The sequence below is a fragment of the Lissotriton helveticus genome, chromosome 12 (assembly GCF_964261635.1).
Source record: "Lissotriton helveticus chromosome 12, aLisHel1.1, whole genome shotgun sequence".
NCBI classification, from domain to species: domain Eukaryota; kingdom Metazoa; phylum Chordata; class Amphibia; order Caudata; family Salamandridae; genus Lissotriton; species Lissotriton helveticus.
Window position 1 is genome coordinate 127,934,318 of NC_136073.1, and position 71,718 is coordinate 128,006,035.

A 71,718-nucleotide genomic window follows, 5' to 3' on the forward strand; every position below is an offset into this window, starting at 1 on the left:
TTTTGAGGCTGGCTTTGGAGGGTGGATTTTGAGGGTTGACTTGGAGGGTTGTGTTTGATGGTTGATTTTGATGGTGGTTTTGGAGGGTGAATTTGGGTTTGGAGGAGTTGGAGTGCCGTTCGCTGCTCAAGCCCTTCCTTGTGCTTCCCTGGAGGATTGTGGAGATTCCAGAACTTCGCTGCCTTTCCTGTCTGGCCCCTGATGCTGGCCTGGAACTAGTGACTGACCCACGCTATTACCGGAGAGTAGCGGGTGCAGGGGACTGCAAGGACCAGCATTCCCTGTTGCTGTCAGCTGGTGCCTCTTCCCCTAATCAGCCCGCCTACCCGCCCCTTTTTAAACAAGGATATTCCCGCTCATCGCGGGACGCGAGCGGGACCAGCCCGGGCCAAGGGCGGGCCCGTTGTAGCCCGTTCGAGCCCGAAAGAGACTGGACTGGGCTCACTCCCTTGGTTTTTCGTCTTGTGGAACTTGTTGTATCTAACAATTGTCTAGTAAGTCCTGGTTGTAATAGATCGCTTGTTATGTCTACACGTAGTGGCAGGAATAAAAATGTGGCAGGGGATCCCTCTTAACTGGAACATTAGATAATTTTATAACGAGGGCTAACTCTGTGATAGATCAGGGAATTACATTGATGGAACGCAGGGTCTCACAAGATTTAGCCATGGCAAAAAGATCATCCATAGGCTATTTTGCGAACGCCCGCACACCCGAAAATCCACATACAGGTAATATCATAGAAATCCAGGCACAGGTATATCGTTCCCCCACTCCAATAGATCAGTCTGACATTCAATCAATTACTGACTTAAACTTGACTCAAACAACAGAGGAAAACATAGATGTTATTGGGAGGGAGGACCCAGAGATAGTAAAAATGCAACTACGTGAGAGGAAGGAGGGAGCTAAACCTAAAAGGAAAAGGGTAAATACAACTATAGGGGGAGGAAGAAAAGCAAAAGTAGCTAAGGGCATGAGTAGCATGGTCACACCCCAACAGCAGAAAGATACTGTGGCACTGGATATTCCTCACCCACTGGCCATACAGCCTGAAGGACTAGCACCTGTGGTGAGGTTAGAAACCATGGAAATAGGAGATGAGACCGCTGATACATTGTTGATAGAAATCGGGGCTTTGCTTAAAGCTTCCATCGCCCCGCTGGAAAATAGGCTTAAAAGGATTGAACAACAACTCTCCTGTTTAGAAGTAAACTCTAAGGGTTGGACAGAGGCGATGAAAGGAAAAAAGGTCCCACAATGTGCAACAACAAAAACAACTAATTTGGTGGTACAAAAGTCTAATAATACATCGACTTCTGCCCAAATGATGAATCATACTGTCACTAACTCAGCAGTACCGACTCCCTTGGTCAAATCGCCTGTTGGAGGTAAATCCACAGAAGGGGCTCAAAAAATCGGGAAAAATCCAGATAGTGTACTTAGAGGGGATTTAACGCTTGGTGTACCGCCGAGATAGCATACTGTAAATCTACCTCCCGAAGCAAGCCCCTACGTGGTTATATTAACAGGAGTTAAGAACTCCCGAGGAGGAATCCTTTGCGACTTTGAAAAACAAGGTGTCTCATTGGTTAAATACCAATCGGCCTTTGCCACCCCATATTACTAGCAGAATACTAATGGTGCGCAGAGCTCCTTGGGTGGGTACAACTACTAAAACAATTCAGGGAGACTGCATATTGGTTAGTTTTAACGACACACGCACGGTAGAGCACATATGTAACTGGACTAGCAGGAGCTACCCTAGCGCGTAGTCACCTATAGAAGTTCGACCTTTAGCATACTTTTACACACGTACTATACCCCATTGAGCTATGAGGACGAATGGACAACTGTTACACGGTATAATATGGAGAGGTGTTCACGTAGATAATCGTTTTAGCTGCCTAGAAATGGTGGATTGACATCAGAGCTCCAAAAAGAAACCCATAGGACCCAAAGGTGGTAACTCGAAAGATTACTACCCAAATCCATCAAACAGAGCATGCCCCCTAAACCATAGTACAGAAATGGAATTGGTGAAGGAGAATGCATCATTATTTGATGGAAGTACACGTCAGAGGGGATTTTGCTCACGGAGGGCCCAGTCAAATCCCTTGACTAGCCCAAAATCCGATGTACAAGAATATGGGAGTCTGCCAGATCTTAGGGAAACTGAAACGCTTAGAGTAGCTACTTCCCCAGTCTTAAATAAGCAAGCTGCCTTCACTAAGTTGAAGGATGATAATGACTCCATTATTTTTCTGTCTTGGAACATAGCGGGTTTATCGAGTAAATTAAAGGTACTAGGGAGTGTGCCCTATATAGAACAATTTACTATTATCTGTTTCCAAGAATGCTGGGACAGGGAGGAGACTCATTTAAATGGCTTTCGTACCTTCTTTTCACCTGCCAAGCGTTCAAAGAGGGGCAGAAATGCGGGGGGCTTATGTACTTATATAGCTAATACCGCAAACATCATGGATAAAAAGAGCCTCTTAGGATCAGACTATTACCAAATATTGGTTTTATCCCTGGGTGGAAAACAAATCATCATTTTGATTAATTTGTATAATAATATCCCTAGAGAGGATATAAATAAGACACTGGTGGATCTTGCACAAAGCGTGCAACAATTAATCGAAAACTCACAGGAGGACGTTTGTGTAGTCCTGTTGGGGGATCTAAATTGCCATCTATGCACCCAAAGTAACCAAGGTGTTTGTGGGATACCAAATCTGAAAGGTGATCCCTGCACTCACTTTGAGCATTCAAGTGCTCTGAGTGCTTTTAATTCCCTGATCCACTTATTGGATTTGGGGTTTGGAAACGAACTATGTAGCCCGCAGGTCCCCTTTTTACCAACTTTTATTGGTAGGGGTTGCACCATCGTGATTGACTTTGCCTTGATTTCAATTAGTCACTCTGGTTATGTACTAGGTTGCTACACAGGAGAGTCTGCATTGAGTGATCATTATCCCATTTGTCTTTCTATGGCTTCCGCCCAGAACAGTAATAAGTCTGGCAATGTTGCGGAAACCCTCTACAAATAGGGCATAGCACTAGCTAGGCAGAATGGGTACAATATAAAGTGGAACAAAGTTGAGCCTATGAAGTTCATGGCATCTCTATTAAAAGAAAAACATGATGAGATTATGATTTGCCTCTCAGAGAATACTGGTAGCGTTCAAATAGTGGCTGCCTTCCAGAAGATTTCTGGAGCAATTCACAAGGCACTAACTAAACCACCTAAAAGGGCCCTAAAAAAGAGGAGGAGGGATGGTTTGATATAGCCTGCAGCAAAGCCCACGCAGCCTTAAAATCTACCCTTAAGAAAGACCCAAAAAATGTCGCTGAAATTAGACAGGCTAGTGCAAGGTATTATACCGCAATTAAAATCAGGAAAACTGAACTAAAACAGGAGGCTTGGAGGTCACTACATCAAGCATGCATCTTGAGGGACACGGTAGGTTTTTGGAAGGCGGTGAATGCCCCATTCTTTATTGAAAGAAATACAGACACCATGGAAGTGACCATTGATGAAGCTACATGGGTAAACCATTTTACAGCTCTATATAAGAAAGATGAGAGAGTTGAATTTATCTATAATGAACTTCAGGAGAGGGAAGGGGTCAGAGTATAAAGTCTGTTCCCCTTGAGCATCAATTTCACCTTATCTGAAATTGAGCTGGCTATAGCGAAAAGTGCTGCAGGAAAAGTGGCTGGCCCAGATGGGGTGCCCGTAGATATTTATAAACATGTCACAGATCTATGGGCACCACTCTTGACAAATGTCCTCAATAGTAGTAACAATATAGGCTTTATTGATACGTGGCAAGAGGCGGTAATGGTCCCAATTTTCAAAAAGGGGGATCGAAACGATCCAAAGTGCTATCGCCCAATTTCCCTTTTAGACTCTCTTATGAAAGTGGCAGGACGAGTGGTTTTGAATAGGCTGCAAGCATGGGCAGAAGAGGCAGAAATCCTCTCCAAATTTCAGTATGGTTTTAAGGCGGGCTTAGGAATCGTCGAGCAAGGTTTAAATTTGGCCATTCTTGCAGGGAAATACGTAGTTGCAAAAAAGGGTAACCTGTTTTTGTCATTCGTCGACTTGAGTTCGGCCTTTGACTGCCTGAGTCATGAGATTTTATGGGACACATTGGCGCAACTTGGCATTGAAACTACCTTGTTGAATTATATTAAAGAACTATATAGGGGAGCAGGGGCCAAAGTACGCTTCGGGAACAGGGGCAAATGCACATCTGTCTTTCCCATAAGGAAAGGAGTGCGGCAAGGTTGCATTCTTGCACCCTTTTTATTTAATTTGTATATTAACAGTGTGGTTACCCAACTATTAATGGCTAAAACGGATTTCCCCCAAAGTAAAGGTGGTCCAGTTCCACTTCTATTATACGCCGATGACGCGGTAATCATGTCAAGAACAAAGGTGGGTCTCCAGAGGGCACTTTCCACCTTTTCTGATTATATGGGAGAGAGAGGACTAAACATAAATATTGCTAAAACTTTTAATATGTGTTGTACATCTAAGAGAAATGTTTTATGCAACACTTTTTCAGAAAAGTCTAAGATAGAGTCAACAGACACATTTTCCTATTTAGGAATAGTTTTTAATAAAAAGGGAACATGGGTGTCGGCAGCCGAAGCGAGGAAACTAGCGTTTTCTCGCGCTATCAGAGATATAAAGAATTTTGCTAATAAATTGGGAACCCGCCCTGTACATATTCTCATCGACATCTATAAGTCGAAATGTGTGTCCACCGTAACCTATGGTGCAGGGATATGGGGGATTACTAACACTAGAGATATCCAAATCTGCGAAAATGCATTTCTCCGATTTTTGTTGGCACTCCCAGCTTCAGCATCAAGTTACGTATGTCATAAAGAACTCGGTTTGACTTATGTGTCCGATCTAATCAAAATAAGCCCGGTATTACTTTGGCACAAAGTCTGGAATTCGGAAGAAACTGGTCTTAACAGAGAGATCATACAGGACTGTTTGGAGCTTCAGGAGGGGCAACAAATTAAATGGTTTTTCTATGTAAAGTCTTTTTTAGAAGAGCACGGACACCCTGAATACTTTTCTTTGCCAAGTACTCTAAGCTCTATTTCTAGAAAAAGTTGAAAGAACTATGCTTGGAACTATTAGAGTTAAAACGGTGGCAGATGGAAAGGACAAAGGGGTCCGTAATACAGAATCAATTAATGTTACACGGGAGTAGTTTACAAAAATATCTAATTCTGGTACAGAGCAGCTTTTTAGGTCGAGCGACCTATCTCAATGTGCATGCGCATTGAGCGGGAGTGAGATATATAGGGGCTTATCGAGAGTTTACCTAACTGGCGATTCCACTGGCGATTTGATGCTGTGCCCGTGCGCTTTTAGGTCAATGCGCAAGCGCATTGACCTAAAATGCGCGTGCACATCATGAAATCGCCAGTCAATCACCAGCAGCACTCCTCCCACACCTTTGAAGTGAAGCTTAGCTTCACTTCAAAGGCCCCTGCTGCTTCACACCCTCATGCCGCTCTCCCCGCTCCGCCCCCTCCCCAGTCCGCCGTGTCGCATTTCTCCTCCCCCCTCCCCACAGCAATGTTAATCAGTTTGTCACTGGAAGTGCTTGTTTATTTCTGTCGCCGAACTAACTATTTGCTACATCAGGGGACAATTCCATCACACCAGTAGTCTTTTCCATTCCACCCCCGCTCTCGGTATGGCCCTCCCCCGGAACTCTCACAAACACTTTCTGGTTGTTTCCACTTTAAACATTTTATATTTTGCCACTCGCTTTCAAAACTCCATGTCTGATTTCGAGCACAACCCACCAAGAATGGACACGAGACAGCGGAAACCAAAGCTGCAGAGCAGCCGGTGGAAGGTGTGGATATCGAGATGACGCTCCTAGCGACCGACTACACCAGCGCCAGCAGGCTCATGAAGACACAGGGGTTCTTTTCCTTTAATGAACGGAATGTTAAGTGGACTTTTTATTAAATTTCCTTGGGTGCTTGTGAGGGTCCGGGTGGTAGGTTATATTGCTCTAGGTATGGGTTATTTGCTTTGTTTATACTGACTTTTAAACTTTGGGCCAATCGTCATTGCATTTTGAAAGGCAGTCATGTCATTGGTGGTGCTCTTTCAGGAGGCTGACGTGCAGCGTGCACAGAGGCTATCATGTTGGGGTTGTGGAAAACATTTTCGCAAGCAAAAAAAACCCTGCCTTGTCGGAAACTATTTGTTCATTATCTACGTTCCTATCTTTAAAAAAAACTGATAAGGTGGATTTAAACGCATACTGGTACTGTTTACATTTATTAGGGAAAAATCAGCTAATAGGTTTGCATTCTTTTACAAAATTGTTGGAAACGTGTTCTATTTCTCTTAAAAACAGCAGGAACAATGGCTTTAGCTTTAGCTTCACATTACTCGTAAGACACTCCTGAGGCAAAGTAGCCGGGAGCACTCTGATTTTTTAAATTGTGATTGATACTGTGTTTTTACTCTGTACCTTGCACTTTAAAGCCTATTTGCACAAACTCCTTGGTCTCTTCCTGGTCGGCGCAGGGAAGCAGATTGCTTGCTTTCCCCGCCCTGACCCGAGTCTCGCCGCCATTCCCTGCGTGAGGGACACGCCCTCATCGGGTGGCCACGCCCCCCCCTCCCAGGTCGCTATAACTACGCGCTGACTGCAAGCGCCGCTCCCACATTACTCGTAAGACACTCCTGAGGCAAAGTAGCCGGGAGCACTCTGATTTTTTAAATTGTGATTGATACTGTGTTTTTACTCTGTACCTTGCACTTTAAAGCCTATTTGCACAAACTCCTTGGTCTCTTCCTGGTCGGCGCAGGGAAGCAGATTGCTTGCTTTCCCCGCCCTGACCCGAGTCTCGCCGCCATTCCCTGCGTGAGGGACACGCCCTCATCGGGTGGCCACGCCCCCCCCTCCCAGGTCGCTATAACTACGCGCTGACTGCAAGCGCCGCTCCCACATTACTCGTAAGACACTCCTGAGGCAAAGTAGCCGGGAGCACTCTGATTTTTTAAATTGTGATTGATACTGTGTTTTTACTCTGTACCTTGCACTTTAAAGCCTATTTGCACAAACTCCTTGGTCTCTTCCTGGTCGGCGCAGGGAAGCAGATTGCTTGCTTTACCCGCCCTGACCCGAGTCTCGCCGCCATTCCCTGCGTGAGGGACACGCCCTCATCGGGTGGCCACGCTCCCCCCTCCCAGGTCGCTATAACTACGCGCTGACTGGAAGCGCCGCTCCCACATTACTCGTAAGACACTCCTGAGGCAAAGTAGCCGGGAGCACTCTGATTTTTTAAATTGTGATTGATACTGTGTTTTTACTCTGTACCTTGCACTTTAAAGCCTATTTGCACAAAGTCCTTGGTCTCTTCCTGGTCGGCGCAGGGAAGCAGATTGCTTGCTTTCCCCGCCCTGACCCGAGTCTCGCCACCATTCCCTGCGTGAGGGACACGCCCTCATCGGGTGGCCACGCCCCCCCCTCCCAGGTCGCTATAACTACGCGCTGACTGCAAGCGCCGCTCCCACATTACTCGTAAGACACTCCTGAGGCAAAGTAGCCGGGAGCACTCTGATTTTTTAAATTGTGATTGATACTGTGTTTTTACTCTGTACCTTGCACTTTAAAGCCTATTTGCACAAACTCCTTGGTCTCTTCCTGGTCGGCGCAGGGAAGCAGATTGCTTGCTTTCCCCGCCCTGACCCGAGTCTCGCCGCCATTCCCTGCGTGAGGGACACGCCCTCATCGGGTGGCCACGCCCCCCTCTCCCACTCCTCACTTCATCCTATAAAACATGAGCACCAGCCGGAAGCGCAGCGGACGGGCGCAGCGGGCGCGCCGTCAGCGCGCCGAAGGCGCGCCAAAGGCAAGCCCGTCTGGGCCCGTCCGGGCCCAGACGGCCGTAGGCCTAGCCACTATGCCCGATCTGCTAAGGCGCATCTCATACTCCAGAGACTCACTGCTTGCCTGGAACCCGGAAAAACATCCCCAGTGCAAATACATCCACAAGGAGGACACCCCCTATGCAGGATGTAGCCTCTGCAATAAATCTGAGGAATCGGAACGCCACCTAGGACTACGGCTTGGCCTTCTGAATTGCAGATCCTTAGTAAAGCATGCCCACGAAATTAACATCCTCGTCCAAGATTCGCTGCTAGATCTTCTGTTTCTGACGGAAACCTGGCTGACCCCGCACAGTGACTTTGATGTTGCCATTGCTATCCCCCCCGGTTTCCAAATATGCTTCCTAAATAGGCCAATCGGTAGAGGCGGGGGCCTAGCTATAATCTACAAAGATCACCTCAAATGTAGAATCGAGACCGGAACTGCTAAAAACTGCGAGAACTGCCACTTCTCAATTCAGATCACGCCATCCACTTCCCTTTCGGGACTGCTCGTGTATCGTCCTCCAGGCCCTCTAGGCGAATTCACTAGTACACTGATGGACCACATCCTACTTAAGACTATCTCGGTCTCTAACTTTCTCCTCTTAGGGGATTTTAATATGCACTTTCTGGATCCTATGGACAATACCGCAGCAAACTTGCTCGCGGATCTTACCACAGCTGACCTCCTTCTGCAAAACCCCAAAGCAACCCATGAGAAAGGTCAACTCCTAGACCCTATCTTTTCCAACATTGGGAACCTGTATGCCCAGGACCCCACCCCCCTGCCTTGGACAGACCATATGCTGATTCCTATGCACTGGTCACTCGACACGACACCAGCGCCCAAACAAAAAACAAGGGTACAAGCCAGACGATGGCACAAGTTAGCACCAGAAGAATGGGAGGCCAAACTACGCGATACCATCACCCCCTTGTCCACGGACCCAAACAGCGCAGACAGAGAATTCAAGAATTGGCTACTCCGACCCCTAGATAACTCCATTCCACTGACCAGTACGCTAAAACACGTGAAAAGAATCGGCCACTCCCCTTGGTACACACCTGCCCTTACAGCCCTTAAAAAACAATGTAAAAAGACAGAACGCTCGTGGAGGAAAAACAAGTCAACAGAAGAGAAAAGCGCCTACTACCGCTCCATGAAAGCCTACAAACTAGCTTTACATGACGCCAAAAGGACTTATTATGAGGAAAAGATAAAAACTTCCGCCTGCTCATCCAAGGAGACTTTCTCCATTCTCAAAGAACTCCTCCACGTCCCGGAACCCCCACAGAAACCCATGGACCCCAATGAAGCCGAGGAAAAATGCGTCAAGCTGGCCACTTTCTTTGACGACAAAATAAAAAAAATTCTCATTTCCCTCCCACCTCCTAACTCTGACTCCTTGGCGAGAGCCAAAGAGCAGATACCCCCTCGACGACAAACCCTCCCTGGAGTCACTTGGCCCAGTCTCAGAAGAAGAAGTGAGAGTCATACTTACCTCAACTAAGAGCGGTGCCCCTAGCGACCCAGTTCCCATACGTTTCGCTAAAAACATCACGCATACTATAGTGCCCCAACTGACAGCCCTGATCAATATCTCACTGGAACAGGGAGAGGTTCCATCTAACTGGAAGGAAGCTGTCGTCAAAGCGCTGCTCAAAAAACCGTCGCTTGACCCCACAGACCTCTCCAACTATAGACCTATCTCACTTCTACCTTGGATAGGTAAAGTCGCCGAAAAGTTGGTAAATAAAAAGCTGTCACACTACCTCGAGTCAAACCATCTTCTCAACGACTCGCAGACAGGCTTTAGACCAGGTCAGGGCACGGACACCGCCCTCCTCGTGGCAGTAGAAAGAACCAGGGAAATCATCGATACAGGAGGATCAGTGGCAGTGGTCCTCCTAGACCTCAGTGCGGCCTTTGACACGGTCAGTCACCAGGTCCTAATCCACCGTCTTGGGACTGTTGGGGTTAAAGGCAGAGCTCAGAAGTGGCTTGCGTCCTTTCTCTCCCACCGCTCCTACCAAGTTTGGGAAGGCGAAAGCCGCTCCCCCTCCATCCCCCTCCAGTGTGGCGTGCCTCAGGGCTCCTCCCTGAGCCCCACGTTGTTTAACGTTTACATGGCCCCACTGGAGGGACTCGTCTCACCCTTTGGAGTCACTATCGTCAGCTACGCCGACGATACACAACTGGTGGTGACACTCTCCCACCCCAAGTTTGAGCCCTCCAATCTCCACGACTGCCTTACCAACGTATATCAGTGGATGAGTGACTCTGCTTTGAAGCTAAATGGCTCCAAAACAGAGATCCTGCTCCTTGGACAAAAAACCCCGAACCTCCCATCCCACATCTGGCCCGCCTGCATGGGCGAACCCCCCACTCCCAAGAAGGAGGTCAAAAGTCTTGGAGTGTGGCTGGAGACCGACCTCACCTTCAGGACCCAGGCTAGGAAGACGGCCGGCACCTGCTACGGTTTACTTAAATCTTGCAGGAAGGTAATTCCACTTCTACCTTTTCAGTCGCGTCTCATGCTGATCCAGGGCTTAATTCTATCTAGGCTGGATTACAGCAATGCTATCTACCTGGGCGCCCCAGAATCCACCCTTCAAACTCTTCAGAAGGTTCAAAATGCCGCCGCCCGACTCCTCACAAACACCCCGGCCAGATCATCTGCCAAGCCTGCGCTCAGGAAGCTGCACTGGCTCCCGATTAGGGAAAGGGTCATTTTCAAGGCCCTCTGCCTTGCTCACAAGACTCTTCATAACACCGGCCCTCCTATACTAAACAACTGGATCACCCCCTATAGACCCACCAGAGCGCTTCGCTCAGAGCACGGAAACCTTATCACGATCCCTAAAGTGAAAAAGGCCCGCACAGGTGGCCGCCGCTTCTCAGTTAACACTGGAAATAAGTGGAATGCACTCCCTCTGAGCCTTAGGACAGAACCTAACCTCCTCCGGTTCAGGAAAGCCCTCAAAACTCTTCTCTTCCCCTAAAACTGTCACTTTCCCGGACTACACCCCCTCGTGAGTAATATGGTTTTAGCGCTGGGATACCCACTGGGTGACTACGCGCTCTACAAATCCCTAAATAAATAATAAATAAATAAAAACAGATTAACATTGGTTGTGCTAAATGCTCCACACATCCTCTTTAATCACTGGTTTAAATATTTTTCGAGTACAAAAAGCTTATTCTTTTGGCACATCATAAACACACTTTATGTTTTTGCGCAGCATGGTTGGCTACTCTACTATACTGTATTTAGTTAGCACTTTTGGGCATCAGTGCTGCCATTTCAAATTTTGCAAAACATGATGTTTATTTACAATGAGTAACCCAGGGTGTTGGGAACAAGTTGCCTTTTTTGAATTTTCCAATCAGATCTTCTTTACGGAGAAAATGTTTTAATAAAATAAATAAAAATACAACAATTTTGTGCCATTACCTCATTTTAAACATGCAGTTAAAGTATTTAGAAGACGTTATTTGCATTGCATACTATGAATTTAGTTTAGGCTTTTAAGCTATGGCGGAAAAATCATCAGTGATTTTGGCCACATAATTACGCTCTACTACACACCACATACATACACTCCATGCCATGTAGCAACACTCCACATAAAAACACTCAGCGCCACACTGTTCCATGCCACACTATTCTACTCCGCACAAATACATTCAACACCACATAATTCCACTCCACAACACAATTCCACTACACACCACATATATCCAATTCACAACACATAATTCAACTTCATACCACAAATTTCAACAGCACACCACATAATTAAATTTCACTACATACCACTCCACAATACAAAATACCATTCCACATAATTACACTCCATGACACACAGTCCCACTCCACATAATTCCAGTACACTTAATATCACATAATTACTACCACACAATTCCACAGTACACCATGCCACATAATTGCACTACACAAAGCAACTCCACGCCACACAATTACATAACTACCATATTCAATCCAACCCACATAATTCCACTACATACCACATAGGTAAAAGACTTTGCAAAATACAATGCCAATAGCTGTAAGTCAAACACATGCGAGACCTATTGCATTTCTAATGCTTGTTTAGAATGCCGTTAACACGCTTTAGAGGGGACAGTTTCTTTAGAGTGGTAACGTTCCCAAAAACTAACTCATGGTCAAAAGACTTACCACCGTGCCCATGTGATGATATCTCAAAACAATCTACAATTCATTGTGTGTTGTTCTGTAAATTTTACTCCTTTGCACGAAATAAATATCTAATCCTCTTGTTGAAAAAGAGGGGACTTAGACAGTGCAGACCGGCCCTTCTGAAACTCCAGATGCTGGAAGACGAAATGACCATGTATTTTGTGTCAAATATTTTGAAAAATGTGATTAGATGCAGGAAATCTATGAACTGACCCTCAATTTAAACAACATTTACTTACCTGCTAACACCGTTATGTACCTTCGCATGGCAATTTGTCGTGGAACTGACTGTAATGTGTTTTTATTCTCTTTTGTATTTGCTTTTATGATTTTTAACATGTAAAATCGAATAAAGCTATCTTTGACTTGAGTTGGAGTGTGTAGTAGGGGTTGAAGGGTGTATTTGGTCTAGAAGGGTGGGTTTGGGTTTGGAGGGTGGACTTGGCGGGTGGACTTGGACTTGGAGGGTGGAGTTTGAGTGTGGTTTTCTTTTTTGAGGCTGGAGTTGGATAGTGGATTTGGAGGGTGGAGGGTGGAGTTGGTGTTGGAGGGTGGATTTGGAGGGTGGAGTTGGTGGGTGGAGTGCTGAGTGTTGCTGTGGTGGTGCTGAGTGGTTTTGTGGTGGTGCTGAGTTGTGCTGTGGTGGTGCTGACTGATGCTGTGTTGGTGCGTGGTGGTGCTGAGTGATGCTGTGGTGGGGCTGAGTGATGCAGGGGTGGCGCTGAGTGGTGCTGTGGTGGCGCTGAGTGATGCTGTGGTGGTGCTGAGTGGTGCTGTGGTGGTGCTGAGTGGTGCTGTGGTGGTCCTGAGTGAGGCTGTGGTGGTGCTGAGTGGTGCTGTGGTGGTGCTGAGTGATGCTGTTGTGCTGAGTGAAGCTGTGTTGGTCATGAGTGATGCAGTGGTGGTGCTGTGGTGGTGCTGGGTGATGTTGAGTGATGCTGGGCTTGTGCTGAGTGGTGCTGTGGTGGTGCTGAGCGATAATGTGGTGGTGCTGAGTGATAATGTGGTGGTGCTGAGTGGTGCTGTGGTGGTGCTGAGTGATGCTCTGGTGGTGCTGAGTGATAATGTGGTGGTGCTGATTGATAATGTGGTGGTACTGAGTGATGCTGAGGTAGCGCTGAGTGATGATGTGGTGATGCTGAGTGGTGCTGTGGTGCTGAGTGGTGCGGTGGTGGTGCTGAGTGATAATGTGGTGGTGCTGATTGATAATGTGGTGGTGCTGATTGATAATGTGGTGGTGCTGAGTGATGCTGAGGTAGCGCTGAGTGATGATGTGGTGATGCTGAGTGGTGCTGTGGTGGTGCTGAGTGGTGCTGTGGTGTTTCTGAGTGATAATGTGGTGGTGCTGAGTGATAATGTGGTGGGTGGTGCTGTGGTGGTGCTGAGTGATGCTGGGGTTGCGCTGAGTGATGCAGGGGTTGCGCTGAGTGATGCAGGGGTTGCGCTGAGTGATGCAGGGGTTGCGCTGAGTGATGCAGGGGTTGCGCTGAGTGATGCAGGGGTTGCGCCGAGTGATGCAGGGGTTGCGCCGAGTGATGCAGGGGTTGCGCCGAGTGATGCAGGGGTTGCGCTGAGTGATGCAGGGGTTGCGCTGAGTGATGCAGGGGTTGAGCTCAGTGATGCAGGAGTTGCGCTGAGTGATGCAAGGGTTGCGCTGAGTGATGCAGGGGTTGCGCTGAGTGATGCTGGGGTTGCGCTGAGTGATGCAGGGGTTGCGCGGAGTGATGCAGGGGTTGCGCTGAGTGATGCAGGGGTTGCGCGGAGTGATGCTGGGGTTGCGCGGAGTGATGCAGGGGTTGCGCTGAGTGATGCAGGGGTTGCGCTGAGTGATGCAGGGGTTGCGCTGAGTGATGCAGGGGTTGCGCTGAGGGATGCAGGGGTTGCGCGCGAGTCTAACAGGGGCAGAAGGGCACAAAAACGAGTCTAACAGGGGCAGAAGGGCACAAAAAACGAGTCTTACGGGCAGAAAAAAATAAGGGAAAAACTAACAGAGGGCGAAGGGCACAAAAAACGAGTCTAACGGGGGCAGAAGGGCACAAAAAAACGAGTCTAACAGGGGCAGAAGGGCACAAAAAACGAGTCTAACGGGCAGAAAGCACAAAAAAGCGAGTGTAACAGAGGGCAGAAGGGCACAAAAAAAACGCGCCACGAGCTGAAATTAAATAAACGCGTCCGCGAAATGAAAAAAAACGGCCGGGAAATGTATGTCATGATGCAGTAGCCATTTTTTTTTATCTTGGACCATTAAATTAAGCAATATAAAACATATAACTGCTCCTTCAAAAGAGAGGAGAAAAATGCAACGAGAGTATGGAAAGAGTTTAGCGGTTGAAGGGCCTGGGAGAAAAAAAAATGTCATTGAGCGATGGGCGCAGTAGGGAGAAAAATGCAGGAGGTATGTGTGGAGTGTTTAAATAAACGTGAAAAACGGAAAAGAAAACAATTTTTTAATCTCCTGTGCCTTCTAAAAGGCAATGTGTTCCTGTGTGAAGGTGCTCTTGTGTAATTGTAACTGGAACACACAACCACTTGGGGCATGAGTACGAGTTGCGCTGCATTTACCACACCCTGTAAATAACATAAAAGAAAATCCAAGACTGGTGTTCTACCAACATGGCGTCAGGTGACAGTCCTAGATAGTTATGAACGTGGAACCAGCAGCATCAGCCTTCACAAGGCCCTGCTGTCCTGCACGTGCTCTGCTAGTTTGTAGTACTTGGCACGTGGGAAGTAGATAAGGGCAGCATTCATGCAACCATAGTGAGGAGGGAGCTGCTCCCAAGCACAGTATCTCAAACTGCACACCTAACTTAGATTGACAGTTGATGTATTTAAACTTTATTGTTTAGTTAATTAAAACCATAACAATTTGATGTATGTCGCACAACAGATATAAAAATGTATAAGATTATCATTAAAAATAAGTGATAAAAAGGCTTATGGTAAAAACGGAAAGTAAAACTAAGTAATTTTCCTACAAGTCATTGACAATTTAAAATCTTCATGTTGCTTTATGCATTTTTCGAATGCCAGCAGGAACTTCACCAGCTTGCAATGTTTTCGAGGAGCGGTTATGTCCAGGCTTCCAATAATGGCGGATCTGCTTGTTCGTAGTCTCATGATCCGAAAACTTTCCTTTAAAAAGTATGACCGTTCCTTGGACAGCTTCTTACAATGACAGATTATGTGTATTAGATCTTCTTTATGGCTACCACACAGTCTACATGTAACGGCAGCATGCTGTTTCCAGACAGGATCATCGGCTAGTGTCGGAAAATCGCCAAATCTCAGAGACATCAGCTTTCTCTTAATAGCAATAGAGTAGGTTGTTTCCAAGTACAGTGCTGGTGTCAATGTCTTATAGCCATTTATCACAGCCCATGAGTGCGAGCGATGGGAGAAAATTTCTTTGTCTAAAACTAATGAGTGGAGTTTGGCCACTTTATTTAGGGTCTGTTTTAGTACAGCAAATGACAGATTTTTATCCCATAAGGTTTTTGAGCAGGTTGTATCCAAAGCATGCATGAGGAATTGATTTTCTATGGATTTTTTTTGAGATTCGAGCTCTTGCCATAGGTAGGTGTTAAGATTTTTATTACATGCTTTTTGCTTGATCTGATACCACACCTTAATGTAGGAGTATAATCTGCCCGGTGTTTCGTTTTTTAATCCAAACTCAAGTCGCATTTGCGCTGGTGATGTACTGTGTGGTAATCGTAATACCTTTTTGTAAATTTTAGTTGTCAGGCAGTTTAGTAAGTCCGCATCTTTTCCATGCATTGCCACACTTGCATAAGTCAGGGTTGGGAGGACTTTGTTTGCCATCACGGTTAATAAGGGTTTAAGTGATGGCCCTTCCAATTTTTTTGACAAAGTACTTAGTCCAAATAATAGGGCACCAGCTCTTTGAGTCAGATATTTCTTCTGTTCTTTAAAATTAAGTTTATCGTCTATAAAGAAACCCAGGTATTTATATGCTGAGACTTTCTCTAGCGGTTTTCCCTTTAACCTAATATCAAGATGCGATCCACGGCGGTTGGTAATCAACATGGCTTTGGTTTTTGAGATGTTTAATGACAGCTTGTTTGCCAACAGGAAAGCCGAGAGTTCCGTTACTAATCTGGTTAGTCCCACCTTTGTTAGGCTCAGAAGTACTATATCATCTGCGTAAGCCAGAAGGGTGAGCTGTAAAACACCTAATTTCGGTGGATGGGCATTGCAATGGTTCAGTTTCCCGGAAAGATCTGAAATGAAGAGGTTGAATAAGTGTGGAGCAAGAACACACCCCTGTTTGAGGCCAATCGTTGTGGGAACTTTTCTCGACAGTCGTGTTCCATCGCCTATTTTTACTTGCGACCAAGTATCCGAATAAAATAGCAGCAAACCCCTTAGAATATTCTCCGGTATTGCCCACGTTCTCAGTTTCGCCCACAATAAGTTACGATCTACACTGTCAAAGGCCGCCTGAAGATCAATAAAACACATATTCAGGTCCTGTTTACTACTCATGCACTTCTCCGCAATCATAGTGATGGATAGGATGTTTGCAGTTGTACCAATCCCCTTCCTGAACCCCGTTTGATTAATGGGGATCAGGGCTTTTTCGCCTGACCAGGAGACCAAATTGTTTAATAGTAAGGATGCTAAATATTTTGCCTCGACGTCCTGCAAAGCTATCAGACGATAGTTGTTTGCTAATGATCTTTCTCCTCCTTTATAGATTGGCATGAATATTGATCCTTGCCAACTTTCAGGTACTTTATTCAAATTTTGCACATCTGAGAACAGTTCCGCCAGGCAAGGTCCCCAAAATTCAGGGGCATATTTGTACGCCGCTTGTGGGATGCCATTCGGGCCTGGCGCCCCATTTGTTTTTCCTTTTTTGATTATTTTAATTATTTCTTCTGCCGTATATGGATTATTTTGAGGGTCTGTACCCGGTATGTTGCAATGTACGCTGGTCCACGTTTTACTCCAAGGTTCTTCTACGGGGCACGTTTTATTTTGACTTTTTGTGCATGGGTCACTACTTTGAGTTATTGTCGAGGTGTCTGTAAATTTTGATGCGAGAAACGCTGCCCACTCCGATTCCTGCACATTAGAACTTAGGACGTTACAGGGTCTGGTAAACTGATTTATTGTTTGCCAAAATAAATTAGTATTCTGTAGTTTTGAGCTGTAAATTAATTTTGACCAGAAGCTATCGTTTGTTGACCTTTTAAATTCCCGGATCATATTTTTATATTCTTTTCTTTGTGTACGGAAGCTGGCCCATTGGGATGTACCATGGTCTGCCGACCGTAACTTCCTTTGAGATTTTCGAAGTAGTCTTCGCAGGTCTTGTGGCTCTTTCGTGTGTTTTTTCTGTGATCCGTCAGTGCTGGATTTCATGACAGGCAGCTTCATCTTTTGTTTCAATTTTGACAGAAAGAGAGACCATCCTTGGATAGCATTCGTTGAGGAACTCCCTATCTCGGTCAGTGTGTCCTTCATTGTAGAGAACCACTCATGTTCATTTGTGTTGGACCAATTTATCCGTTTCAAATTGACAGAACTTAACTGGCCTTCTAATATGTATGACGGTTGCAGTCTTTCCTTAGCGAGGTTAAAAATGATATGTTGTAGTGCATGGTCACTCAACAGGGTTAACTCAATTTGAAAACTAATCACAAGGGGGATTAATGAAAGACCAACCATTGTAAAGTCCAACGTGGATTGAGAATGAGGACCATAGTATGTTTTACTAGGTGGTTGGTCCTCGGCAAACCTCCCGTTCAGTACACGCAATCCGAGAAACTCTAGTTCAGTCACTAATTGGATTGCTAGTCGGTCTTTCCGTGTACCAACACCTCCTTGAATCTGTTCAGGAACACCCCAGTAGGTATTATCAGTTAATAATCATCTTCCGGTGTTAGGATCAAGTTGGAATTAAAGTCACCCATGATTATTATGTTAGATAGTGGATCAGTAGACCGTAGGTCCGTAATGACTTTGCACAATATCGCATTCTTTACTTTTTTTTCCTTGATTTTTGGTTGCGTATGGTAGTTAACCAGGATTGTTGGTTTGCTATTGTCATTGTTTTGATCTGTTAATTTGATTAGCTGAATACTGGGATCTGGTGATTGTAATTGTACTGAGTTCATTTTTAGGGATGAGGATACGTATACTGAAAGGCCACCAATGACACGGCCATAGATCTTACATTTTTCCGCTGCCACGCCATGATGTACAAACCCAGCTAGTGCAATTTCTTCTCGTAGCCAGGTTTCCTGTAGTGCAGTTATATCACAACTGCGCCATTCATCCAATGGAAGACCTCCTTCTATCAATCGTTTCGCATCAGCAATATTCCAGGATACCATATGTATGATCTTATTAATATCTTGTTTCTGTTTACCTATGAGCGGTCAGACCTTCCGTTTTTCATTTAACATACCGGGGAGCCATTTCCAGTTATCCATTGTATTATGTGACTCCTTATTCCCCCGTTTTGGTTCTTCACATACTGGCGTAGGTTCACTTCTACCCTTTGCATTAAATAGAATGGAATATACTGTTTTTTTTTTATTTGTATGTGCATCGTCAATTTTCCCAGTGCGTTGAACTCCACACAACCTCTTCAATGGTGGCGGGTAGCAGGGAGAAATTTGATGAGATATTTGAATGCCCCACCATTGAAAGATATCCACTTTCCCCATAATTGCTTCTGCTATTTCTATTGATCTCCAGGTTGTCAAAGTATGTTCACCTGATGTATCATTAGGGCTATTAAGAAATTCAACCAGCTCAAGATCTGCTGTGTTCATTTCTTTTAGGTCATCAAATTCTGCCAATAGCTTCAGAATGTTGCTCCTGTTTAGTATATCGTGTGCCCCCTGTGATTTATACTCTGGTGACCAAATTATTTTGTGCAGCTCTATACCGGCTTTATAATTGAGTGGCCTTGTCGGAATAACAGATTCCGTATTTTCCTGCGCAACCTCTGGATTCTTTACACAGAATTTTAATGTTCTCTGCGTCAAGGAGCTTAAATCCTCAATCAGCCCTTGGCGTTCACGGTGAGGTGAGTCCTCTCTTATTGTACTCCCCCGATCTGTTATTGATTGTATCGAAGGAGCGGGAATTACCTTTTGACCTTCATCACTACCTACTGACATTTGTGCAAGGCTAATTAAACAGTCTGGGGCAGTATTTGTAGCTGTTGGTTGATCATCTACCTGTGGTATTGATGGTATTGATTCCACTAAACTGCTGCTAAATTGCAAGTGCTCCTTCTTATCATCCTTATCCGAGCCGGAGTCAATGACTTCAATGGGCTTGATCTTGTACATTGCTTCTAGCTGCATGCTCTGATCACCGATTAATTTGCAATTTCTATCTGGATTTGGAGTGGGCAAATGATTTATGCCAACATTCTCGGTTTGCTGCATTTTTACAACTTGCGTAGAATTGGAAGGTGTGTCGGATTTCTGGAGGTTTTTAAGAGCATTTTTAAACACTGATTTACCTCCTGTGAACGTTTCATCACTTGCGAATGTATCTGAGTGACTTCCGGAGTTGCCAGTGGTTTTTGGTGGACCTTGGTTCAGATTAGAAAAAATTGGATAAACTCTGTTAACCTTGTTTGGAACAACCTCACTTTTCTTATTTCGGGCTTTCCTCTCTTTTTTCCTTTGTCTCTTGGTTAATATTAGCTTTGTGGTCTCATTATTTCTAGAGTCATTCACAGCTGTTATCTCGGTTACTTCACTTATATTGATCTTGACCGGGGCGATATTTGCCTCATTGGTGCATAACGCTTTTGAAGTATTTTCATCATCCTGTAAAATTGCCTCGGGTTTAGCACCAGTTGCACCGTCCCGCATCTGATCTACGTTAATCAATCTTTGATTTAGAGTTAGAATCTGGTCTAGGATGACAGGAAGGGTACTCAATTTGTCCAAAACAGGGCCACAGGAGCAGGATGATTGTAACTGATAAGTATGGGCTTGTGCTCTTGTTATAATGCTATTTAAATGGTCCAACTTTGTATTAATCCCAGCAATGTTGGACGCAATAATGCTGATTAGGTCGATTTGAATGTCCAACTTGTCAGATTGCATTGTCATAGTTGTTACGGACGTTTGCAAGACTTTTAGGAGAGGACCAACCAAATTCACGAAGGCCTTATCCATTTGAGATTTAGTCATGGGGTCCTCTTTTGGTGGATCTTTATTGTTTGTATTACCTGGTGGTGAAGAAGCCGGCCTGGGACCCATTGATCTCTGTAGGTGTTCCATGAGGCCCTCACAGGCCAGGTACTTGTCCTCCTTGACACTATCAATTTTACCTACCCCCTCTAGCTCCCCTTTACCTGGGGAGAACCCAACCGGCTGATCCTTCCAGTCACTTTTATCTGGAAATGGACTTGTGTTGAGACTAGGGCAGGCCAACTCTTCAGGGGCGATTCCATCGAACCCTCGCTGTAAACTTCCCCAGTATCTGTAGGCTCTGTTAAACCCGGAAAAGCTGGGCATAGTCTAATTGTTGTTAACAATCCTGGTGACTGCAGATTTGAAGATGTCGTTGGTTTGACCACTGTGATATTATGTACTAATGCTGCAGTTATAACTTCATTGTTTTTCCCCCACACGCCTGTTGATTTTTCAATGTTTCCTAAACTCTCCATCTGGTCAATGTGTTTACGGGGCTCACGTGTATCACTTGATTGATTACTATGAGTCACAAGGACAGGTATCAGTGGTGGTATTGAAAAGGCATCGTTTGGCATGGCCGCTCCGTGTTCCCCAGGGCGAGACTCGGTTGTGGGCTCAATTGGTGTTAATAAACCCGGGACTCCTTCCGTAGATGAGAACACAACAGCCCCCGGGTCTTTCAAAAATTGGAATCGAGTGCATGACGAGTTTTTGTTTTGGATTGACTTTTCAAAGAGAGAAGCAATTGGTGAGATCAGTGGATTTTGTTTTGGACTGTTTGCTTTATTTACATTCAGTTTTTCCAATCTTTTCCCTTTGAGGGTGCCTCGTGAGGCTGGGATCTTATCCCCTGGTGCCTTCCTCACTTTACCATACCTCATGGTGAAACCTGGAGGTACTAGGACTTGAATTGACTTTGAGTTAATCTTTATCTTTGTCGTTGTCTTTGTCTTTGGTTTTGACTTTGTCTTTGTTATATCCTAGTCCTTGGTTTAAGTCTTGGTCCAGACAATATAATGGTTTAAACGTACCCCTTGCAGAACCCTGCAGGGTGTTCACTCAACCTCGATAGTACAAAGCTGTGCAGACTGCACGCCCTCCCAAGCCTGTCTGCACCCTCCGTTCTCAGCCGTGTAACCACTTCCTACACGAGCACGACACACAGGAAACTGGTGCAGCTGCCGTCAGGGAGGCAACGTTACGCTGATTGCGCATTTGCAATTGCCTGTTTTGCGGTGTTAGGCAGGGTTAGACAGGGGCAATGGGGTTGGTCTGTCCCTGTCCCAGTCAGGTATATATTTTCGCAGAAATCACTGCATTGTCAGCCCACCTTAATATGACCTTTTCGGAACAGCGCCTTGTCGAAGAAGCTCGGAAAGCTCTGAAAACATGCGGCTTATAGTTTTGTGATGTAATATAATGTTTATAATGTTTATATTAGGCAGGACTACAATTGATTTTTTTTGGGCTTACCAATCCAGTCACTGCCAGGTGATGATCACCCTCCTCCAGCTTACCCCTTGCCGCTTGTGCAGAAACCAGTTGACCACAGCATCAGCATCAGCGTTCCTATCTTGGCTTAGCTTGGCTAGGCTTGGCTCGGCTCGGCTCGGCTTGGTTTGGCTTGTCAATCCCACAACTCCACGATTTAGGGCTGAAGCTGCCGGGCTCACATGGCCTCCCAGATCGCCCAGAACACGCAATTGCAAATTCCTGATGCCTGATGCTTGATGAAAATGTCAGATGTCAAAATGTCAAAATGAGTTTTTAAAACCAGTGGCAGAGAAGGCAGAGAATGGCAGCTAGGATGGGTTCCCTGCTCAATGGTCTCAACGGTCACGGCGCTCTTAGTGCTTAGTGCTGTCACTAGACGTTTTTCGGCCGCTTTTTGTGAGATGAAACTTTCTTTTTCCCAATGCGCCGAGGGCACCACTGGCAGGCGCCACTGGCAGCCAGTAATCTGCTATCGGCCGTCTACTGCCAGCTCGTTGAGGCTACAGTCCACAGTCCACAGTCCTCAGCCCGCAGCCTACAGCAGGCCTTCAGATGAAGCGGGCCTGCCGACTTCCCAACCTCGGGGCGGTATCGGAGCAGTTTGGCAAAGTCCAGTAATGGCCGCGCTGCTCCCACCGCTGCGGAGATTGTGTTGGAGAAGTTTCTCAAAGTGCCACCGGTATCCTGCCAACCCGCGCGTATATCGGCTCGTAGTTCGACCACAGCCACAGAGCACTGCCACAGAGCAGATCAGCAGAGCAGAGCAGCAACAGGGCAGCAGCAGCAGCCCGGGCGTCCAGCTCCGGCAGAATGGCGTTTTAGTCAGCAGCGTGTCTCCCTCAGCTCTCTAGCGCACTCTAGTGTTTGTTAGAGTGTCCTGGCCCAGCGATTGACAGTTAATTCCATGCCATTGGGACCACAAGTACAGAGTTCTCATATAACCAACCATGCATTCTGGGAGTTGTAGTCCAGCAATGTCTAAAATGAAACAATTGGGCAACAGCTCTAGGTGTCATCCTAAATGCAGAACTGTACCCCGGAGCTGGACTAGCAGCTCCTCGGACTAGTAGAGAATTAGGGGGTGGGGTGAGTAGTCCCAGGCAGAAGTGTGAGGCGCTCTCTTACCTTACTGGCCCATCACCAGAGGCCTGGATACTGGGCTGTATCCGGTGGAGGTGGACTGAGCGGTGCCTGCAGCTCTTAGCAGGGGGATCCCTAGTACTCTGCACTCTGTGGCTTATCTGGTCCCACCTCTCCCTCCTGTGCCCCCACATCCCACAGGATGAGGGTGGGCTGCCGGGTGATTTCGCGCTCTGGATGCATCTGCGCTTGCCGCTGCGGTCCCTCTGTGTGTCTCTCTCTGCTAATGCGCAGGGAGCTACTGGCATGGGAGGGTCAGACGATGCCTATGCGGCTCGGAGTGTGTGAGAGGGAAAGGGTGTACTGACATCACGCAGAACAGCTTCCCCTAAATGTACGCAGCTATCAAAGGCTGCAAATTCATAATGTAGCATTATGTTTTTGTTTTTTTGCGTTACGTGTTTTGTAAAAACTTTGGTAAAACTTTGCCTTCTAATAAAGTTCAAAGGGATTTGATTTTTTTTAAACATAAATGCGTAAAGAGGGCCTAGGAGAGGGAGGGGTTCTGGGGCGGGGGCGACAACAGAGGGATATGAGAAAATAGGCTTTTGTTTTGCACTGTAAAGTATATAGTAATGGTCATAATTTCAGTCACGATAGTGCATTAAAATAACGTAGTAAATAAACAGACGCAGGAATTCTGAGTCACTTCAAACCAACCTCAACCCCCACCTTCCACCGTGTCAGACAACTAGCAGCAGCGCGCGAGCACGCTGACCCCCAAGCTGCGACGTTACTTCAGGATAAACAGAGCCTGCACGCTCCTTAAATTAGCATTGGGCAGATGTGTTCCAGGGTTGATATTAAAATGGGCTAAAGTCCGAGTCCTACTACTGTGCAGGGATTTCAGCAGACAGTTAGAGTTTAATGGGTGGGGTGGGGGTGGGGGCTACACGCTGAATAGCAAAAGTCCTCTTCCTCTGGCAACGGGTAGAAATTAAAGCAGACAACCAGGCCGCCCCTGAAAGCTTAACATTTTCAAAGAAAGAAGCCTGGTTTGCGATGTATCCATGTAGTACGCTAAAACGATGGATTGTAGAAATACTCACGGTACATTTATTCACCTCAAATATAGATGGTGGGCGCTATCCTTTGTCAAAAAACTCCATGAACATTATGCTGACAAATGGGTTTTTGAGCACCAATTTAGATAAAGTCTCCCTTGTGTCTGAGTGCATTTGACTTAGTGTTACTTTCCTTACCACCCTCACGAGTAGCAAAACGCGTTTCACGTCATGCTCATTAGCCTAAGCAAGCTTAATAGCAGAACTGCGCAACATGTGTGAGTTCTCACAGCATTCAATCAGGCCGAAATACTCGTCGCATTAGGCAGATGCAATTCTACATACACCGTTAGGTAGTTAAACGGATGTTGCACAAGAACTACCGGGTTAATCCTTAAAAAAAACTAGAGAAAGATGAGGAAATAAAAGGGAGGCAGAGAGGCATAAAAGAGAGAAAGCAAAAGAGAGACAGAGACTAAGAAAAACAGAGCCAGGTCGCTACACAGCAGGGGCGGAGCGGATCCCTTTGAAGTGAAGCTGCTGGCGGCACCACGCTGGGGAAGCAACAGATGTCTGGCTTTGATGTGGTGATGCGAGGCAGACAGGCGGATAGAAGCGCGTGCACGGGACACGTGCACTTCTGGAAATCCGCATTTTTGAGAGCTTAGTTTAGCTCTTAGTTTAGCTCCAATAGTCTCGTCCTATTCATTTCTTGCGGAATGGAATAGGACGAGCCCTAAAAAAGCCACGCTGGTGCATGCTTTACTTAGAAGACGAGGTGGCCGAGTGGTTAAGGCGATGGACTGCTAATTCATTGTGCTCTGCACGCGTGGGTTCGAATCCCACCCTCGTCGGATATTTTTCTACACAGTGTTTAAATCCAGAGCTGCCTCTTTCCACATTCTCTCGCTGCTCGACACGGAATACAAGTTCCTTGAAAGTGCAATGGCAAACAACTTGCAATGTCCTGTGATTCTAGCCAAATCACGTACTCTGTGCAAAAAAAAAATACTTTGAGAAATGCAATCTCTCATGTAAAGGTGCTCCAAAGGCCTTGGGTCGAGCCTGCGCTACATATTTTTTGCAGTCTTTTCTATAGTTCGCGCTATATATTAAAAAAAACTGCAAATAAACTGCATATATTGCGAATCGCAAAGTCAGCCTGAAGTGTTTGGACCGCTTTGCATGAAAACCAGTAGTTACATTACACGTGACACATTCATTTTTAGTCACGAGAAGATAAAGTGATTTGCTCAGAAACACAGTATATTAGTAAACGCCGAGACTCGAACCTGCTTCCCTGTTCTGTAGCAAATGAATCCAATAACTTCATTTTTTCTCCCTCCTCCATTCATTGTCCTACCGGCGACCAGCTCTTCACCCTTCTTCCTAAAAATGTTTTACTCATTGTGTACTTACTTATTGTCAATCTTATTTTTACCTTGCTTTGTAATTATACACTTCACTATCGGCCTTAGCCGGTGCCAATTCCATACATGGCCTCGAGATGTCGCTGTGCAGCACCCGGTATGTGAAGTCCTGAAAGCCCATGCCTTAGGAACGCCTTTGACCTGCACACACTAGACAGCTCCAGGTAACACCAGCTGTGAATCAGACAGCGATTATACATCAAACTCACCGTTTAGGGGTCACTGCTCATACTGTCACCATATGCTAAATAAATGCAATCAGGAGGTGTCACCCAGCTTCTATATTTTGCGGATAATTTGCTTTCTCTTTGTACAAATCACAGTGAATGAATGAGTGAATTCTTTTTTTTTGCATTAACATATGACCGCGTGAAATTTGACTTTCGTTTTCGTTTGTGCGGTAAGGGTCGTCTTAAATGTAACTTGGATATATAAAGAAAACACGTTTACATATGAAGTTCAAGTAGGGTAAAATGACAACCGTCCCTGGGTGGGCTTGAACCACCAACCTTTCGGTTAACAGCCGAACGCGCTAACCGATTGCGCCACAGAGACTGACAGTACCGAATCCTCCGATCCCTTTATGTAAATAAGGCCTGCAATCTGCGGCATAGTATTTTTTGTGGATGTATGAATTGTAATCATTAACTTGATTATCTCACCTACACCACAAACGCTATAGGATGAATGTATATGACTTAGTCTTCATTTTCAGCACTGGGAGTTATTCGGTGGGGAGGTTGTAAAGGTGTTTTTCAGTAGATTATGGGGGGCATTTGGGATTTAAGTGAGTTATTGTTAACCTGTGTTACTTGCCAGTAAAGCCCCAGCACAGTTTGTTTGTTGGCTTTGTCATTGCAGGTTTCAATTCGAGTGGCAATTGGATTTCAATGAATTTTATGAAGGTGACTCAACCTCTCACTGGTGTGGTCTCATGAATGTCAGATGTTGAGATCTCAGGCCCAAACTTGTCACTGGAAATGGCCACAGGAGATGAGGATGGGGTGAAGGGTGTTGTTATTGGTAGCCCCTTCAATACTCCTTGGGTGAAGAAGTCTGGCTATACAGGAGGGGGGATGGGATTGATGGAGGGGCACCCCTGCTGTCCTAACCATAAAGCCAGCATGTTGTGTGGTCAATGGGGAGGCCTGATTTCCTGAAGCACCTTTCCAGGGCTCTTCAACATTTCAGGAGAGGTTCATCTGTGCAGGATTTATTGCTCGCAAATCTAGATTAGCATATAGTTAGCCGGGCTTTCTGATAGGGGTAGGGGTGTTGCAGTGCCAGTGCAGTATTCGAAGGTGTGCAGAGCTGCACTGGAGTGCCAGAGCATATATGACAGCGCTGATCTTGGACAGGTTTCTGGCCCATATACTGACTCGTTTCTCAGCTAGTGGATTCAATTCTAGGGGTGTGTCAAATTTTGTGTAATTTCCTTTTATATAAATAATGCAACGCTTTGGAAGAGTGATGCAGAATTACACAACGTGCCTGTTGGCATAATTTCAGACATTTCATGCCATAATGCATAATGTGAATGCCGAAAAGTATGTGTGATCATGCCTATTCAATTTACCCCAAAATGTATTCAGGAAGGTGGCATTTTGATGGTTTTGATGCAACCAGGAGACAGGCAGTCAATCAGATATGTCAAAGTCCAGAACCTGAGGAAATTAAAACCGAAGGCTGTGTCCGCATCATGGGTGATGCTGATGTGTCATTAGAGCGACGCCAAGGTTATCCATGGTATCAACTATTTCTTGATGTGTGGATATTTTTGGCAGAGCAAAAGAGGGTGGGTGCCCTGTGAATTAACATTTCTCATAGTTTCTCATCATTCTAGCTCTTTCAGGAGAAGAACTTTATTTTCCTGTCTCCAGCATAAATGGATGCTTGTAAGGAATGTTGGCTCATGGTGGGTTTTCCAGCTGTGCTGGGCCCGAATTATATCCATGCACGGATAGCAGACTGGGTCAAAGGACCAGTGCCTTTACAATTGTAAGCTTCTGCCTGGATCAATGTACAGATTGCAGTCACTTAGCCAACACTGCTAAGTTTCAGAGGCAATAATGATGTCAAATAATTACATAGAAAAACAAAAAATGATAGCTGAGGTGACTGAATTAATGTCAGCACTGGTAATTCCATATTGTATCGCTCCCTGAGTCCCTCCAAGGATGAAACCATCCTTAGGTAACAGGCCTTGGCCCTGCTCCATCAGGAACAATCCAGACCAAAGGACCAAGTCTTGACCCTCTGAAAGGTTCACAAACATCAGTGTTTGTTTTTAGCCTTGTTGGGCCTCAGGAATGAGTTGCAGCTTTAGTCTGGGCAAACCCATCACATCTGGTGTGTTTCATTGAGAAAAATCACAAAGTGAAGGGTTGAATGTGTGAATCAAGCTCAGCCACTGGTACTTTGGGCCCCAATCCAGCATTTCTGTGTTTTTGCTCTCTGCGCCACTCCAAACATGGACCAACCAGATGCAAACAACCTTGGCCCTGCTAAAATAAGAACAGTCCTGCTCAAACCAGCAGGCCATAACTGCTTAGAACTTGACCACAAGCCAACCTATTAGTGAGAAGCGTCTCGTGATATGGCACAGCAGGCACAGGGCCAGCATCTGGATAAACCGGACCAGCTTCCTTCTGGTTGGACCACACCGGTGAGATGCAGTTTAAGTCCTGTGGTCCAATGAGCAACCATTGCCCTCATGACAGGAGAGGCCACAAGGAGCAGAGTCAATGATAATGTGCCTATGGCCCACCAGCTGATTACTAATACATATTGATTTGTTTTTACACAGTAAGTCTCTAAAGAAATCGACAATAAGGAAAAGTATGATTGTAAGTTGCACCTGCTTACTTTATTTATCGTAAACAGACTATGTTTTAAGATAGCTTCATGGGTTGAGGCACCTGGTCTATAATACTGTACACAGATATCAGGTAGTTACTGCAATAACCAGAGAGATAAATATGTAATCGGTGGACATAGGTTTGAACGATAAAACAGTGTGAAGGGTTAACTTGCCGTATTCATGGCGTTGTATACAACCAGCGTGTCACAGGCTAGTATTCCATGTTTGATAGCTCAGCAAGATGTATGGGATAAAGTCCCTCCTGCCATAGATTAAAAGGCTATTGCAAGTAAAGTAAAGTCCACATTTGTAAAGCGCACAATCACCCGTAAGGGTCTCTAGGCGCTGGGGGCCGTCGGGAAGATTAAGCGAGCTATTGCCCAGAGTCACATGGTGCTGGGCTAACCTGCCGCCGGAGCCGGGGATCGAACCGTGGTCCCCAGATTCCAGCGTCAGTCGCCCTGGCCAAGTCACTGAGGAGTTCCATTATCATATAGAGCAGTGTTTCCCAAACTGTGGTCCGCGGACCCCCAGGGGTCCGTGACACATTCCCAGGGGGTCCGCAGGCAACAGTTTTAAAAGCACAGAAAAGTTTCTTGTATAATTAGCAGCTTTCCAGCAGCAATAAAAGTGTCAAGATAAAGCCAGTGATTAATGTACCTGCTGGAGCGTGAGGAGAGTTTTGTTTAGTGGCAGCTTTGACTTAACTAATGTAGCACAGAGGGTTAATGTGCCTACTGCAAAGAACGTGTAACATGCATTTTGTAAAGCAGCATTTTATGTGCATAGGTTCGTGGTTACTGCTTTTGTCACAGAGATTCTTTTGTTACTGTGCACTTCATAAGTGACAATCGTATAAACTGTCATCAAAGAGCTGCTTGCAAACTGCATGGTACCAGTTAGTAACTTTTGTTTTTTCCCAGTTATTCATTATCCTGATGCTGCTAAAAAGATTTATTTGGGTGGAAATACATTTTTAATGTTAAAGTCAGTGCAAGCCACTGTGTTATGTTCTCAATCCTGAGTTTGTGCTTTTCCAGACCAAGCACTCTAGAAACATTTTATATACACACTGATTTACATGTACGATTCAATGTCTCAATATGTGTGTGATGTAAAGTGCTCTGACATCCTACAATGGTATGAGAGATGCTATAAAACAAATGAAATGCATGTGACAGAGGGGCTATTACTTCAATATAAAATACTAAGGGCCAGATGTACGATCCGTTTTTATATGTGTGAACGGGTTCGTGAACCCATTTGCGCATGCAAAAACGTATTGGGCCATGTACATTGCCTATTTCGCGAGTCGCAATTTGTTTGCGACTCACTAAATAGGTTTTGCAACTTGCTATTTGGAAGGGGCATTCCCTTCCAAATAGCGAGTCTTAAAACCATGTACAAATGTTTTGCGGTTGCAAAACACTCGCAATTACCACTTACTTCAAGTAGATGGTAATGCATTTGCAAATGGGAAGGGGTCCCCAGGAGACCCCTTCCCATTTGGGTCCCCTTTGCAAATGCATGCAAAATTATTTTTTAAGGGCAGGCAGTGGTCCCAGGGACCTCTGCCTGCCCTTAGAAAATGAAACGAAAACGTTTCATTTTCTTTTTTTTTTTAAATGCATGGTAAATGGGCTGCATTTTTTTTAAACTGCTTTATTTAAAAGCAGTCCCAGACATGGTGGCCTGCAGAGCCCAGCAGGCACCACACCTAGGAGGGCTGGCATTCCCAATAGGCTCGCAAATTGCGAGAGGCTCATTAATATTAATAAACCTCGCAATTTGCGACCCCATTGGGAATCCGAAACAGTGTTAAACACACTGTTGTACATTTCATTTAGTGACTCTCAATTTGCCACTCGCAATGTGTCGCCAATTGCAAGGCGCTAAATGAAATGGTCGTACATCTGGTCCCAAAATCCTTAGGGGCAGATTGACAAGCCCCTTGCGCCTCTTTTATGCCGCGTTGCGTCACTTTCGTGATGCAGCGGCGACGCAAAAGATGCACCATGGTGCAGGGTATTTACAACGTGACGCATCTGGGAGATGCGCCACGTTGTAAAGCCCTGCGCCAGAAGGAGGCGTTCCGGCGCAGGAACGCCTCCTAAAAGTGGCTGAGTGAAATCTACAAGATTTCACTCAGTCACTTTGGGGCCCATGCTGCATCAAAACCCTGCGCCTGCTTGAAGCAGGCGTAAGGATTGATGCAGCATTAACAAGATTCTGCCCCCCAGAGCATTGCTGGAGCTGTGACGCGCCTGCGATGCAACTCCAGCAATGCGCCACCTTTACGGCACAGATGCGTCATGCATCTGTGCTTTTTTGCCCCATGAGGCGCAGCATTGTAAATGCGTCGCATCAATGGTGGCGGAGGCATGGCGCACAATAAGTGGCGCATCCCTGCTGATATGCATGGATGCGTAACTTATTGTAAATCTGCCCCTAAGTACTTTGAGTATTTGTTTTGTGTGCACACGTGTCTATTGTTTTCGAATTCTGTTTTAATATTTGAAATTTAACTCATACAAATTGCTTGGGGGTCCCCGGCTTCCAGTGGTGACTTAATGGGGGTCCTCAGGAGTCAAAAGTTTGGGAACCACTGATATAGAGGAATGAGGCCAAAGGCAGAGTTCCTTATAAGGTTGTGGAACTCTGAAGCGACTTGCAAAATCCTTATCATGTAAGGCAGGGGGTACTTTATCCCTTATAGTATATGGTCACACCACTCCCCTTTCCCACAAACAATTTACATCCACGGTACATAGCTCTTTCATGAAAGAGAGAGCATGTTTGAAAACATGAAGAATTAAAATGGAATATTCAGTGCAAAATTAAATACTTTAATAAAACGGTTAGATATTTGTTTCCAAAAGATATTAGAACCCATTTAATACGTCATTTTTTCATCGTAAAATATTTGTACGATATGTAGAAACATGCAGATAGATCCTAACTTTTCTATGATTACCTAAAGAGTGCAAAAATTGCAATAAATATCTCATTTCTACTTGTCTTTGTACAGCTAGAACAACAGCAGAAGTAAGAAAATGAATATTTTCGTTCTTTGAGCAGCTGCTTTAATTGTGCTAACCTCGCCTGCCTTTTACCTCAGTAGCAGGCTGTAGCAGCAGGCATCGTGACAACAGAACTCAACTGTAATAAGGTGTTACAGTTGAGCACCGAGATCAATTCTTTATAATAGGAGACTGCATGTGTCACACATCTTATTGTAAAAATATTACAGACAGGAGTATATACAGGGATTGCAGAATCGTATACATTATAAACAATGTAATGCTGGTAAGCCTTGTTTAGCGCAGAGGTCACAAGTTCTACCCATGGTAAAAAAAAAAAAACCTTAGAGACTTTTGTGCTCACAGAAAACTCGTGCCTGTGACCTCAAAAGCATACTTTTCAATGCTATCAGTTTCAACCCAATATTCCATTCTATCCTTAATAATGTGGTGGCCTTGATTTAAGAAGTTGTAATAATCATTTATTAAGTACCAAAAACAATTGTCTGTATTGTTATACTGTTGGATGCATAAATAGCCTTTATTTGTATAAGTATTCACATATCAAGCCCATCATAAACAGGGAGACATGTTTGTAAACGGGGCCATGGGGGGACCCAGGGAGAGCCAGGCGCGAGCCGGTCTCTTCCTGGGTAGGTTCGTGCGAGGATCATGAACCAGGTGGGGTTGATTAGCGGAGGGGATAAAGGGGAGTCAGGCTGGCGGTTAGGAACTGCGTGGCGGGAGGCGAGAAGGGAGGTTTGTTTTGCGCTCGTGGTACCTTTCCTGTGTCATGGAGGAAGCGGCGGAGGTCAGGAGGGCTGTACAAATCCTTTGTGCGGCAGGGCGTGAGGACTTGCTAATGCCGGGCGTCCCGGCGGAAGCGTGGGTCGGCATGGCCCGCCCCCCTCGCAAGGCTGCGGAGGGCGTCGCCAGGGCTGTGGAGGCGTGTCTGTCGCCGGGCCCAGAGGACGAAGAAGACGGCGAGGCGGCCATGCCGGCAGACGGGCCTGGGCTTGTTTTGCCCGCCGTGGAGGCAGAACCCCCGCCGTGTGACCCGGGCGCCCTCCAGCAGGTATGTGAATTACCGTTTTTCGATGCTGGTGCACGAGGGGCGCCCGGGGGGAGGCGGGGGCGTTCTATGGGCCGGCTGACCCCGCGCACAGGCGGCTTGACACCTGGGAAGTCGGGGAAGCCGCCGGCGGGCCCCAAGCCCAAGCGCGGGCGCAGCCTGGAGCAGCACGGGCGCTTGCACGCCTCTCTCTCTGCTGCGGTGCCCCTTGCCTCTTTGCCCTCGGTGCCGCCTGTGTCAGATGGGGTCTCCCCATACTTGTGGCTCAATGGGCAGTGTTATCTGCTCTCCCCTGCTATGTCGGGGCCTGTTCCTGCTCCCCTCCACAATGTTGGCCCTCCTCCCACGGTTGACGCTGATGCCAGGCACCCCCGTGCCGCGCTGCCGATGCCCCCCCCACCTGAGGCCCCGCCCCCGGCCCCTGCTGTGGTCTCGGTGGGTGCTGCACATAACATGCTGCTCCCCCCGGCCCCCAAGGCTGCTGTAACTTGTGCTCCTGGCTCCCGGCCCCCCCCCACACGTCCATGACCCCGGGTGGTAAGGGTTTGCTGCGCAAGGGGGCGCCCCCGGCCACTGGTCAGACACTGTTCCCGGTCCCCAGGGGTCGTCCAGGTGGGCTTATGGGTGGCTCTGAGGCTGGGTCGGTGGGTGTACATGGTCTGGCGTCGGGGGGTGAGTGTGGTTCCACTGTGGGGGGCAATGTTTTTGGGGCCGTTTCCTTGTCTGGCTCGAGCGGCCGCAGTTTTCAATCTGCGCCTTCGGCTGGGCGGCTGTTGGCTGTTTCTACGGGCCCGGGAACTGTCCACACGGCTGTTTCCAGTGGTGGGCTTACAGGGGGGCTGTCTGGAGCGGACGGCTCTTCTACAGCTTTCAGTGCACATAGCTTTCGCAACATCGACTGGCAGTTTTATGATGGGGGTATCGGTGATGGGGCTATGCCCAGTGGTAGTGATCAAGTTGCATTTTCTGATGAAGCTTTCTGTGGGAGTTTTCATGATGATGAGTTGGAAGAAGGGGAATTGAGAGATAAAGATGTTGGGCTTTTGGCAGCACGGGCCCAAGGGGGCGGGTTAGGGCAACCCACTGTTTCTCGTGTTTTGCAGGAGTCTCGAGCGGACCATGCAGGTGTACGAGGGGCAGTGTGGTCTGGACCTTCTCAGAGGGATCGTGGGGCTGTCGCACAGCAGTCGGAGCAGTTACCGAGAGGTAAGGATGGGTGGTGGTCTGTGTGGCAACCTAGGGAGAGTCTCCCTGTTAAGAGTACAAGATCTGTTGGTACGGGTGATGGGGTTGTGGTTGAGCGAGTCGCTCTGGCACCGAGGCTTGAGCGGCCTGTAATTTCAAATGTTTCTACTGTGCAAGTTGCAAAAGAAGTTTCTACATCAGGGGATGGCGGGGTGGCTGCCACACGGGTCACGGAGGATAGTATCCTACCGAAAAAGTTGCCTTATTCTGGGGTGGGGATGCCCTTGGGGTCCCATTTGTCCGAAAAAACAAAGAATCTGATATGGTCTGGGGCATTTGTGGATGTTTTTCGACTTCTCCATAGGGATGTCCAGGCAAAAGAGGGGTCGAAGGAGGAGGAATTAGAATTGGCTCGGAGGCCTCGTGTTCCGAAGTCCATAGAGAACTGGACTTCGGCCTTTCTAATTTATGCCAGCGTTTATTGTCAACGTCATCCTGAGAAAGCAATAGACATGTTTAAGTATGCAGATGTCATCCGCAAGGCTCACAGTTATTTTGGCGGCTTTGCTTGGTTGTCCTACGATGACGAATTCAGGGCGCGCATGAGCGCTTTCCCTGAGCGTTCGTGGGGTGAGGTTGATTCCGAGTTATGGTTGCAATGGATGGCATCGGCGAACCCACCTGCTACGACCCACACTGCTAGCGGGCAGCCAGTGCATTATCGGCCCTTTTCAGCTCGCCCCGCTCAGTCTGGGGCGGGGGTTTGGGGCAGAGGTCAATCAGCCGCCTCTGGCACATGCTGGCATTTTAACAGGGGTTCCTGTAACAGACCTGCTTGCAGGTACAAACATGAGTGTTCGCAGTGTGGAGGGAAGCATGCCCTCACCCAGTGTTTTCCCGGCCAGCGATTGGGTGATCAGGGAAGAGGTTCATGGGGTAGGGGGCAGCAACAACAGTCTGTTTACAAGGGCTCCTACTCCTATTAGGCAGGAGGTTCTCGATCTCTGGCTGGTGGATTATCCAGATTTTGAGGCCGCTAAGATTTTGTCTTGGGGTTTCAAAATTGGGTTTCGGATTGGGTATCAGGGACCCAGGGTGGGCAGGTGGTCTGATAATTTGAAGTCTGCGAAGGAGAGTCCCCATGTGGTGCGGAAGAAACTGGATGCCGAGCTTGCGGCTGGTAGGATTGCTGGTCCTTTTGTGACTTGTCCCCTGCCTGACTTGATTGTATCACCCCTGGGCGTGGTGCCCAAGAAGGCAGAAGGGGAGTTTCGTCTTATCCATCACCTGTCCTGGCCCGAGGGTTCATCAATTAATGACTTTATTGATCCAGCTGACTCAACTGTCAATTATGCTTCGGTGGACGATGCCTTACGGCTCGTGCGCACGGCTGGTGTTGGGGCTTTGCTGGCGAAGAGCGACATTCAGTCGGCTTTCCGGCTATTGCCCATTCATTCTTGGGATTTCAGTCTGTTGGGAATGCATTTTGATGGTAGTTTCTACGTGGATCGGGTGCTGCCCATGGGCTGTTCAGTGTCATGCTCCCTTTTTGAAACTTTCAGTACCTTCCTGCAGTGGCGATTCACTTTTGTTAGTGGCCACGTGTTGGTCTGTCATTACCTTGATGATTTTCTTTTCATTGGGGAAGGTCGCTCTGGGCAGTGTCAGTCGGCCTTGAACATCTTTCAGGCTCTAGCGGAGGAATTGGGTGTCCCCTTGGCGCCGGACAAGACAGAGGGTCCCTGTACGTCCCTGACTTTCTTGGGGATTGAAATTGATACTCTGTCTATGGTGGCGAGACTGCCTGTGGCTAAAGTGAAGGAAATGTCTGCTTTCATACATCTGGTGTTGGGGGAGCGGAAAGTTGCTTTGAAAACTGTTCAGAAGTTGTTGGGTTACCTCAATTTTGCTTGCCGGGTTGTTCGGGCGGGCAGGACGTTCTGCAGACGTCTGGGTCTGTCCATGTCCGGAGCAAGCCTTCCCCATCATAGGGTGCGCATTACCACCGCTGTGCGTGCCGATTTGACTGTCTGGCTTCGTTTTCTACAGGAGTTTAATGGCGTGTCCTTGTTTTTTGCGGATGAGGACATGGTGTGGCAAGTACAGTTGTTCACTGATGCGTCAGGGGCTCACGGATTCGGAATATTTTGGGAGGGTCGATGGTGCGCGGCCGGCTGGCCGGCGCACTGGAAGGATCAGGGTCGCAGCATTGCGTTTCTGGAGCTCTTCCCGCTGCTGGTTGCTTTGCACCTATGGGGGGATGAGTTTCAGAATCGCTCAGTCTTGTTTCACGTGGACAATTTGGCAGTAGTACACCTTGTCAATCACCAAAAGGCTCGCGATTTGCGGGTTTTGCGGCTCCTGCGCGCATTCATGCTGCGGTGTCTGCAATTAAATATTGTCTTTAAAGCACGGCATGTTCCTGGTACTTCTAATTGCATCGCTGACTCTTTGTCTCGCTTTCAGTGGTCCGAGTTCCGCAAGTTAGCTCCTGGGGCGGACCTGGAACCAACAGCGATCCCACAGTAGGTATGGGACCTGGGGGATTGAGGGTTCACCACTTGGTAGAAAATTCAGTGGCTGAATCCACCAGGCGGAGTTATGTGAAAGCCTGGTCTGAGTTTCTGCAGTTTGGTAAGGTTTCGATGGGGCCGTTCAGGGCTGGTTGGTCTGATGAACAATGCATCTTGCAGTTTGTTTTACATTTGGCGGACAAAGGCCTATCGCCCAATACCATTTCTGGCAAATTGGCTGGGGTTTCTTTTTATGGGCAGCTTTGGTGGGGGAGGGATCCGGTTGGGGGGGTGTTGGTTCGTAAATTGTTGAAAGGTTTGGCCAGGCTCCGGGCTGGTGGTCAGCAGCTCCGGCAGCCGGTGACGTTTGAGTTGCTCCAGTTGCTGTTGCCGGAATTGGAGGTGTGTTGTCATGATGCTTTTGAGTGTGCCAAATTTCGTTTGTGTTTTGTTTGGTTGTTCTTTGGGGCATTTCGGGCATCAGAGTTGCTGGGGTTGCGGGGCAGGGTAGGTATGACCAGCAGTGAGGTGGTGTTGGAAAGTGACAGAGTGCGACTTTGGCTGCGGGCATCCAAAACCGACCAGATGGGGAGGGGTAAGTGGGTGTTCCTTGGTAGGAGTGGTGTCTCTGCATGTTGCCCGGTTGGGGAATGGGAAGTGTTTGTGTCCTCTCCGCATTTTCTCCAGGGGTCCATATTTTGTCATGCGGATGGTAGTCCCATAGTTGCATCTCAATTGTTGGCTGTATTACGCAAGGTTTTGTTGCGCTTGGGGAAGGACCCTGTTCAGTTTGGTACCCATTCCTTCAGAATTGGTGCGGCGACGGAGGCCGCTCGGTTGGGGTGGGACTGGTCCCAGATCCGACGCATTGGTCGTTGGCGTTCCAAGTGCTGTGAAAAGTATGTGAGGAAATAGTGCATTTTGGCTTGTCTAACATTTCTTTTTCTCCTAGGTCCTTGGCCATCAGTCGCCGGATGCAAACGGAGGGTGTGGATACTGGGGCACTCTTTTGTTAAACGAGCAGCTTTAGCCGCTGCCAGTCAGCTATGTGGGAGATCACTTGGTCTGAACAGTATGACACACGAAGTCTCCTGGCATGGAACAGGGGGAATGCGCTGGGGTGGGCTTTTCCCCGCCTTGGCTGCTTTGGTTTCACAGTGTTTGGGGGGCCCTCCGGATCTCCTGGTGCTGCATTTGGGAGAGAATGACTTGGTTTCTCTCTCTGGGTTGACTTTGTTGAAACTAATGAAGCAGGACCTGGAAATCATCAGAACCACATGGGTGAGCACCATGATCATATGGACTGAGTTTGTGCCTCGTTTGCAATGGCGTGGGGCGAGGAACCATTCCGCCCTGGAAAAGGCTAGAAGGAAAGTGAACAGGACGATGCGACCTTTTTGTCAACACTGGGGTATCTACAGTTTGGATCATTATCATTTAAAAGTCTCTGAACATCATTTATTTTGTGAGGACGGTGTGCATCTCTCAGCTTTGGGTATTTCTTTTTACCTTCTTGAACTCAGGGATTTGATTAGCAAGGTTCTTCAGGTACAGTTGTGGTGTGCTCCTTCCTTTCTTTTAGGTGGGGCAGGAAAACGCTAAAGGTTTTCCTGGGTGGCGGGTTTTTGGTAGTGGGGGTGGGCAGCCTGGAGCGGGTTGGCCATCCTGAAGGGTAGCGTTGGGTAGGCTAGGGGTAGTAGGCAGGAGTTTGTTCGGGGTTTTGGGATTTAGGTTTAGTAGGCTCACTGTAGAGTTGAATTATGTAAATAAATAAATAATGAATGTGTTCATGAATTTTATGATGCACCTGTCCTAAAATAAAGTGGCCTTTCTTGCTCCTAAAAGAAGGTGTGGACAATGATTTCTTGCGCGAGGGGGGACCCAGGGAGAGCCAGGCGCGAGCCGGTCTCTTCCTGGGTAGGTTCGCGCGAGGATCATGAACCAGGTGGGGTTGATTAGCGGAGGGGATAAAGGGGAGTCAGGCTGGCGGTTAGGAACTGCGTGGCGGGAGGCGAGAAGGGAGGTTTGTTTTGCCCCACCCACCCTCCCTCTTTTTTATTTATTTATGGGTTTTTCCTTTTATTTTGCGGTGCTCTAGGCGCTGTTTCGTTTCTTTAGGCTTGCCACTGTTAGGATGGGTGCCTTTGTTCTTTTGGAGGCGGGTTTTTGGTAGTGGGGGTGGGCAGCCTGGAGCGGGTTGGCCATCCTGAAGGGTAGCGTTGGGTAGGCTAGGGGTAGTAGGCAGGAGTTTGTTCGGGGTTTTGGGATTTAGGTTTAGTAGGCTCACTGTAGAGTTGAATTATGTAAATAAATAAATAATGAATGTGTTCATGAATTTTATGATGCACCTGTCCTAAAATAAAGTGGCCTTTCTTGCTCCTAAAAGAAGGTGTGGACAATGATTTCTTGCGCGACATATGTTTGCTCACACTGAGCTACAGACGTGGCATGATAAGTTGAACATTTCCACATGAAACACCAGGGGGCGCTGGTAGAAGACCCTGCTGCTGCTTCAAATTAATGATGTAATGAGCTGTTCTAGGTCACACATAAGGAACGAATGAATGGAACGCTCTGTTTGCACAAACGTGTTTAAATGTATTTACAATCCTTAAAAATAACTAAGAGTTATATAATTACTCCCCCAAAAGTTTTCGATGCATTGGCCGGGAATCGAACCCGGGCCTCCCGCGTGGCAAGCGAGAATTCTACCACTGAACCACCAATGCGTACTATATCACATTGCCTACAGTTCATACAGATGCAAACAACAATCTGATAGTGTGCACCGTATTTTATGTAGTTTTATTTTTAATGGGATATTTTTATGAACTATTTTCAAGCAGGAGTTGTCAGATGGGAAATGGTGAGTTGCTCATCAGTCAAGTGGCTGGTTATCAGTGTGACACCTTCAGTCAGCCTTAGGTTTCTTTACCCATCTGCATTTTACAATTTAACATTTTTAGCACATGCAACATTTTTAAACGGAAAAGTACAGTTGCCTAAATGCCATTTATTTGCGTGGCATAAATCAAAGGGCCGGTTGAAGGTGTCTCACTGGGACCATTTTGCAGCTGTGCGAGTATTCCCCCTCAGCGCAAACCTTTCCAGGCTCTGCCCTCAGGATCTGCACGACTTTGAGAACACGCCTCTGCCCAGTACCGGTTGTAGGTCGCCCCATCCCGACGCAACAACACGAAATATCTTCAATAACACTGTCTCACTTCAGCAGTCCTTACGATTTCTGTTTATGTACCCTCTGAGTCAATACAAACATTTCGCATTTAAGTATTCCATGTTTTAGGAACATTGGGCTCTACATGATGAAACATTACATACACGTGACGCTACTTGGGCTGTTTAGAGTCTCCCGTTCCACTAACACGTGAACTGCGCATCACCAGAGCCAGCCCCGGTCGTGAACGGATTTAAAAAGATGCCTCACCAAAAGAGAACAAACAGATTAGACAATCACCTCTGGGTGCCCGCGCCGGCTTCATGTGAGCCAAAGTAAACCCACTGCCCACCACCGACACCTTTCTCTCATAGCTGGCCCCTCGCATCTTCAGTACACCGGTCTGTAAGTTTAGCAAAGCATCTCAGTGAAAACAATTGTAGCTACAACATCAAAGAGCAATCTGAATGAAAAAACCAGTGTTCATATTTAAGACCTAAAGTTTAAATTCAAAACACTAGATGCATTCATTACAGCAAAATCTTGAACAAAAATGTGCGCTGCGTTGGCCGGGAATCGAACCCGGGTCAACTGCTTAGAAGGCAGCTATGCTCACCACTATACCACCAACGCTTGGTATTTCATTTCATATCCACCCATAAATACACATTAAGGACTTTAAATGTGATTGGAATGATTCCGGAGACAGGCAGATGAACACAGTCCTCTCTTCAAATGCTTCAAACCCACATTATTCAGCAGTTTAACCTCCATCAACAGCTGCAGCTGGAAGACGAGTCCTCACTGGGAGATACCAGACTGGTTTCCAGGCTGGATCTATGCGACTTCTACTCATGCAGAAGGTGGACTGACACCTGAAGGTCTGAATTCAATCTCCCTAGTCTCACTACACTGATTGACTGGTTATCAATTTCAGGGGACCTGTGCCCAGGCCAGAAGGCTGTATTAAAACACTGGTCGAAGTAGGCGGGATCGGCAGGGCACGTGCCCCTACTTCTTCCATTTGATAGAAGCCATTCTCCTACTTTTTTATTTAAAAAATGCATCCCAGGACGGCAGAAATAGCCACGGCCTGCAGATAAAGGCTCTGCATTTGTGGCCGTTCAGGAAGCTGCAGGGCAGGTAGAGAAGGGAAAGGACTCTGCCTCTTCCTTCTTGCCCAGAGAAGACAAGGATAGTGCCCACTCTGCTCTGCCGCTTGCAGCTGCCTCCTCCCTCTCTTTCTTCTTCTTTTTCCCTCTCTTTCTGTCTCACAACTTCTCACTTGCTGAAAACCGGGACTTCAAGAAACTGTTCTCACTCTCTCTTTCGTTAATTTGTTACCCTGCAAAAGAGGCAGTAGGAGTGACATTTTGTTCAAGAACACAGACAAACAACATATTCCATTCAAGCCATTTTTCCAAGTCCCCTCCATTATCGTGCCCTTCAACGTCTGAAAATCAGACATCTGCATCAAGGATTAGCCTACGCCGACCATATTGCTTTAGATCAAGAGTCTCTCATCGAGCTTCAATGGTGGATCGACCATTTAGATGCTTGGAATGTGCGAACTGTCTTTGCTTCTGCCCCAGATCTTGTATTAGAATCAGATGCAAGCCTGTCGGGTTGGGGCGCCCGTTGTGAACCAATATCGACTGGCGGTACAGGGTCTCGCGAGGAATCAAAATTGCACATCAATTGTTTAGAGATGCTTGCAGTCTCCTTTGCGATCCAAAGCCTCACAAAAAACAGGGGGGCATATCAACAAGAGACATTACGCCGCTTTTCCGGCACATAGCGCCGGAAAAGCGGCGATTATTCTAACTCAATATCATCAAAGCACTGCTAACATGCATTAGCGCATGTTAGCAGCCGTTACATTAACGCCTCGGCCCGCATCGCTAATGAGATGCGAAGTAGGCATTACTTCCCAGAAAACAACAGGAAAAACTTGCTAACCAGACATCTCAGTATTTGCAAGGCGGTCCAGGACAAGCGAAGCGATAATAAAAGCCAAACTGACCATGGTTATTGCTGTTATCTCCCTCCATGACAGCCTAGACGGACGTCCGGAGTACCGACGGACAGAGCGGTGCTCCGTTTCTACCTGCGCTGTAGCCAGGTGAGGTGGGGCGCACATTCCCCACAAATTGGGCGAATTTCAGGTGATACCAATTTCACTTATTTAGTTGTTCACATTTACGCAGTAGCATTTAAATGAGGTCCTGATGAAGCAGGAGGAGATCTCGAGACTCCATTTGACCGCAGAAACATGTTGACCTTTATTTCATCTGAGTAGTTATTTGTATAGCACTACTTTGCACTGTTTTTACTGTTGGGTGTGGATAGGATACAATTAAAATATATTCTTCCACTTCCACAACCCAATCTTAAATCACTCACTTTATATACACTATTACTTTATCATATATTTTTTGCACTGCTAGTCATTTTACCCTCCTTACGCCACACAAATCAATCTACCATATTAGTGATTTTTTCCATTTGATTAGGCTACAGTTCACCTAATCCCCAAGTGGTTGAACATCACTTCCTTCGGCTGAAGGATCCCAAATGATGTAGGGCGGCACAGGATGGGTATCTGATGGGAATTATTTGATGGTCACCACGTATCATTACAAAATGGACTTTGTGACTGTTCCCTAAATGAAACACATTGTTATAGACAGTTTAAGCGCGTTCTACTGACCTACTGATATCTTTGGTATATACATGGTATTGGGGATGATAGTATTGTATGGTCATTAAATATTCCCCTTTTGACCCTCCTCATTGTTATTTGTTATCTAACATCTACTTTTTTTTCCAACTTAGCTATCTGTATAATGGGAGGTGGATCACAAGGATAAGTCCACATCTCCCTATTATCTACATTTTCATTAGCGCAGTTCCCTTATCGTGGGATTTCGCACGCTAATGCTCATTCTCACCATCTATCACCGGATTTCACATCGCCTGTTAGCAAAGCTTTGCAAATACTCCGCTAACACGGCGATGTGATCCGGGGATAGACGGCGATAATGACAAACTTGCTAAACGCGTTTAGCGATACTTATTGCGTGTTGTTGTTGATATGCCCCAGAGTTTGGTGTTCCATTCTCCTTCGTATGGACAATGTTTCTGCGGTTCGCTACATCAGCCATCTAGGTGGCACCAAACCCAAGCCCCTCACAGAGTTAGCAAAGAGCCTTTGGGAGTATTGTCTGTCAAACAAACTATCGCTGACAGCGAAGTTTCTTCTGGGAGATCTCAATTTTGTGGCAGATTGGTACTCTCGCTATCTTCGGGACTCCAGCAATTGGAAGCTTCTTACATCCGTCTTCCGAACTCTATCTAAAAAATGGGGCCCTTTTTATATTGATCTTTTTGCTTCTCGCCTCAACACCCAATTACCTCTCTTCTTCAGCTGGTGCCCGGATCCTTCGGCCCTAGCTATGGATGCTTTCCTCCAGGATTGGTCCCTTCACCTCAACTATGCCTTTCCTCATGATCAACAGAGTACTTTCCCAAGTGCGTCACCAGTCGACATCCTTGGTCATAGTGGTCCCATTCTGGCAATCTCTGATTTGGTTTCCTTGTCTTCTGGAGATAGTAGTGGACTTCCTGGTTCTCATCCCTGCCCGCAAGGACTTGCTTCTGAACCCCTTAGTACTTCCACACAGTCTCACCGTGGACAATTCTGTGGTTCTTTCAGCATGGAAGGTCTCCAGCCTCTCCCTTCTGACTTCCTCATTTCGCAAGAGGCTTCTCTCTTTATCAGCAAAGCCTGGGCCCATGGGACCTCAAAAGCTTACAAGTCTGCTTGGTCTTTATGGGCAAGCTGGTGTCTGGAAAGGCATATTGATCCCTTTTCAGCCCCTCTGAGTTTTGTGGTCAATGTCTTGGCTTCTGAGGCCAGCGCAGATAAGTCCTACAGAACGGTCAATTTGTATAGATCTGCTATTTCCCTCAATCATTCAACAGTTGACGGAAAGCCTGTGGGCGTTCACCCTTTGATCTGCCGCCTTTTACGAGGAGTTTAGTTTTCCAAACCTCCGTTGGCTAGGTATTCTAATTTATGGGATGCTAACGTGGTTCTCAAGTTATTTTCTGAATGGCCAGACAATTCTGTTCTTTCTCTCAAAATGTTGTCTGCCAAACTTACCATATTACTGTGTCTTGTTTCTACCAAACGTGTTTCAGATGTTAAAGCATTGGATATTTCCTCTTGTCAGTTTTCTCCTACAGGTGTTTTGTTTCCGATCAACAGACGGAATAAGACAAATTTAAGCTCTGTTTTTTATCCTTATTTTCCTTCCCATCCTAAATTATGTGTAGGTCAATGTCTCAAAGTGTACAAACAAAGAACTTCTGATCTCAGAACGTCCTCTCATTCCCAGATTCTCATTTCCTTTCGCAAACCCCATCTTCCCGTTTCTTCTGCAACTCTGGCCCGTTGGGTTCGTTGGGTCATGTCACTTGCGGGCATTGACTACTCCGTTTTCTGAGCCCATTTCACTAGGGATGCCATGGCCTTTGCGAGCATTTTGGGCGGGCTCTTATTTGGAGGACATTCTGAAATCGGCAGATTGGTCTGATGACAATGTTTTCCGAATGTTTTATTGCAAAGCTGTTGTTACCGCTGCTTCTTTAGTGGTTGATATACTTTACACAAGCATAATAGGAGCCTCCGGTCTTGCCATAAAATGTAGATTTTCCCAATAGATTATGACAGAAAGTCTTAATTTCATTAAAGACACAGAGGCGAGTATTATCCCACTGCAACACTTCTAATCTCTGTTTCTCCCTCCCTACAGTGCAGCATTGCCTCCCGCATCTTCGTGATGGGACTGATAATCTGCAAGAACGTTCTCCACCTAACTTCTTCCTGTTTGGATTCTTCCTCGGTGATTCCTGCGGTTCGGCTGTCTTGGCTGGATGTTGGTCAAGAGATTTGTTCCCGGACTTTAGCCCTTACTATTATTTTATCGATTGTTCCACTATTTTTTGATTTTATCTGAGCTGCTCGCCAGCGAAAAGAGGACTGTTCACTGTCAGTTGGGACGTTATTCATGCTAGTACACTCTGATTGGTTATAAGGTTCTGTTTAATTTTGTTCCCATTAACCACATAATTAAACTCCACCACATACCATTCCACAACACAAAATACAATTACACATAATTACACTCAATAACACACAATCCCACTCCACACAATTCCAGTACACTCAATACCACATAATTACTACCCACAACATTCTACCATGCCACATCATTTCACTACACAAATACACTCCACACCACATAATTTCACACCACACAATTCCACAACTAACAATTCCAATCCAATCCACATAATTACCATACACACCACATGCATACACTCCATAACACATGGCTAATAGACATTGCCATTTACAATGCCATTAGCTGTAACTCAAATAAATCTGAGACCTATTGCATTTCCAATGCTTGTTGTAAAAGGCATGGTTAATTAGGCCGAGCCTAGAGTCTGCGCACATGCGCTGTTCTGTGAGGCTTGTAGTATCCAGTATGAGTAGTTTGGCCATGCCCACCACTTTTGATTGGTTCCTTGCTGTGCCTTTCCAACTGCTTTGCTTTTGTGTGGTCAATTTTGTGATTTGTCCCTCCTTTGGATGTGTTTCTTCACGCCCATGACGACTGGCCCTCTTACATGGGTCATTTTGCTTTAGGACATTTGATGCTTGCAGAGCACTCTTTTTTACCATGTGTGTTTGGATGAAACACGGGTGCTCATGTTAGGAGTTGCTGCCCGCATGTTTGGGCTCAGAGTTTCCGAATAGACCTGAGCCGCCCCTCTCACCCATTATATACCCCCGCTATGTCGTCCCTCACAGCACTCACAGGACGCCGGCATCTGCAATGGCAGCCCCTTGTTTGTTTTATCAGCGCCCCATGCACGGTTTCAATTTAAGAATAGCTGTTGCCCCACACAGCATTCACGTCCAGCCAGTGCTCTGTAGGGCAGCAGCTATTCTTAAAGTGAAAGAGTGCATGGTGCGCTGAAAATAAAAACAAGTGAACAAGGGGGGAAATGGAGAAATTTCCCCGGCTGCTAATAACATGCAAAGTACAACGCCCGAGTACACAGATGAATGGGCTTCACCAGTGATGACGACACCCTATGGCCAATCAGCGATCAGCCAGAGAATGGAAGAGGCTTAGCCTCTGAAAGGGGAGCAAACAATGGAGCAAAAGCTGTGCAAATAATCTCAAATCAGTCAAGACTGATAATTGATACCGCAAAAAACACCCATCCTCCAAACAGCCTCCTCTAACAGGCGCTTTCCGTTTGTTTTATAATTAAATTATAGAAGACACTCGTGTTTAAGTGTTTCACACACGGGGCGTGAAGGTTTTTTTTTTTTTTTATTTCTGTATTTTTTTATTGTGTATAAAAAAATATATATTTACATGGAGCATGGAATATACATGAGTGGAGGAAGAAGGAAGAGAAAAAGGAAAAGGAAAGAAAAAAGGAAAAAGGCGCCGGGGGTGGGGGGGGAGGTGTTTGGCCGCTGGTCTTACGTGTCTTTGCGGTAGTTCGATAGTTCGATAGGTCGAGTTCGAATAGTTCGGATGTCAGATTTCCAAGTCCTGCTTGTCGATGTGTCTTGCTGCCCCCCTTCTCGATGCTAGGTTGGTTTCCTGTCCCACGCCCCGGACCATAGAGGGGACAGAGAAGGATAGAAGTCGGAAATGAAAGAGGTGAAGAGCCTTGCAAACTGGTTCCCTTTTGTCAGCGCGTGGATCCGCAGAGTGTGCCCCTTTTGGTTGTCTAGGTTCTGCGCCTATGGGGGTTTATGTGATGATAGGTAGAGGTCTAGGGGTCCCCACATGTTTGACTGCCTGTGAGTTTTCGGCGAGTGTTTCGCTGTGATGTTATATGCCCCCCTTAGGAACGTGACCCAGTTGAGCCATGCCTGGGGCGCAGCTTTCGACGTGTCCTTCCAATTACTTAGGACTATTTTGACTGCGGTCGTCAACAATAGGTCAATGAGGTCACGATCCTCTGTCGTTGTGATGGAAGGGGATGCAAAGCCTAGGACTAGACTTGAGAAGTCTATTTGTATGGCTACTCCTGTGATCTCATTGATGAGTGTTCCAATTCTTTCCCAGAAATCCCTAATCTTAGGGCAACTGAGCAGAAGGTGTTCTAAGTCTCCCCTCCCTTTGTCACAATTCCAGCACGCATCACTCTCTCGGATTCCCAAGGAGGCCAGGCGGGCCGGTGTCCAGTATGCCTTGTGCACTAGCCAAAATTTGGTCTGGTTTAGCGTTGCCGTTATCTTTTTCCTAGAGGTAGATCTCCATAGCTCTGCTTTCTCGTCCTCACTTAGTTCCTTCCCTGCTAAAGCTCCCCAGAAATTTGTGACCTTATCGTTGAGTTTGGTATTTTTGGGGCGGAGGGCTTTGTATAGGTGTGCTACTTGGTGTCCTAGTGTGTTGAGACTGGCTGCGAGTTGTATGAGCGATGGTGTCCGGCTGTTGAGGTTTGCCTTCCTTATTGCTACTTTGATTTTCAGGAAGTTGTAGAGTTCTATGCTTTGTAGGTTGTGTGCTTCCTTTAGGGTGTCAAAGGTTATGTTCGCGCCCTGTTTCTGAAGGTCTTGGGCAATGGAGATACCATGTCCGTACCATTCGTGCTAGTCTAGAACCTTATCCCTGTATCTTAAAGTGGGGTTGTGCCAGATGGATTCAAATTGACCTCCCTTGATACTTGTTGTCAGTAGTTTGTCTACCTTCAGGAGAGCTGTTTTCGTGTTCCTCAGGACGGGGTTGTCCTTGACTGCTGGGTGTCGGGTGGCGGTGAGGAGGGTGATGGGGTTCATACCTTTTAGTAGCCCTCGCTCGAGTGTTAGCCAAGCTGGGGTGTATTCCTGTCTTGGGTCCAGCCAGTGTAGCCCCTGTCTGGCTATACACGCTACCTGGAATCGTTTGAAATTTGTTATGTTCAGACCGCCCTGATCTTTTGAGAGTCTTAGCTTGTGTAGGCTTATTCTGGGCTTCTTCCCTCTCCACAAGAAGTTGTTTACTATCTTGTCTACTCTCTTGTGGAAGTCTTCTGTGTTGGTCAGTGGGAGCATGGTTAGCATATAGTTGACCATCGGTGTGAGCATCATTTTTATGGCTTCTACCCTTCCCCACCATGTTGTGAATTTGGGGGACCACCCATCTACTTTATCCTTAATCTTCTGGATTGTTGCTTGTTCATTGTGGTCTAGTGTCGTTCTTAGGTCCCTCTCAAAGAGGATGCCTAAATGCTTTATGGGCTTCTGCTGCCATGATAGGCCTGACGTCCCTAGTACCATTCTTGTTGTGTGGATGTTTAAGGGTTTACACTCTGATTTATCTTTGTTAAGTTTGTACCCCGAGACCTGGGCGTATTTTTCGATGGTGTCCATCAGTGCTTTAATGGATCTTTCTGGGTCTTCTGTGATTATCAGTACGTCATCCGCGTATGCCGCTAGCTTGAAGGTTTCCCCCCCTATTGGTATCCCCACTATGTCTTCGTTCGTTCTGATCATCGTCAGGAGCAGTTCTGGCTAATAGGAAAAGGGCTGGTGAGAGTGGGCAGCCTTGTCTCGTTCCCCTGCCCAGGTTGAGTATGTTCGATGTGCCTCCGTTGACTACCACCCGCGCTTTTGGGCTATTGTATAGAGCCATCACCATCCTCCTGTAGTTAGGCCCTAGCCCGAATTTCCCCATGCATTGATCTAAAAATGGCCATGAGACCCTGTCGAAGGCTTTCTCAGCGTCCAGGGCTATCATGACTGCTGCATTGCTGCTTCGGGAGGAGTGGTTAATTATATGGCATAGCAGTCTCGTGTTGTCGTGGGACATACGGTTTTTGAGGTAGCCTACCTGGGAGTTGTGTATAAGCTTGGGTAGGTATGCGTTGAGTCTATTAGCAAGTATTTTCGCGTATATCTTACAGTCTACATTTATTAGGGAGATCGGCCTAAAATTCTTCGCCTCGGTTGTATCCTTCCCTTCCTTTGGTATGACAATTATGTTTGCCTCAGCCATTGAGGGTGTCATGCGTCCCGTGAGGACACATTCCTCGAATACCTGTTTCATTGTGGGTTTGAGAGTGTGAAGGTACTGCTTGTAGAAGCCAGCTGTAAAGCCATCTGGCCCCGGTGCCTTATTGTCTGTGAGGCTTGCCGTGGCTTTTCCTATCTCATCTTCCGTTATGGTCAGCTCTAGGATGTCACGTTCTCGGTCTGATAGTGTGGGTGTGGTGATGCTTTCTAGCAGCTCTTCGCCCCCGTCCTCCTTTAGCGTATCATCCTTGGTGTACAGGCCCTCATAGAAGTCTCTGAAAACCTCTAGGATATCCTTGTTGGCAGTCTGGGACTTGCTGTGTTTGTCTTTGATGGCCCCTATCGTGTGCTGTTTTTGTTTCCCCCTTAGATAGGATGCTAGGTTTTTGCCCGCTTTGTTTGCAGTGCAGAGGTTAATCGATTTGTATTTATTAATCCAGGTCCCTGCCCTCTCACTCAGTATTCTATTAAGTTCGTACTTCCGTTTGGTCAGATTTGTGAGTGTGTTGTTATCTTCCATTCTGGCTATGTGGCTGTTCTCCAGCTTTTTAATCTCTTTCTCTAGATCTGCAATTCTCTTGTTCCTTTCTTTGTTCATCCTGCCCTTAACTGTCATGACTGTTCCCCGGATAGTGGCTTTTAGGGCGTCCCATAGCACTTCCCTGCTTGTCTCTGGTGTATCATTCATTAGCAAGTATTCTTTAATCGCCCCCTCTATCTCTGCTTTCGCAGAGGTGTGTTGGAGTAGGCTGTCATCGAACCGCCATCTGCGGGTTGGCTTTTCGTTGTGCTTGCCTGATAGTGTTAGGCTTATGTGCGCGTGATCTGATACTGATCTAGGTCCTATCTCCGTGTGGTCTATGAGGCGTGTGTGTGTTCCTGACATTAGTATATAATCTATTCGGCTGTATGAGTTGTGTGGGTTGGAGTAGAATGTGTATTCCCTGGCATCTGGGTTGCTTAGGCGCCATGGGTCTCTCAGTCTCAGTTTGGAGCATAGATTCTTCAGGATGTTGGGGTTGTTTGTTGATTGGCGTGGTCTACTAGGGTGCTTGTCAATCGCTGGGTCTAGAACTTGGTTCATATCTCCTGCAACGATCAGCAGGTCGTCCAGCGGCAGGGTGTGTAGTTGTGCTCCTACCCCCTCCCAGAATGGTTTGTCCTCACTGTTGGGACCATATATGTTTGCCACGTGATATGTCTCTCCCGCTCTTCTAAGAGTGGTCACAAGTGTTCTTCCTTGGGTGTCAGCTTGAGAGTCTACCACTGCTAGGTTGGAGCTTTTGCTGATTATTGTTACTACCCCGTTTTTCTTATTCGGAGCTGGTGACCCCACCACCTCACCTATCCAGTTGGCACTTAAGCGTCTAATGTCTGCTTCTTCTAGTCTCGTTTCTTGGAGCACATATATGTCACTTTTAAGTTTCTTAAGGTGCTCGAGCACCTTCCGCCTTTTCACCGGGCTGTTGAGACCCTTGACGTTTAGGGACACTATCTTGATGTCAGCCGCGATGCTGCTCTGGCTGCTGTCTGTCATTTATGCTGCTTTGTATTTCGCGGCACAAGTGGCCCTTCTCTGTGTGCTTCTGGTCTCAGGGATGTGTGTGGATCCATGTCTCTACGCCTGCGCTTGCTCCTTCTAGATATGAGTGTATAGAGAGAGAAATAGTGGTGGAAGAGAAGATGATAGTAAGTAAGCCCATGTATATAATCCCCGCCCCCCCGCTCCCCCAGCCCCCTTCCCTCCTCCCCCCTTCCCACCCCCCTCCTTCCCTTACTTGCTGAGTGGGTGTGCGACGACAAAGTTCCTCTGCCCGCATTATCCCTGAGGTAGAGTTTGTTCCCTTTCTTTGGTGTTGCCTTGAGGTTGGAGAAAAAAAGGCTCGATCTCTGTCTGTCTGCTGGTGAGCCTTGCTTGGTTGCTTGTCTCTGTGTAGTGAGGTAGATATGATGTCTTGTGTTTCGTTAGCTGGAGTTCGTAGTGCGTCTTACTCAGATTGTTCGCTCACGTCTGGTGAGGCACTTCTTTTCGCTGCTCCGGGGCTTTTGTTTTCCTCCATCTCTTCCACCGGCGGTCCTTGCAGGTAGCGCCTTAGATCTCCTGGGCATTCAAAAAACATTGTTTTCCATTTGTCTGTTACCTTGAACCTGGTAGGACTGACGAAGCTGAAGGTGGCGCCTCTTTTACGCAGGGTTTCTCTGAGGGCCAAGAATCCTTTTCTTAACTCTACCGTTGGCTTCGAGTAGTCCTGGGTCAGCACTATCTTGCTTCCAGCCCACGTCAGATTCTGGTTTTTCCTGGCAAAGGCAAAGATGGCTTCTGTTTGGCTTAGTCTCAGTGGGTTGCATATTATTGCTCTCGGCCCCTTGCCAGAAGTTGGTTTTCCTGATGGTACTCTGTAGGCCTTTTGCACCTCGAAACCGCTCTCGAAAGCGATGCCTGTGAGTTGGGGGATCATCTCCTCTAGCATGGCTGCACACGAACCTGCCTTGTCTTCTGCCCCTTCCGGTACGCCCAGGATCCTTACGTTGCCTCTTCTTGCCCTGTCGTCCTTCTCCGCTAGCTGCTTTTGTATGGCTTTTGTGGCTGTTCGCAGTTCTGCTATGGCCTTGGTGTTCTTACTTGTTTCATCTTCCACTGAGCTTATTCGGCCATCTGCTGCTTCCATTCTTGTGTTTGTTTTGTGAAGGTCCGCTCTTATAGCCGCCATCTCAAGTTGCATGTTCTCCACCTTGAGCTCCGTCTCTCTCCCCACCTCATTGCCTTCGTTTACTCTCCTTAAAATGGTCTCTAGAGTGACTGTGTCGCCCCTTGTTTTCGATGGGGATCCTTGATTGTCTATTTTGGGCTTTTTTTGCTCGCCCACCATCTTCCCCTCGGTGCCTGGCATTGTTCCGATGCCCCTTCTTGATAGAATGTTGTCTAGCCGCCCTCCTGCTTGGACCGCCTTTGGTACGTTTGTTGCCTTTGGCGCTGGTGTGTGAATGCCTTGCAATGTATATCTGCTTGGCTCTCTGATGTGCCTTGTTCTGGTCTTTGCTTTAGGCCCTGCCAGCGTGTGCTTTGTCTCGTTCGCAGCTGTATAGGCCGCTGCTTCTTGATTCCTTCGTGTCTTGCGTTGAGGAGATGTTGAGGTTGTTGTGATAGGTCTTGGCGCTAGCTGTTCTTGAGTGCTCGCACCTTGTGTATCAGCGTCTGTGACTCCTGCCGCCCTTTAGCTTGCTGCCTTACTGGCGGTCGTGGGGTTTTATGGCCTTGCGTACCACTTGTTGCTGGAGGTGCAGGTTCGCGTCGCCTGGCCGGCCGCTACTCGGGGCTGTGTGCGTACCTTTGCGCTGCTGCCCGGACTACCTTAGGTGCCTGCCCCGTTCCTCACGGACTTTGGTTGCCGGCTCTCTCGCGTCTCTCTGCTTTGTGCCCTCTCTCGCTGGCCCGGGAGTGATCCCGCCTCCTCCGACCCGCTGCGATTGCGCTCTCTCACCGCTGCATTCCGCTTGGGAGGGGGCCTACTCGCAAGCCTCCGCACGCCTCCGGTGTTTATTCCCGCAGCCTTCTTGCTCGTGCGGGAGCTTCCGGTGCTGGCCGCCCTTCCGCTTCCGCTTCACTGCTTCCGGTCTTCCTCGTCACCAGGAGTTGGTGAAGACTTCTGGTAATGGTGCCCACTCCACCGCTCCTTCCGGTTTCCCGACCTTGCCCAGAGGGTAGGTTTCTCCCTTCGGTTGGCTCGATGAGTCGCTGGGTCAATGGATCGCCGAGCCGGCTTCTGCGATGGACTTGCCTCGCGTGCTATGCTTGTGCCGACCGCCGGGGGAGTCTGCCGTGCCGCTTCTTTCTTTCACGGATGCTGGTGTGGCCTGGGTTCGGTCCGTTGAGGTATGTCTCCGCTTCCGATTGTCCGGCAGTAGTGGCACCGTGACCTCTTCTCAGCCTCCGTTGCTTCCCCTCTCGCTGGCTTCCAATGACCTCAGGGCGCCATTTTGCTCTTCCTGCTGTTGCTGCCCATGCTGAGTGTAGGGGCTGGTTTCTTGGTGTTGTGGCTGCTTCCCCCTCTTTTCCTTCGGTTCACCTGTTGCCTAGATCTTCCCCTGCCTTATTCTGTGTTGCAGTGCAGGATCTGGTTAGTTTGGCGGGTTAGTTTTCCCTCAGGGATGCGGAGCCGACGGACTCAGACGACCGTCCACATTGCCGTCTGTTGGACCCGGTCCTTTGGGCAGGTTCACCCCGTGACATTTTGCTTTTTCCTAGCCTGTTTTTGGAACCTGGGTTGGTGATTTCAGGCCTCTGCGCACTTTTTCACTGTGGTACAGTGTAAAGTGTGTGTGCTCTCTGTGTGTGTGTGGTGAGTGACCTGCCCTCCCATAGGAATGAATGGGGAATATGTATGCCCATGGTAGATTCCTGATGCGTGGGGAGTGCAGGGTCGAGTTTGATATGTGTGAACTCGTGAGAATGAATGCTGCAGAATGGTATATGCGGCATGGCTGTGTCTAGTCTAGAAGCGCCACTTTTAGAAGTTGGCATAATTGTGTAGTGAGTCTGCTGGCACCTGATTGGCTGATGAGCCTGGCCCAGGAGTGCCTGGGCCTGCTAGGACGGGGTCTGCAGGGCCCCGGAGGAGGGGGTCTGAGTCAGCCGTAGATGAAAGGCCCCCATCTGCTGTCCGGGATGGGAGGAAAGAGCGGCTGGTGGTGCCAGGCTGTGCCTGTCGGCCCACCATGCTGGCTCTCCCTCCTGATGGCCCACTGTCACCTCTGACCTGAGGCTGACAGGAGAGGGAAACCAGATACACCCAGGGCTTAGGGCTCGCTTACACAAAGACTTCAAAAGACTTCAAAGCCTTTTCTGTGTATAAGAAGGGGCTGTGTCCCCTTCCAAGTTGTTCTTGTTCTTGCTCTTGAGGCTGACTTGAAACTACCAGGGGTGGGCGCTGCCCAGCCCCTGGATGCCTGTATTCCTGGACTCCTGGGGGACCCTCTGCCCTGCCTGGGCTGATGGGGGGACTTGGTTTTGCCCCCCTGGGAAGGAAGAGCGCTGGAGTGGTGTTTCTAGCACCTGGAGGCGCTGTGCTTCCCCCTGAGCACCTGGGAGCGCTCTGCCTGCTGTTCTAGCGCTAGGAGCGCTGTGGATTGTGCTCCAGCGCTAAAGAGCGCTTTATTCTGGTTCTAGCGCTGGAAGCGCTTGACTTGCTATTTTTAGCGCATGGAGCGCTTTAAATCCCCTTTGGCGCCTGGGAGCGCTCTAGCTGTGTTCTAAGCACTTTGGAGCGCTTTGTTCCCGCCAGCGCTTGAGAGCGCTGTTTAATTTGTGACCTTAAAAGGAATCAGCCCCCGCCTGCCTGCCTGAGGAGAAGGGCCGCTGCGCTGCCCGCAGCGACCCGGAAGCGGTTGGCCGGCCGGCCAATCTCAGCGCGGCCGGCCGGAAGTGCCCGCCCCCGCAGTTCGGGGAAGAAAGGAGAAGGCGCGGGAGATGGCGGCCGTTCGCGGGGCTCCTCACGGCTGAGGGAGCCCCGAGGAGAAGAGGCAGCCGGTTGGCAGGGCTCCCGTGTGCCGAGGGAGCCCTGCAGAGAGGGAGAAGTCCGGCGCGGGAGTAGCGAGGCTCCCATGTGATCGGGAGAGCCCCGCCTTCACCCCCACGAGAAGGGACTGCTGCCGGGAGCCCTGCTGGCTCCACCCTGAGTCCCGGTCCCGAGACGGGGGACCGGGCAAAGCGAGGAGAGACTGCGAGGAGCAGGAGCTCCACAGATGCCGCCGAAGCCCCCCCTCGCTGCACAGAAGCCCCGGTGAGTGAAGGGCTGCGGGGGGGGGGAGCTCCGTGTGGTGCCGGCCGAGGCACTGAGTGAAGGGCGGCCCCGAATGGCAGTGGGTCGCCCCACCGTGGTTGCAGAGCCCGCGAGGGGCTCCTGAGGGCCCGCACGGCTGTATGTTGGTGCCGCTTCAAGGCACTGAGAAAGGGCGGCCCCGAATGGCAGTGGGTCGCCCCACCGTGGGTGCAGAGCCTGTGTGGCTACATGTGGGGCATGTGATGCCCAGAGCCTGTGTGGCTCCCACGTTGGGCACGAGTAATACCAGAGCCTGTGTGGCTCCAACGTGGACCTAGATGTTCGTAGAGCCTGTGGAGCCCCAGCGTGGCGCAGTTTGCACCTGAGGGCCAGTGAGGGCCCTGGCGCAGTTTGATGATTCTCCAGCTGCCCAGCAATTAGTGGGCAGCTGCACAGTTTAGGCGCAAGATGGAGAGTGGGTCCCTGAGAGGGGTAGAGATGGCACAGAGGTGCCCGGCCAGTCACAGCTGCGCAGCACTTTGTGCCAGCTGCAGCGTTTAGGCCCTTGTGAGTGTTCCCAGGTGTCCAGCAAGTAGTGGGCGCCTGCATCGTTTAGGCCCCTGACATTGAGACTCAGGGCGTTCTAGCCCCAACAAGGCCAGTTGGCCTAGGGCACAGCTTTCCAAACTTTTCATGTTGGTGACACACCTTTTTGTGAAAAGTTTTTCAGGGACACGGTAACGCGAGCGAGCGAAGCGAGCTAGCCCGAACCACCCACAACCACACCCACAACCCCACCCACAACTCCACCTACAACCCCACCCACAACCCCACCCACAACCCCATCCACAACCCCACCCACAACCCCACCCACAACCCACACACATACAACCTCACACACCCAACCCCACATATCCAACCCCACACACACAACCCCACCCCCACCCCCCCACACACACCCACACAAAACCCCCACACAACCCCAGACACAAACAACCCCCCACACACAACCCCACACACACAACCCCACCCACACATCCCCACACATCCCCCCCACACACACACACACACCTCCCCCCACTCCCCCCCCAGATAATGTATGTAGGTTTTGTATGGATCGGAAGAAAACCCACATGGTTCGCAACAGAGCATGAACAGGAGATTGGCACATTTGTGATCTTACATATTATATACCTGGAGACTGTGTGTCACTGCAGCCAGGCCTCAGTTTCAGGGGATTTGAGAGAAGTATAAGGGTGTGAGAGAGCCTCACACACATAGCTGCCAAGTTTGCAGATTGTGTGACATTACCATGGTTTCAGTGCACTTGTGAGTAGCACTCAACTGCCAAATGTGTGACATTGTCCTGCGAGTAAAACGAAGCAATGAAGTGCATGTAAATAATTAAATATTACAAATTACACCCTTTTGTCACTGAGAAGCCTTCTAAAATATCTTTGAACTGCTTCGAAACCCTGAAATGGAAGGTTAAAATACTTGTACAAAACTACAGAGCAATGAGTCGCCGCCACTCACCCATTTAGGATTAAGCCAAAAAGCCTTGATCGCCAACGGCAGGATATCAGCAGTAAACACACCCACCATGAGCTGGATCCTTTGAAGGTTCAGTAATGGGTAAAATGAGGCCGGTGTAGGCTCCAGAAGCTCGTCGCTAAATGTTGCAAGAACTACTAGACTCTCTGGTAAATTGTAGTTCATTTAATTCAAATATCCTGAGTTATCTTTACATTTTTATTATAGCCTGGAAACTCTCAGTCACAAGAAATGCAGCCCCCCCTGTCAGGTGATTTCAAACCTATGTTATTTAAAGCAGCCCACCCCTCGGCGCCAGGTGATGTGTGGCAGAAGATCCTGTAACAAAAGGATCCTTGTGAGAAAAGCAAAGAGTTTTGAAAATATGCATTGCATGGGAAACAATATTTGCAGCAAGAATATTAACGTTTTGCCCTTATAAATCACAGGGAGAACAGCTATCAGAGAAAATCCCGACCCTTAAAAGGCTCTGCGTTTCCAGCACAGACAACATTTTACTCCGCTACAGGATGCAGAAACACAGTTAAGGACTTTCTTTGTTGCCATGATGAAAACAACCTTCATTTGTGAGATTCTCAAATGCATTAGATGCATCTTAACTTTCACAGTGGAGTCACGACAGTAATGAAGCAACCAGGCACATAGTCTCGGTTTGTTTCAAGCGCACTCAGCACAGATCAGGACCATGCAACGGATTGTATAAACATGCTGTTCAATAAATGGCAATCTCTGAGCTACAGCACGCGCTGGAGAGCGTGCATAAGTCACATTATGTCCCCCGATTCGAATTTGCGACTGAGCCTGGCCTTCCTTTCGAGGGGAACCGCTTTCTTACAATGTTGTGGACTTGCGTCCCTGGAACCCTCTGCTGGCATTTCAAAGGGCACACGCCATCAGTAGGGAAAGGAGCAAAACTCAGCTTCACCGCTAGGTGGCGTCTGACAGGCATTTCTCTCTGGGACCTAGCCTTTTCCAGTGTGCACAGAGTAAAAGTGCACCCTCATCTGCATGGCACTATGCCCAGCTGGAAGCCAACCCTCCCAACTCCGCCCCTTCGCTAACAAACATTTAAAATATCGACAGTCGATTACGAATTTGTGACTTACCAGTGTCAGAGGCACAGTGAACCTCGGCTGGTGATCGCCAGTGTTGCAGCAGACAGCGCCTCGCCACCCTCTCGGCCAAGTGAAATGATTGTTCCCGAGATTACAGTAATTACAACCGCAGCGTGAGCTCCAAACACGCGCGAAATGAAACATCAGCACGTCAATGGGCAGATAAACAGCTCATTCTTAACCCCCCGGGCAGCCCTAACAAGCGTGACACACCTACGCATGGGGCGCGACACAGTAACGTGTCGCGCCACACAGTTTGGAAAGCTGTGGCCTAGGGACTGCCACAGGTGGTGACTTATGTGAGGTTTTGCGCAATTGTATGGTTATCGCACCTCTGAATGTATTCTCTTGCATCATGTGTTATTCCTGCACCTCTGAATGTTTTAGACATCATGTGACTTTTGCGCTACTGTAGTATTCTGGTACCTCTGAATGTATTTGTATTGCATCATGTGCTTTATTCTTAACACCACTGAATGTGTAGGTTTATGCATTATGTGTTTTTCTTTACTACTCCTCTGAATGTGTTTTATACATCATGGGTAATGTGTTCTTGCTTAGACCCCTAAATGCTGAGTGATACTTAGGGGGTTGCTCTTTTTAGTACAGTTGGTCCTAGTGAGGTCCTGGTCCCCTGCGTGACAGTCGCCTAAGGGTTTAGGGTTGCGTAGGTGGTACTTACCTGTTCCCAGTAGTTACTGGATGTGATCTATAACTGTTACTTCGTGTTACAGTGAAGTTTATATACTTTTATTCTAATTTCTGACAAGTATTTCTGTATCTGCAAAGTGTTGATTCTGACAGTGGCCCATGTGGCCCTGTCTTGTAAATAATCCCTTGTGAATATTGCCGTGCCAGTTGGCACAATGTACATGTGTGATTTCTATCTGATATGTTTTGACAATACAAAAGTTATTTTAATATAACCTTGTGTGGAGTCTCTTTTGTGGTGTACCTAATATGTTGTTGCTGTTGCGCGCTGGCGCAAATGCTTTACACATCGCCTCCGAGATTAGCCTAGACTGCTCGTGCCAAGCTACCTAGAGGGTGAGCAGGGGTTATCTTGGCGTGTGACTTCCTTGCCCTGACTAGAATGTTGGTTTCTGCCTGGCTTTGGCATCAGCCTTAGCCTACCAGAAATAGCCGGTTCTAACACCGTCCAAGCCACGCCGGGCGTGAAGGGGCTTTAATCACCTCCACACAAATGAACCTACGTGGTTTAAGATACTTTGCCTATTATACCACTCTGATCAGAGACGCGCTGAACATCACTAGTGGCTCGCGTTCACGGAGGCTCAAATATTTGTCTCCTTGGAAACCGAGATACCTCAAATGAATGCACTGCCACAGCCACCAGGTGGAGAGTGGGGATGGGTGTCAGTCAGGCAGCTATGCCGCTGAACAGAGCAGTGTCTGCTGCCTTAAGAAAGAAAAGCAGGTGAGGCTGCGGGAGTCACCATTGCGGTTATGTCCAATTTCAGTGTTTCTCATTTCTTAAAATGGCGCGCTGCCCTTCCATACACAGCAGCGTAGAGTATTTGACCCATAAAAAGGCTACAGCTCCTGATGACGGCTCACCTACCCACCCAAGGGGGACTTCCCAGGAGAAGGAGAAATGCCTCCAGCATGAAACAGTGAGGAGTCTTAGCAGCACATAGTCAGAGCAAGGAACATTCCTGTAATAGACAATTCTTTCGCCTGCTGCCCCACAGGATTTATTAATTCATGTATTCATTATGAATAAATAGCCCCATTATCTGCAACCTCTGTAACAATGCTCGTGGAGAGTGCATAACTTTCATCTTCAACTCGCAGCGTGCTCACTTGGACTCTTCAAAGGTTAGTAACTCCCCTGTCACTATACTCACTTAGGCTGAAGTGCAGCTTAAGCGGGGGCTGCCACTGAGTGGGAGACAGCCTTTACAATGAAACTGTTAGAAGGCATGCCTTTTCATCGCATGTTGTTGCAACGCAAAAGGTGTGCAGCAGTGGGTAGAAGGTGTTGGATTTAACTCCAACACCTTCCCTACTTAATCCAGAAAATTAATCTATTCCAACTTTCAGCGCCGCCCCCGAAAGAAAGTCGGAGTAAAAGTTTGCATTGCAACGGCATGCAATGTAATAGCATGCATTGTAACGTCACCCCCGATGAGCTGAACTACTTCCCACTAAAACATTAATTAGTTCTTAATGTGTCTTTTCTGTCTGCAGATAAAATACCCAAAAATCCCATAGCTAGGGAAAAGGGTCATAGGCTATAGACTGGAACGCATGCTAAAAGAAACAGAAATCATTGTATTGTATTGTATTGTAATACATTTATATAGCGCTTACTACCCCTGACGAGGCGTCGAAGCGCTTTTTCGGCGGGTAGCACGCTACTCCGGGACCCATTGAGGATTAGTGTTGAATTAGTATAGTGAAACATGCATGTACATTTTAAGTGGTGGATAGGTTAGTCAGTTATTTGGATTTGGAATGATAGCAGAAGGATAGAGGAGGACAAAGGTTTGTATTTATTTATCGCTTGCTGACGGACGCTATTCAGGAAGCCTAGAAAGGATTAGTGGTGAATTAATATGGTGAAATATGAGGTAATTTCAGTGGTGGGTATTAGTCAGTTACTTGAAGTGAGAAGGATAGCGGAGGGATAAAAGGGGAAGAAAGATTTGCATTAGCGGCCAAGACCTGGAATTCTCTCCCCACCCACCTCAGCCTTACACAGAACCACCTCTCCTTCAGAAAGCAACTAAAAACTTGGTTATTCGATAAGTAAAGCACCTCCCTCAAGCGCCTTGAGACCCTCTGGGTGAGTAGTGCGCTATACAAATTTCTGAACTTGAACTTGAACATTCATATAGCACTTGTTACCCCTGATGGGTGTTAAAGCGCTTTTCAGGCGAGTAGCACGCCACTCCGGAACCCATAAAGAATTACTGTTGAAAATTAGTATAGTAAAAAATATGAAGTAATTTGAGTAGGTGATATGTTATTCAGTTATTTGGGTAGTATATTAGTATAGTTTATTATGGAATTTGAGAAGTGAACATGTTAGTCTGTTAATTTCGATTGAAAAGGATAGTGGAGGTCAGAAAAGGTGAGCATGGAAAAAAACTTAAGAAAGAACAAGCATTTGCAATGTAATAAGTCACCACTTGCAGGTTTTCAAAACACATAAACAAAAGGCTTACAGCCTGATTCATGTAGGTAAATTGCACTCGCAAAGGGCCAGATTCTCAGAATCTGGCCCTTTGCGAGTGCAATTTTTGCATTTGGTATTCATGATACCAAATGCAAAAATCGCTATGTAAGAATTCGCATATTTGCGTGGAATGGCATTTAAGGAATCTCTAATAGAGATTCCTCAAATGCTATTCATGACACAAAACAAAATAGCGATTTTGGACTTTTGGGGCCGCTATTTACCGACAGGTCAGACCTGTCGGTAAATAGCAAAAACTCAGAAAAATGCTTTTAAAAGCATTTTTCAAAGTTGCATGTAGCACACACACGTCCTTTGGACATGTGTGTGCGCAACACCTGTCCAAAAGTGCATTTTAGGGGTGCTACAGGGCGTCCTTTGGACACCCCTGGCACCCTTAAAATCGCTATCTTAGTTGCGAGTAGCAATTTGCTACTCGCAAATCCCCGTTCATTCCTATGGGCCTCTTGGCCCATAGGAATGAATGGGGAGTATTTGCGAGTAGCAAATTGCTACTCGCAAATAAAGAACATGTAGGAATCGCTATTTAAGTAGCAATTCCTACATGAATGCCGTTTTGCGTGTCCTCAATAGCGAATCGCTATGATTCGCTATTAGGGACACGCAAAACGGCATGTACATGAATCAGGCTGCATGTCATTTACCATGCCAATGGGGCAAACTGAACTCTTGCAAATGCTTCTTCTAATTGCAGTCTCTCTATCCCCCCCCCAGCTGTTCACTTGAGTAATGTCCCTTTTCCCATTCATCCAATAACCGACTCCCTTCGTCTCCCAGGTCTCACGCGAGGCAGCCCGGCTGAGTTCCTCCATCTTTGCGATCCACTTCCTTGTATTTCTTCTGTTCCACTGGCACGCCTGCTGCTGCCCACGTCAGCAGACGCAAAAGAAACACTAATCAAAAGGGAACGTGTATTGGATTATCTGTAACTGAGTGCTTGGATTTAGAAGTACTTCATTAAATTGGGGGGAAAAAAGAGATTAATTCAAATGTAAAAAAAAAATACAGATGGCCAGTACGGGGATCGAACCCGCGACCTTGGCGTTATTAGCACCACGCTCTAACCAACTGAGCTAACCGGCCATGAAGCATGTATCGCTCACTATTGTATACGAACCTACAGTGAAACTGAATGTGTATGATAGATTTCCCATGAAATATTGCCATGTGTCTCTGCATTCTTTCTGTGCCACAGATAGGTATGTAGACCGCCTCCTCGTTCACCATTGTACTTTCGTCGTGCCTTTCTCCTCCCCTTCTGCCTTACAGTAGCAAGAGAACTACGGAGAGCAGCACGCCTTCCTCAACGCCTGTTCTTTCAGTCAAATGTCACTGCGAGTTGTGCTATTTCTACAACGTCGTTATCTCCTGAAGAAAGGATAGGATGCATCGTTTATTTATCCTTTTAGAACAAAAAAGAAAATGCATCTGATTGCTTGGCCATCAACCTTACATCGTCAGCTGCTTTTAACATATTCAAATTATGGTGGTACTTATTCGGCGTTGGAGGGAAGAGGGGACTTTTTAGGACTGGCTCAGCAAAGTGACACAATACAAAATATAGCCAGTGATTCGTTCCTTAAGCTGTCGCTCCGGCTCCTCCCACACTTCCTCTCTGTTCATGTGTAGGAAGTCCGAGTTTGCATAGGCTCGAAAGGAGGCACCGCACTAGCAGCAGCGCTTTCGTGCAACCGGGCGCCACCCTGAGCTCAGTTTATGGATAGAGCAATCAATTATACGCTGCAATTGGGCTGCCCCCACACCCCCTATCCCCCGCCCCAGCAGAAAAAGCCAACAGCTTAAAAACACAAGCATTTGCAATGCAATAGGTCTCGCATTAGGAAATTCTATTTCAGGACAGGAGGCTCCGATTATGCTAGTCTCATTTCTTTATTTAGAAATGCCCAGCAGCCATGTAAAAAACCACATTACCCAGAAACACTTGGGTGATAACCATAGAGTCTGCACTATAAATAGGTATGTAGACAATCCCACTTCCTCTTTCTTTGCTGCTCCGCAGCCAGTTAAGTGCTCTCTTACCTTACTATTGTTTTACTTGCTCTGTAATGTGCTTGTATTGCTGCATTGTTTGTGCCTTATAGTGCGCTCTGCTTGCGCTTTTCGCCGCGTTGGTTTTCGAATGCTCCGTTTTTCATTATCGGCGTAACGCGGCTGGGAGCGAGGGTTCTCCTTCCAGGGGCCGGGCGCTTTGTGCCTGTGCTCTTTCGAGCTTTGTGGAGTGGAATTGGGGGTCCCGGCGGCCTCGCGCGAGCTGTCCTGCTTCCTGAAGGCAGCCGGTTATCGCGCATCCGCGTTCTGGTATTTCCGGCGCTCTGTGTTTTCCTTTCACCGGAGCTTCCCTGAAGGACGTCCTTCGCGACGTTAACGCCCACAGCCTTCAGAATTGACCCCTTTGACGCCGGAGTCTGGCAAAAGTCTCCGGCTGTAACAATTTGAATAGGCTTTGCCTAGAGTGACGTTTTTTGTGCGGCAGCGAGTCCTCCCTCCACTCTTTACTGTTATTGCCAGTGGTTTATTCTGCTGTTTTGACTTGCTGTGAGGGTTTTTTCACTCCCCTGTGATTTTTGCCTTTGGCATTATTTATTATTGTCCTTCCTCTATTTGTGGGCATATTTTCACGATCCTCGTGCATTATGAGTGACTATTATTACGAGGAGGACGGCGAGTTTGATGAAGAGGCTCCTGAATCAATGGAACAGGATCTTGTGGAGGCATTGGATAGAGGAGTCCAACACTCCATGAACAAAGCCCTAGTGCGTGCTATTACGCCTCTGAAGCGGCACTTGACAAAATATGCCCAACAGCAGGGTTGGGTCCCTGTGGCTAAAAAGTCCTCTTCTTCTTCTCCAAGTAATCCGCATGCTTCGGACTTCAGAAAGTTGGCGCAGTCTTTGTCTTCTGCCAAGCCTGCTACTATTGTGGAGGATGACGAGAGTGATGATCAGCATTCCTCTTCGTCTTCTGATCCCGCTCCTCCCCCTCCAAAGAAGAAAAAATGTAAGGAGCATTTTGTTGATGCACCTTCACACCCTCCTGTTCTCACTTTCGAGCCTGCGGACATTGTCCATCCCCAGTCCACTGCATGGCTACCGTCCCCGGCGGTGACGGAATACGTTCAACAACACATACGTCAGCCATTCGAGAAGGAGGTACGTGCCCGCCTCCGTTCTGAATGCCCCCGGCCCGACCTGGCAGACCACCTGGCTGAGACTCCTGAGGTGGATCCCACCATGATTACTTATTTACGCAAATTTGCGAAGGATCCAAAGAAAGGTCTCGACAGGTCCTGGCGTGCCTGCCAAGACAAGGTTTTAGATCTCTTGGGGCCACTCACCAAGATGTTAGATCTTGGCTTTTTGGCAAAGAGTACCAACAGGATGGTTGACCCTGATGAACTCATTGAATGGGCTCAGCGCCCCATTTGCCAGTTGGGCAATGCCAACTGCGCGCTCTCTAGCGAGAGGCGCCGTTCCATCCTGCTCAAGCTAGACCCTAAGCTGGCAGAACTGGCGACATCTGAGTCGGGCCCTGCTGCCCAGGGTCTGCTTTTCGGGCAACCCTTCTTAAAAGAATTGACCAATTTCGTCAATACTTTCAGTGGCCTGGATAAAGCCCAAGCATCTCTTCGCCGGACTTTTCGTCCGGTTTTCAACAGGGCCGGCAGAAGTAGGGGACGTTCTTCCGGCCGTGGTCATCAGCAACCCTCCCAAAGAGGGTATCAGTCCCAACGAGGAGGCTAACAAGATTCGGGCTACACCCAGCGTTCAAATTTCTATCCATCAAGGAAAGGCCGTGGCCAGTATAAAAAAGGACGTTCCGGTGGCTCCTCCGGCGGATATCACGATTCCGCCACTTCAGGTGAGAATTCTTCCTGCATGCAGTGTTGTTCTGGGGGGCAGGATTCGCCTTTTTCTAGACAATTGGCGATCAATCTCCAGCGAAGCATGGGTGCTGGAGACGGTTCAGGGCTTCAAACTCGAGTTTTATCAGCCAATCCGTCAGTCCCATCCTCCTTTTCCCCTCTATTTCTCAAAACAAAGTCAAGAGTTCATCACAGAGGAACTCAGGTCTCTGGAGTTGAAGGGGGCGATTGTGCCGACCGTGCGCCACCCTCAGGGTTTTGCCAGCTCAGTCTTCCTGATGGAGAAGAAGGGAGGGGGATCGAGGTTAGTTCTCAATCTGAAGGAGTTCAATGCGGGAATAGTTTACCGTCACTTCAAGATGGAGGGAATCCATCTGTTGAGGGATCTCCTGCGGGAACGGGATTGGATGGTCCGACTGGACCTCAAAGATGCTTACCTCTCTGTTCCCATTTTCCTCCCCATTGCCGCTTTCTGCAGTTTCAGTGGCTGGGGACTTGGTATCAATATCAGGTTCTTCCCTTCGGCCTCTCGTCAGCACCATGGTGCTTCACGAAGCTGTTACGTCCGGTTGTGGAGTCCCTCCGCAGTCGCGGGGTTCGTTTGATCATCTATTTGGATGACATCCTCCTTCTGGCGGATTGTCCTCTCAAGCTGATGATGCATCTGGAGTGGACTGTCGATCTTCTTCAGTCTCTCGGGTTTTTAGTGAATGTTCCCAAATCTGTACTACTTCCTACTCAAGTGATAGATTTCTTGGGGTTCCAGATCAACTCCCTCACTTGTCAACTTCTGTTGCCTCGTAAAAAGGTTCGATACATCAAACGGGAATTGAATTCCGTTATCTCGAGCCCGACAGTATCATTGAGGTCGTTAGCTCGAGTTGTCGGTCTTTTGGCGTCTTCACTGCAAGCGATATTTCCTGCTCCTCTGCACTACCGTGCTTTGCAGCGGCTGAAGATTCAGCATCTTCGGCGGGGACTTCGTTATTCCGACCACATTCCTCTCTCGGAGGAAGCGAAGTCGGAAATGAAGTGGTGGCTGGATCACATGGAGGCCTGGAATGGCAGGGCTCTTTTCGGCTCCTCTCCGGAGATTGTGATCGAGTCAGATGCCAGTCGTTGGGGCTGGGGGGCCCGCTGCGGCCCGATCTCGACAGGAGGACGATGGTCTCCGCAGGAACTTTCACTCCACATAAATTGTCTGGAGTTACTGGCGGGATCGTTCGCGATCAAGTGTCTGTCTCCTCTTCAGTCCCGCTGCTGCATACTTCTTCGGATGGACAATGTATCAGCAGTCCGATACATCAACAAGCTGGGGGGGACTCGTCGAGATTGCTGGCGGAGATTGCCAAGGAGTTCTGGCACTATTGTCTTCACAACAAGATCACAGTTATTGCGGAATACCTTCCTGGTTGTCGCAATCTCGTGGTGGATTGGAACTCCAGGTATCTGAAGGACTTCAGCGACTGGAGACTCCATCCCCGTGTGTTCCGCCAGCTCCTCCGGGCTTGGGGCCCTTGTCTGATCGATCTCTTTGCATCCCATCTCAACACCCAACTTCCCCGGTTCTTCAGTTGGAGACCGGATCCGAAGGCTCTGGCAACAGATGCTTTCCTTCAACCGTGGCCGTCCTCCCTATGTTATGCGTTTCCCCCGTTCATGATGATCCCCAGGGTTCTGGCCTATGCGACACGCTTTCAGGCGGAATTAATTCTGATTGTTCCTCTGTGGAGGGCTCAGCCGTGGTTCCCTGTTCTCCTGGAAATGGCATGCGCATTGCCATTTCTTCTTCCTGGGAAGCAGAATCTCCTGTTAGATCCGCTTCAGAATCCGCATCCCCTGGTTCAGTCAGGCTCTCTCCTTCTCCTGGCATGGCGGATTTCGGGGAACGTTGGGCGGTGTCAGGCCTTTCTGCGGACGCTTCCAGATTCCTCAGCAACGCCTGGGCCCCGGGTACTCACAAACGTTACAGAGGTTCATGGAAACGTTGGAATGATTGGTGTGCTCAACGGCAAGTTGATCCGACATCAGCTGATGTCTCTTTGATTGTCAATTTTTTGGCTTCTCTGTCTTCTTCTTCTGGTTTGGCGTACCGTACAGTCAACAACTTCCGTTCCGCGATTTCGGCGGGCCATCTTCCTGTAGATGGGAAACCTGTGGGGGAACATCCTCTTGTGTCTAAGGTCCTTAAAGGTATTCGAATGGCTACTCCTCCACGTTCCAAATATGTTTCTTTATGGGACGTTTCGGTTGTCTTATGTTTTTTGGAAGCTTGGCCGATCAATTCTTTGTTATCGCGAAAGCAACTTTCGGCCAAGCTTACTATGTTGCTGTGTTTGCTTTCCTGCAAACGGATTTCAGACGTTCGCGCGTTGGATCTTGCTGGACGCAGTTTCACACCTGAAGGGGTTACATTTCGCCTTTCCAGGTGCACTAAAACTAATACTGATGTTATTTCTTACCCTTCTTTTCCTGCTCGTCCCAATCTTTGTGTTGTTCAATGCCTTAAGGATTATGAGGTGAGTACTTCGCTTCTACGCTCTGACATGCAGGGTCAGTTGTTGATTGCATTGCAACAGCCCTTCCGCCCCGTTACTCCTGCCACATTGGCTCGCTGGGTACGGTGGCTTATGGGGGAAGCGGGCATTGATGTTTCTGTGTTTGGTGCTCATTCTGCTCGTGGGGCCATGGCCTCTAAAGCTTTTTCATTGGGAGTCACTTTGTGGGACATTATGAAAGCTGCTGATTGGTCATCAGATTCTGTTTTTAAGACTTTTTACTTTAAGCCTATTGCTACTGTTGCTTCTGTGGTGTTGGATGAGCTTTAAACAAGCATAATCGGAGCCTCCTGTCCTGAAATAGAATTCAAAATTTGCAAACATTCGTGACAAGAATTTTCAATTCTATTAAGGACTAGGAGGCGAGGATTATCCCACCCGTTGTTTATGCATTGTATCTTACTGACCTATGGTTATGCATTATTCTGTTATGACAGTTTCTATTGCCTTGTTTTCTTTCCCACCCTTTCTCTACATGTTTCTATATATACTGGACGTGTGTTACGGCTTTGTGTCTCTTTTCAGGATCAGATCCCAAATGACGTGCCTACAGTGCGACGTGGATGCTCCTGTTTTCTTCTTTGAAGATTCTTCCTGGTTTCTGCCGTCAGCTGTTGCTGTTTTGGAACTTTCCTTCATTTTCCCTGGACTGGGGTTTGCCTTTGCATTGACTTTATTGCACTGTTTGCTGTTTCCTGGATTTACTCCTCACCAAAGAAAGAGGAAGTGGGATTGTCTACATACCTATTTATAGTGCAGACTCTATGGTTATCACCCAAGTGTTTCTGGGTAATGTGGTTTTTTACATGGCTGCTGGGCATTTCTAAATAAAGAAATGAGACTAGCATAATCCTCGCCTCCTAGTCCTTAATAGAATTGAAAATTCTTGTCACGAATGTTTGCAAATTTTGAATTTTGAGCTATTGGTATTGTAAATGGCAATTTTTTTTATTTCTGTGTTGGTTTTGAAAATAGCTAAATTAATAGCTTTGTAATTTACAATGCCAATAGTTTCAACTTTCGCAAATGTGACATCTATAGCATTTGTAATGCAATATGTGTTGTATTTACGTGACTTAGATGTATTGCTATTACAAATAACAATGGCTTTTAATTGTTTTAAATAATTAATACTTAAATAAAAGTTATTGTAATTTATAATAGCAATAGCTTAAACTTTTGTAAATAACGTTTGTGAAGATTGTGTTCAGTGTATTTTATTGTGACGAAAATCCAAGAACAGAAGTGAAATTTTAACATCTTTCTGTGACATTTGTAATAAAGCTTGAAACATTGAGAGAATATATTTGAACCAGTTGTTGTTGAATGGTTGCACAGATTGATGCTGTGATGGCGCAGAGTGATGTTGTGGTGGCGACGAAAGATGAAGTGGCGTTCAGTGATGCTGTGGTAGCGCATAGTGATGTTGTGGGCCCCTGAGTGATGCTGTGGTGGTGCTAAGTGGTGCTGAGTGATGCTGTGGTGGTGCTGAGTGGTGCTGTGGTGGTGCTGAGTGATGCTTGGTGGTGCTGAGTGATGCTGTGGTGGTGCTGAGTGGTGCTGGGGTGGTGCTGTGGTGGTGCTGAGTGATAATGTGGTGGTGCTGAGTGATAATGTGGTGGTGCTGAGTGAAAATGTGGTGGTGCTTAGTGATGCTGGGGTAGCGCCGAGTGATAATGTGGTGGCGCTGAGTGACAATATTTGTACGGAGCAACAATTATAAGGTAGTGAGAGAGACAAGAAAAATACTAGCTATTTACAGTGAAAAGTACAGACCTAGTAGATTAATAAGCAGAGTAAGCAGGAGGTACTGCAGCACATGTCTGTGAGCGACGAGCAGCGGCGTACACCAAGAAATTTTAAATCGCGCTTACAAGTATTTTTTATACATACTATAGTGTAACATTTATGACATCTTTGTTATCACCGAAAATGTCCCTTACCTGAGTCACCAGCAATGAACAGTCGCTTTTGTAAAACCAACCTCATCCAACAGTAAAAAAAAGAAATATTTTGCTTTAGTAGTATGCAGGTTTAAAGAGGAACCGGAGTCGAAAATTCCCAAAAGAGTAAACACAAATTCGGCAATGAAATAGAGTCACTAGCAATGAACTGGCGCTTTTGTAAATCCTACGGTTAGAACAAGACTCAGAGATTGAGTTTTTTTTTGATGGAGTGGGATGAAGCCAATCCAAATTCAATGGATAAAATTGGAAGGAAGAGTCATCAGGACCCAGGAGAAGGATCTCAATTAGAAGCAGGGCCTAGGACTAGGACCTCTTTCTTTGGACCACTGAACCAGGGCTAATGAAGCAGTATCCATCTTATAGCTTAGGTGTGGTCTTGTGCAATCTACTAGTTGCCTCCCGTACCAGGGCTTTGTCTCTAGAACCCTCCCTAAAAGCTTCAGAGCGCCTGAGGCAGATTGACCCAAGACTGGTTAAGAATATGACATACATGAGGCTGAAGAATGGCTCAAGTAGAATTCATTGGTACTGTTGGGGTACTGAAGAGGATGAGTGTTGTGAGAAAGAAAATTATTTTGCAGCATATTTTGGGAGGGATCGCTAGTGTCAGAGATGCAGGACTGAGTGTAAGCATACAGCAACTGTAAGTTGCAATTTTTAATGACCTATTTTTGAGAGTATTGGACAATTTGACCTTCTGTATCATTAAATGAACAATGTGGGCAACGCTGCGTGTGTACCATTTTATATTTGGTCTAGGAGATGCAAAGGCGTGCACTTGGGATGTGGTGAAATTTAAGGCTGGAGATGTTTTGCATGAGAGCATCTGCATTGATGGTATTTTCCTCGGCCCACAGTGAGGCGGGCCTCACAGAGTTAGGGTTGGCCTCATTGCTGCGTGCAGCATGAATGTTGAAAACGAGGACATGGACAGACCATGCGAAGAGCTGCCAGTCCCAGAGGCGAAGATTGGGTATCTTGAATTCTGAGATGTCAGGGCCCTTCCACTTCACTGGTGAACGTATTGACCACTTGAGTAAATCTAAAGGTGCTGTCATATCTTTGTTTGCCTCTTGTGTGTCAGGTCAGGTTATGAGTTTGCTGAGCAGGGACAGCAGAATGAGATCATCTGCTAGGCTGCCAGGGTTAGAGGTATAAGGTTAATGCGTTTTCGTTGAAGGATTATAGACTGACTTACAGGTGAGAGATTTTACCAGAAGGTGTCATGTAAACTGTGCATCATCTTTCAGCTGAACTGGGTAAGATTACGCTTTTTTTCTATATTTTTTTAGGAGGATATTCTAGTTAAAAAGTGGTAGCGCTGAGAGTATAGAACCAGATGTGGTTAGCCAGGAGTCACTGAGGAGTAAATAGCTAAAGCTGCTATCAGGGAAACATCCTTTACAACGCAACTGTTACAACGCACTACCATTATGACGCAACCATTACAACGCAAGTCATTACAACGACTTGCGCTGGGGGGCGCTCTAGGATAGGGAATAGTTTTAATTTACTATCCAACACCTTCCCTACTATCCACGGGGACTGGAGTTGGAATAGTAAATTAAACTATTCACTATCCAGCGCCCCCCAACGCAAGTCGTTGTAACGACTTGCGTTGTAAAACTTGCGTCGTAAGGCTTGCGTTGTAATAGCATGCGTTGTAACGTCATACATCCCTGCTATCATAGTTAAGGTTGTGAATCCTTGTGACATGTTGGCAATACCCATACAGTGAAGAGTCCACCTCTGATGAAAAACCCAGAATTGCATGTGATAAACGCTGTCAATGGTATATTCAGCAAACATTGAGCAGAAGCATGTGAGACTGTGGGTTGAACAAATGAGGCTTCTGCTGGGATTGTTGTGCCTACTCCAAGCTTTGTGACCACTTGTGGAAATAGGAGCGCAATTTCCCTCTCATGGTAAATAGGTCACAACCCTTTTGATTAGGCACTTGTCAGGTTTTCTTGTGCTATCTACTGGTAAAGAGTGAGACGTATGAGTGTATGGGGGAAGGGAGGTGCGCGTGGCAATATGCCATGGGCGAATGGTAATTGAGCAGGTGTGATTTGATGGTGAGATGCTTAGTGGGTCAGCTAATGGTGATTTTTGGACTTTTTTGCATGACTGTCCATACCTGGAATTGGAAGCTATGTCTCTTGTTTTGGTTGGTGACTTTATGTTTGTGAAGTGGAGATGCGCTCCCCTGGGTTTGCAGAGTTTAAGAGAAGGTTTGAAGTTGATGGTGACCTGCAGAAACACAGCCTCACACTCCTTGTACTACACAGGGTTCAACAAAGTACATAGGGTTCCCCATAATGCATGGTGATAATAATAAACAAAAGCAGCAAGGTCAGTGCCCCGCCCGAGAACAGTTGTAATTCAAGGCGCATGAACTCACGTTCCGTGGCTGCCTTACACGGCGCGCGCTCTCTATGAGGGCGACAACGTTCAACTGGCATGCACGGTAAAGCCGCGTGCTCGGGCTCGAGTCAGAGTCGGCGGGGCGGGCGGATGGAACGCTGCTGCTGGTGGATCCCATTGAGAGGCAGCGGCTGGAGGTGGTGCCCGTGCGAAAAGCGGCATAGCCCAGTATCCCCGCACAGTATCACAACCCGCCGCTTGCACCATAAAGGCCAAGGCATAGCCACCGCGGCCTCGAACTGGGCTATACCAGTGCCCCACTATCAGGGGCTACCGTTCCTAGAGGCTGTGCTCGGCGGGCCAGTATGAGCGTAGGGGCGACAGGCAGCCCGGCAGAGATGCCACACAGCGGGAGCCCAGCGTCCTGAGCAGAGCTCCCGCCGGGGGAGGGCGGAGGAAGCCGCGCTCAGTATGTCTTCGTCCCTGGGGACCCCCTGGTTTAGGGCCCGCGCCCGGCCCCCGAGATCCCTGACCTGAGCCACCTGACCGAGGAGGAGCGCAGCATCATCATGGCAGTCATGGACCGGCAGAAGCAGGAGGAGGAGAAAGAAGAGGCCATGCTCAGGTAAGCGCCCCCAGCACCGGTGTGTGTGCGTGTGAACAGGGGAATTCTTGTAGGGAAGGTGGAAGCTATCGGAGTGCCTTTTGGGGATGCTTTGGGGGCGCCATATCAATGGTCTTATATAGCTGCTGAGCAGGCATCTAGGAATCTCTACCTCCTGCACTTCTAGTCCTTCCGGGGAGTGGAGAATAGAGGGTACAGAGTAGACCAAACCACCGCGAGACACTGAGCGAGAGAGCAGCGGCGCGCAGACTTGGAGGCACCCCCCACCGCGTGGGCGGCACGCGCACAGAAAGGAACCCAACGCCAGGAGGGGCGGAACTCACACACAC

The 71,718-nt window shown here is 47.5% G+C and overlaps 5 non-coding genes across 5 annotated transcripts; 1 reads left to right on the forward strand and 4 right to left on the reverse strand.

Annotated features, from left to right (window-relative positions):
• Positions 1-24,764: 24,764 nt before the first annotated feature.
• On the forward strand, positions 24,765-24,846 carry TRNAS-GCU (transfer RNA serine (anticodon GCU)). Its single transcript has one exon. It is a non-coding gene; the product is annotated as a tRNA-Ser (tRNA).
• A 1,057-nt stretch (positions 24,847-25,903) lies between these two features.
• On the reverse strand, positions 25,904-25,977 carry TRNAN-GUU (transfer RNA asparagine (anticodon GUU)). Its single transcript has one exon. It is a non-coding gene; the product is annotated as a tRNA-Asn (tRNA).
• A 12,753-nt stretch (positions 25,978-38,730) lies between these two features.
• Positions 38,731-38,801, reverse strand: TRNAG-GCC (transfer RNA glycine (anticodon GCC)). Its single transcript has one exon. It is a non-coding gene; the product is annotated as a tRNA-Gly (tRNA).
• Positions 38,802-39,808: 1,007 nt separating this feature from the next.
• Positions 39,809-39,880, reverse strand: TRNAR-UCU (transfer RNA arginine (anticodon UCU)). The gene has a single exon. It is a non-coding gene; the product is annotated as a tRNA-Arg (tRNA).
• A 21,118-nt stretch (positions 39,881-60,998) lies between these two features.
• On the reverse strand, positions 60,999-61,072 carry TRNAI-AAU (transfer RNA isoleucine (anticodon AAU)). Its single transcript has one exon. It is a non-coding gene; the product is annotated as a tRNA-Ile (tRNA).
• Positions 61,073-71,718: the final 10,646 nt, after the last annotated feature.